Below are 72,089 nucleotides of genomic sequence, written 5' to 3'. Positions count from 1 at the left end.
ATAGGTCCTTACACTTCAAAATAATTTTAAAATAAAAAATTCAGTTTTTTTATCACAAACTATTTTGAACAAATTGATCATCATCCAATTCGATTAATACCTTGAGATGATGATCAACATGTTCCTAGGAGCTTTGTGAAGCTATCTAAGCTCTTAAATCAAATAATCAGAGCTAAAAAATGAATTAAAAATCCTATACTTGATGTTCTTGAGGACCGAGACCTATTAACCTAGGACCGAGAGGTCCGACGGAGGATCCTCAGTCCGGACCGAACCCTAGGACTAAGAAAATCAACATAGGACCGAGAAGTCCAACTGATTTTCTTGATCTAGGACCGAGAGATCCGACCGAGACTTTTCAACTATGACTAAGACTCCCAAACCCTAGGACTGAGAGTCTTAACCCTAGGACATAATATTCTAACCTTGGGATTGAGACTCCCTAACTCTAAGACTTAGAGTCTTATCCATAGGACCAAGAGTTCTAAACATGGGACCAAGACTCCCTAACCCTAGGACTAAGAGTCCTTAACACTTGGGACCGAGACTCCTTAACCTTAAGACCGAATGTTCTAACCTTGGGACTGAGATTTTTAAGACTATGAACAGAGTTTTAACCCTAGGACCGAGAGTCATTACCCTTAGACCGAGAGCTCCTACACCCATGACCGAAGTACTTATCCCACATCTAGCCCATGACCGAGGGGTTTATACATCTCAACTGAGAAACTAGCCCCAAGTTAACCCATGACCGATAGATTTTTACACCTAGACCGGTAGGATCAACCAAGGAGCGAGAATCTTTAACACCTCGACCGAAGGACTTTGACACCCAGACCGAAGATCCCGAACCTTGATCTAGAGGTTTCTCGACATGGACCGAGAGTTTTTTGACCTCGACCGATAAAAACAAACCATAGTGTTAGGATTCCTGTCCTAAAGCCTGTTTTGTTCCACTTTTTCAAAATCCAAAATGATTTTTATAATTTTGGGACTCTAAATCATTTTCTAAAAATCTCGAAAAAATAGAAAATGAATTTTAAATATTTTTGGGATAGTGCAAAAATATTTCAACAAAGGCTTGTTTGATACTTATTTCTAAACTCTAATTCCTTTAAAAATGATTCATATTCATCAGATATTTTCTCCTTAGTTATCATCCGCAACAATTACCAACATTTAAATATTAATGTTTCAATACTTTAAATAACGTTAAGACCTAGAAGCACGACTAGGACCGGAAGAATAATTGGTTAAAACTCAAACGTTATACAACCATTCTTCAAAAGTCAACTTTATTATAAGTAGAGATCGTTTTTAAATTAGGTACGGAGAATGAAGCCGAAAGTCCTTTTTCGAGTATCACCAAACTTCGAACTAAAAAAACTCTGGTCAATGAGTTTGTACACGTAAGCCAAATATTATTGATTTTCAAAAATCAATTTGAGACTTTGTTTTAAAATAAATAATATTTTAAATTAATTATGTTCAATTAATTTAAACTAGTGGATTTTTAAATCAAATTGTAGTTTGATAAATTCCCGAATTATTTAAAATTGAACCCCGAAATTAATAATTTTTAAATAGTTTCAAAAAGCTGTCAGGAATCAACGACATCTTTAAAAAATAATGTTGTATTTTAAAATAAAATTCATGACACGTAAACCGAGGTTGAATTTCTCGAACCACGATTTTTCAACGGAACCCATACAAAGCGCTTTTTTCTAGGGGTTTCAATTTAAATATAATTTTCTAGCTATGGATGAATCAAAAAATTAGAGTTAGAGTGAGTTTGAAAAAAAATTAGGTTAGACTTAAAAAATGGAGGGAATTATGAATAAAATTGGTGATAAAAATGAGTTTCCACCACTTTTTTGAGAATTAGAGAATCAAGTAAAGACTTAAATTGAAAAAAAATAAGAAATTATAGGTCATGTCACTTTTATACCTTACAAAAACTAATTTTGTATTTGGGTTTGACTTAAGCCCACCTTAAATTCCCTCTTCTAGCCTAGCGGTAGTATAAGTCGGATAACCCCAGCCTCCTTGAGGTCCTGTGTTCGAGCCCATCATGTGACAAGTTATGCGCTTGGTTAAATGGTTAAGTGTGTTTGTGGGTTATGTGTTTAACCTACGGGGATTATTCGCACTCCAAAGGAGAAGCAAAACCCAACCATTCTTAAAAAAATTAAAAAAAAAAAGAATCCCACCATAACCCTAGGATAAATCTGTCCTTAAATCTAGTTACTAATTCTCTGGAAATCTTCATTCCAAGTATTTTTTTTTTTGCAACTCTTAAATCCTTTCTATCAAACATTTTACTAAGTTAGACATTACCTTTTTTATCTTATTCTAATCATTAACTACTATTAAAATATCATCAACATATAAGATGGGAGAAACAAACGAGTTATCGTGATCACCTTTAAAGTAAACATAACTATCAAAATCACCTCTATTGAAGTAATAAGTGGTCATAAAAGAGTCAAAACTCTTATAATATCTTGAATTATGTTTATACTATAGTAAGCATTAAAATTTTACATACTAAATTTATAAATTAAAAAAATAATTAATTTGATTATTTTTGAATTAATAAAATAAAATTAATCAAAAAGAATGTCAAAACCTAATTAAATAAGTAATTGGATTAATTATTCTCATAATTAAATCCTAATTAAATAAAGAATCATGGCCAAAACAAAATAAATAAAATAATTTGGAATAAAAGTTTTAGTCATTTTATCTCAAATTAATTTTAGAAACTCAAAGAGAATTAAAATAAATAATTTAGGATAAATGTTGTATCCATTTTATCCTAAATAATTTATTTATAAAACTAAAAAATATACAAAAAAAAATGGCAAAAATATATGTCATATTTATTAAAAATATATTATATATTTTTAATATTAAAAACAATGCCAAAAGGGTTAAAGAAAAAAAGATTTCAAACAAACCCTTAAGGGTAAAAATTGCATGCGATCTGGTGTGGCTAAAACTTAGGAGAACCACTGCAGTAGAAGCCGCATCCATCAGATAGTCGCTGGAAATCATCCAACACACAAGAGTTGTCCGCATTGCCCGCTACAATAGAAGGAAAGTGCTTCTGCGCGTCACAAGATCGACTTACGCGCGCCTCAGATGAAACCTAGACGAAACATCAATGGAGCTTGCTGCGTTCGAATTTATGCCTAGAATGATGTCGTTTCATGCATTGGTTTTTTCGTCTTCCTCGCGATGACGAATAGGGTAATGACGAATCCCGTAATTAATTTATCAAAGACAGAACTTCGTCGATAGTCCACCAAAACGGCTAATTTGAAAGTTGAAATGATTACCCTATCACAGTGATAATTTCACCTACAATCATAGGCCTCATCATCGCCTTATTAGTCATCTATGCGAAGAACGGCCAAAAGACCATCAATGGTCTTTTGACTTAATAAAGGCCACTTGCTTTAGAAACCAACTATTGGGTCAAATTATTTTGACTAAGTGTCAAAATATTTTGACTATTAGAATTTTGATGATCAGTGAGTATAAAACTTAATTTAAGCCGTCTAATCATTTTTGGTGCAGGTGTATCGAAAACATGTTATATTAGACTAAGTCTAAATGAGGTTAATTAGACTGATTGGCCATTAGATGCATTGAGTTAGACGTACAGTCTAACAGATGTAGTTAGACGTGCAGTCTAATGGATACGTAGTTAGACGTGCAGTCTAACGGATACGTAGTTAGACGTGCAATCTAACAGATACGTAGTTAGACATGCAGTCTAAGAGATACGTATTTAGACGTACAATCTAACATATACGTAGTTAGACGTGCAGTATAAGGATACATAATTAGACGTGTAGTCTAACAGATACATAGTTAGACGTGCAATCTAACAGACATAGTTAGACGTGTAGTCTAATAGATACGTAGTTAGATGTACAGTCTAACAGACGTAGTTAGACGTGCAGTTTAACGGATACGTAGTTAGACATGCAGTCTAACAGATACGTAGTTAAATGTGTAGTCTAACAGACGTAATTAGACGTGCAATCTAACGGATACATAGTTAGACACGCAGTCTAACATATACGTAGTTAGATGTGCAGTCTAACAGACGTAGTTAGACGTGCAGTCTAACGGATACGTAGTTAGACGTGAAGTCTAAGAGACTTAGTTAGACGTGCAGTCAAACGTATGAGAGTTAGACGTGCAGTCTAACAGACGTAGTTTGACGTGTAGTCTAACGGATACAAAGTTAGACGTGCTATCTAACAAATACGTAGTTAGACGTACAGTCTAACAGATACGTAGTTAGACGTGCAGTCTAACATATACGTAGTTAGACGTGCAGTCTAACAGATATGTAGCTAGATGTGCAGTCTAACAAACGTAGTTAGACATGCATTCTAATCGATACGTAGTTAGACGTGCAGTCTAACAGGAGTAGTTAGACGTGTAGTCAAACGTATAAGAGTTAGACGTGCAGTCTAACTCCTTCTGATTAGTCTGATGGGGCGTAGTTAGACGTGTAGTCTAATGAGTGAGAGTTAGACGTGCAGTCTAACTCTTTTAGATTAGTCTGAAGGGATGCATAGTTGGACGTGTCGTCTAACATATAAGAGTTAGACGTGCAGTCTAACTCCTTCAGATTAGTCTAAAGGGAACCGTAATTAGTCGTGTCGTCTAATCTCATTAGACCAGGTGGTCTAATGGATCCTGCTATTAGACGTGGACGTCTAATTTCATTAGACTTGTCAGTCTAAGTGAAAAACGTCTAATGCCATGTTTAAGCAGTTGTATGCTACTCTTGCTCCACTTTTCAGTGAAGATCAGTACGACAGCCAGTTGCAACCAATTGATTAATGCCACGTAAACAAATATTCTTCCCACTACTTGTTTCTTGCAGGAATATCCTAGAAGAATATTTGGTGCACTACCATATTGATACGACCACGATCCTGGTGCTCAAAATCTTTTGTGTACTATGGAGGCGTTCCAATGGAAGCTTGTCATGTGTCATTATGGAAGATTCGACCGTTGGTACTACTTTCTATTTAAATATCTTCAAGGACCACAGATGAATCATCGATCTATCAATACGTAGAGAATTCTACGCGAACATAAAAACTGATATACGAAAGAGCTGATTTCTTACTTTACTGTGTGTTTATCAAGAGAGAGTTAAAATCAAAACATTGTTTTAGCTGAGTAATATACTTCATCATATTGTAAGTTGAATAGAGTTTGTTCTGTTCAACAGTGAGCTAATCGTGCAACTGTATTTGATTCTAAATAGTGAATCCTTCCGGTGGTTGGAAGAAGGGGTGATGTATGAGAGTTTGCTCCGAACATCCATAAACAAACTGTTGTGTCATTTTCATCCTGTCATCTTCTCATTCATGGTTCTTAACTTCAAACTTGAGCAAACGTTTCCGCACTCGAATTGTTCAAGAGTTTGTAAGGGTTTATGTAGAATAGAAAGTGATTTAGATCCTTAACATGATTTCTATCAAACCGTTTTTCCGAAGACGTCATTAATAGCCAGACCCTCGTCTCTATTGATTACGCTGATCCTATCAATTGGTATCAGAGCTTTGTTTCTATTCTCAAGCTCTCACTAAGAATGTCGACCATAACCAAAGATTTCAGTGCTACCACAATCCCCACTTTCTCTAGAGAAAACTATATCGTATGGAAGAAAAGAGTTCGTGCTCATCTCTCTTTTCTCCATGAAGACATGTGGAGTGTTATCACAGATGGTCCTATCAAGATCGATAAGGAGAAATCCGAATGGACCAGTGAAGATAAGAGGAAGAACAACCTCAACAACATGGCTTTAGATGTTCTATACAGATCTCTTGATAATAGCATGTTCAACTACATCATCGAGTGTGATACTACTAAGGAGATCTGGGACAGACTCACTCAACTGTCTGAGGGCAATGAGAATAAGATTATGGTTGTCACTCAACAGTTTGACAACTTCAAGATGCGTCCCAAAGAAACGATGAACGAGTTCGACATAAGGTTCAACCAGATTGTCTCCACTCTATCTATCCTTGGCAAGACCTATAGCAACAGGGAGCTTTCTATCAAGGTCATGTGTGCTTTTCCGAGGGAATGAGACATAAAGACGATGGCTATGAGGGAATCCAAAGTCCTCAACAAGATCTAGCTCTTCGATTTGTTCGTTGATCTCAAGGCCTACAAGTTCGAGCTGAACTGTAGGATTGAAGAAGATCAATCCACATCCATTATCATTGCCAAAGCGTTGGTGACTTCTGAAGAGCCTCCTGCCGCTCCTGACGTGCAGACAACAGCTCAGTAGCTCAGCAGCGATGCTATGTCTCTCTTTGTGAAGAAATTTGGAGACTTCATGAAGAAGAGAAATTATAACTCAAGCATTTCAAATTCTAATGATAATAAAAAATCCAAAGCTAATGTTAAGTGTTATAACTGTGGTATTTTAGGTCATTACCAATCGGAATGTCGAAAGCCGAAGCGTGAAGAGAAGAAAAATGACAATGAAAAGGAGATGAAGGCTCTTATGGAAGGGGACGGGAAGAACAGACGAAACCACCGTGATTCTTATTTCTCATCCAACGATAGTGATGAAGACGAGGTGTCTTGCTTCATGGCAAGAGAAGAAGAAGATGAAGAAACTAAGGAAACTGAGGTATTTAATTTTTCTTCTGAAAAGTTTTCAATGGAATAACTGGTTGCTGCACTAGATGACATGGTCATAGAGTATAGAAATCTAACAGAATCCCTAAATGAAACAAAATATTTACCCAAAGAGTCTCAACTGGTTTTATTTCAAACTCAAGAATCAAATGTTTTTGAAAAGAAAATAGTAGAGATCTTATCTGTGAATGAGATGCTCAAGGAACAGATTCAAACACTTTCTGCTGAAAACAAAAGGCTAAACTATGTTGTTAATGATTAGAAACGTATGGAGAAGCTGTCAAATATCAGATCAGTCTGTTAAAACATGCTAGATCTAGATCTGGTTCAGGATTTGATGGAAATGACCCAAACCAGTCCTGCAAAAAGTCAAACTCAGCTACCAACAAACTTAAGCCAATAAGCTTTGTTAAAAGAATTTTAACTGATATTGAATCTGATCCCATTCATGAAGAAGTAACTTTGAAGAATGTAATAACTTATGTTCCGCCGACTGTTAGCTAGCTAAAAAATAAGTTAGAAGTAGCCAGCAAGTCTGGCAATTTAAAACCTGACTCAAAGTCAAGGAATTTTAAAAGAAAGTCATCTTCAAAAGCTAAAGGGTCAGTGGCTAGTAAGAAGGCGTCTGCTAAGTCAAAATCATACGCATTAATCACAACACAAAATGGGAAATCCATTAAAATATCTCAAATATAGATTCCTAAAGGGACTAACTGATTGAGGACCCAATTGAATGTGGGTACCAAAGTTTGTAAATAGTTTCTTGTCTAGGTGATGCAGGAGAGCTACAGAAAGGAAGCATGGAGAATACTCTTCTAAGTATACATTTTAGAAGATCAATAATGGCCTTTGCCATTCCAGAGGACTAAGTGTTTTTATGTTTTAAAAATATTTTTGGTCCTAAGGACCTCAAAACATTTATTTAATTCATTTTGTACATACACAAAATGAGAGGGAAATTTTATTTTGGAATTAAAGATACACTCAGACAAAAGGCCTTAATGGTCTATTAGACGAGGTCGTCTAAGGGAAAAAGCGTGTACTTAGACGTATTTTTGCTCACACTCTATGCATCTAAGTCTGTGTGTCTTGGTTAAAAACCTACGCGGTTAGACGTATACGTCTAATAGACGTTAGACGTTTTTACAACAAGAGCAAGTTAATGCTCACGTCTAACCAAATACATGTCTAATACGTGATGTTCATGCGTAATTAGACGTCCACGTCTAATAGACGTTAGACGTTTTTAAAACACGTATTTAGACGCTTGCGTCTAATAGACCCATGCGTCTAATAGACGTTTAGATCTCATAGGTTGGTGGAAGTAAGAAAAACGTCTAACTACGTGTGTATTAGACCGATCAAGGGCAACTGTCCCATGTGAGGTGATATCTAATTTTCCCGCTCAAACAGAAACATAGTCATCTCCGAATAACATGAAGACACGTGTCTTTCAAGTTAAGTGAAAAAGACTAATATACCCTCAAAATTATGATGACTACTTGGAAAGGACGTCTAATATTAATTGATGGGCCATACCCCCAGGAAATATGACGGTTATACTACGCGACTCTTGGGAGTCTATATAAGGACACTTTGCATGAGATTGAAAGCTTTTTCTCACTCAAGTTTTCTAAGAACCCTAGATTTATTCGATTTTTTGTCTAAGAAACCCTTGTTTATCTTGTGTCTGTTCACATTCTGTCAAAAATGGGAAACAAGATAATCACACTTGGTCATTGTACTATGCAGGTTGATTTTCCCTCCGTATACACGTTCAATCAACAAGATGTGGTCAAGATGTTCAGAACCCTTGAATATTCCAGTCTCGGAAAGTACCTTGGCGGGCCGTTCATATTCCATGAAAATGAAGTAAGGGAGTTTTTCAAATCGGCGACGATGGTCGGCGATTCGATTGTGGCAACCGTGAATGACACTGAAATCTTCTTAACAAAGCTTCTTATGCGGAGTTCTTCAGGGGGAAGGAGGGTTCTTTCCATTTATACAGTCAATATCGTTTTGACTACATGTCGGCCATTTCAAAAGGGATTCAGGTCAACTGGGCCTCAACTTTGTACCAGAATCTTTGCTTTGCGATCAATCAGGAGAACAAGGAAAGTGTAAACTTTGCTGCTCAACTAAGTCGTTTGTTGGAATATTTAGGGGTCCCTATGAGGGATTCAGAGCCAATCAACTCCACCTGGGTTTTCACTTTCTTCACTGTTGCCAACACCCTCGTCCGAATGAAGAACAACAAAGAATCGCTCTCGGGAGCATCAAGTCAACAGATAGGAGGAAGGTTTGTTACTCGTTCCAAACATTCAGCGGCTTCTATCCTGTATACAGGAGCCAAACGATCTAAAACTGTCAATGAATCGGAGGCTAGTTCTACTAGTCTTAAGAGTTCTTCGAAGAAGGACTCTGGAATAGTTGATTCCAGAGTCATGCAAGGTCTAGTCGAACTTGCTGCTATTCCCATGTCTCCCCTGTCTCCAGCTGTGAGTCAGTTACGAAAGCCATCCATGTCCTCTACTTCAAGAGGAGAAAAATCAAAGGCAACCAGGGTGTCTAAATCTGTGAAAGCGTCATCGAAGGTAACCCCTCCCCAATCTCAGGCCGAAGTGCCTAAATTTAATGTTCTTGTGTTGAAACAAGACATAACTGTTTTTATTCCTATTAAGGAATCTGCTATCGGGCCAACTGTTGAGCCAGTTGGTTCAAACACTAAAAATTTTGACAGGGTTCCGTCTCTTCTCCGTCAACCCGATCTTATAGCTGTTGATGCTACAGAATCTCTTGAACTAGAGCAAGGTGCAGTCCTTACTCTTGCTATTGGTGATGTATCTGACAAGGCTCAGTCTATGCCAGTCGTAGAGCGTCACGTTCCTAATCCTGTCCCAACAAAGTCCTTAGTGACCGGAAACTTTGTTCCAGCCGAACCCACGCCAGGACTCTTTGTCAAACCTTTTACTACCCACGAAATTATGAGTTCCACAAGACAAGTTGCTGGAATCACAATTGGGGAACCAAGGCCCATTCCAAAGCCTGTTGAGGTGATTAGAAAAGGGAAGGATGTTGCAATCGAGTCTAATGAGGATGTCTCTAAAGCAACCTGCATCGTCAACCTCATGATGGATCAGGACAACAATATTGTTGCTGAAAAGATCGAGATTTTTGACACTTGGGTCTTGAACAGAATGTCTATCAAATACGATGAGGTCATCAAGGGCAGAAGTATTAGCAGTCAATGGTTAAAGCTTGTAAGAAATGAAAAGAGAGTTTTAAAATGGGCCAAGATATCATAGATTTATGAAGCTCTTAAGAGAAAAGAGCTAGTTGAAGCAAATATGAGAGGAAGAGCTCTCTTCCCGATTCTGCAAGCCAGAAGAGCCAATTTCAACTCTCTTAAGACGAGTGCTAAGGCAGAAGAAAAAGCTCTGAAAAAGTTGGACGAGATTATGGAGGATTACATTTTCGTTGTTACCAGGTACGTTCATGGAGCAAATTGCTCAAGGACCAGTCCATTTGGAAGTTCTTTAGATGAAGGTGAGCTTATGGATCTGTCCGATGATCATAATGTTGATGAAGATGAGCAAGCTGCTGCTCTTTTTATAGAAATGGGAAGTTTTTCAGCAGAGGAAAAATGTTTAATGGCTCAACCCTGTATTGAGCAATCTGTGGAACCAATTCAAACCAACCCGTCTATCGAAGAAGAAGAATTTGTTGAGGAACCTGTTTTATCTCTTGTTAACAAGGAAGTGTTGGAGTCCCCTGTTCTCGAAGCAGAGGCATCTCCAGAAAAGGAGGTTGAAGTTAGTCAGCTTGATGTAGCCAGATCTGAGGGGGAACCCTTAAAAGACAAGGAATTAGAGAAGACTTCCTCATCTAAGGGGGAACAAGCCAAGAATGATGAATCTTCAGAAGGGCTTTCATTATCTCAATGTCTTATTCAAGGATCTCCAAAGCCTCGACCATTTCCTGATATCACGGCTGTGAATTTTCATGATGATGTTGTCAACTTTCATCATCATTCAGGTGATGTGTCCGATAAGGTTCACAAAGTATGTGAAGAAATTTTGGAAGATGAAGAAGAAGAAGAAGAAAAGTCTGAAAGTGATTTAGAGAAGGATGGACCCGAGTAGTCCATGCAAGTTCACACCCATACAAGTCCCATTCAGACCGCTCTAGTAGATTCTCAAGAGATTTCATCTAATGAAGGATCATCTGCTGCTGATGGTACAAAACTCATGAAGTCGATGACTACATTAATGGGGCAGCTATGAAATATGGCTGAAATGCAATAAAATATGATGAAGAATATGAAGAATCAGACAACAAACAAGAAGGAATTTGCCTATCTTCTTAAAATCCCATAATAAGATGGAGCAGACAGTGACAAAAACACGTATGAGGTTTATATCGTCAACAAGTCTTACACCAAATTTGAGAAGAATTTCTTCAAACGACAATCCGAGTTGCTTGACTGCGAAAGAGCAAATGTCGTTGATATGCATAATGAAGTTATGGATGGAATGAGCTTGCTTCGAGATCAGATGGTTGAGATTCAAGGTAACATGAGCCGGGCTGATGCTGAAAGGTTAGAACAGGATGATTCTTTTGCAAGGAAGATTCAGGAAGAAGAAGATGCAAAGGCTGTTGCCGAGAAATAGAAAAATCTTATCACTCAAGGCGAGGACATTAGCGGAAGAAGAGGTGGTGGTGTTTCAACAGGCACCAGGTCCAAGCGAAAGCCAATTGGTGATAATAGTGACAGACTAATCAAAAGAGGCGGAGGTCGCAGCGGTGATCGCGGGGGTAGAAGTTCTGGAGGCGATCGTGGTGGCCGAAGTGGTGGAACTGGTCGTGGTGGCCGTTCTCTCCCTCCTTTTCGCAACCTGCTGACTAGTGAAGAGATGAGAGGTGAAGGATCCAACTACCCAATCGACCCACTCATAAAAAGGGAAGAACAATAATCTCCTTTCTCTTAAATTATTTTCTATTAGTTTATGAACTTGGTTCTTTAAATTTGGTTTCTAAATATTGGTTTTTGGAAAGTGTTTTTGTAAGATTGGTGAACAAGGTTAACCCTTTCTTTTATATGATGGATGTTCATTTTGTTAAAATATGCAAAGTTTTAACATCATCATAAAAAATGGGGAAATTTTTGGATCAAATTATTTTGACTAAGTATCAAAGTATTTTGACTATTGGAATTTTGATGATGAGTGTGTATAAAACTTAATTTAAGTCGTCTAATCGATTTTAGTGTAGGTGTATCGAAAACATGTTATATTAGACTAAGTCTAAATGAGGTTCATTAAACTAATTAGCCATTAGATGCATTGAGTTAGACATGCAGTCTAATAGACGTAGTTAGATGTGCAGTCTAACGGATACGTAGTTAGATGTACAGTCTAACGGATACGTAGTTAGACGTGCAGTCTAACGGAGTCTAACGGATACGTAGTTAGACGTGTAGTCTAACGGATACGTAGTTAGACGTGCAGTTTAATGGATATATAGTTAGACGTGCAGTCTAACAGATACGTAGTTAGACGTACAGTCTAATGGATACGTAGTTAGACGTGTAGTCTAATAGATACGTAGTTAAACGTGCAGTCTAACAGACGTAGTTAGACGTGCAGTCTAATAGATACATAGTTAAATGTGCAGTCTAACAAACGTAGTTAGACGTTCATTCTAACGGATACGTAGTTAGACGTGTAGTCTAACAGATACGTAGTTAGATGTGCAGTCTAACAGACGTAGTTAGACGTGCAGTCTAATGGATACGTAGTTAGACGTGCAATCCAACAGATACGTAGTTAGATGTGCAATCTGTTGGGTCAAATTATTTTGACTAACTGTCAAAGTAGTTTGACTATTGGAATTTTGATGATGAATGGATATAAAACTTAATATATGCGTTTAACTGTCTTTGGTGCAGGTGTATCGAAATCAGACTTTATTAGACGTGGTCTTAAAGATGTTCATTAGACTGATTTGGCATTAGATGCACGGAGTTAGACGTGCAGTCTAACTAGTTGAGTTAGACGTGTAGTCTAACACACGAAGTTAGACCTGCAGTCTAACTAGTTGAGTTAGACGTGCAGTCTAACTAGTTGAGCTAGATATGCAGTCTAACACACGGAATTAGACGTGCAGTCTAACTAGTTGAGTATAGGGAGTGGGAAAAAACTTGACAATAATGTATAGGGAATGATGTGTCACATTCTAAGTGGATTTAAATCTAAAAATTCTCTCTATCATTAAATTTACAATCCACTTAGAAAGTGACACATCACTCCCTACACATTCTTGTCAAGTTTTTTTCCGCTCCTATCATTACTCTTAAATATATAAGTTAAATTATATATATATAATTATTTAGTCATATCAAGTATATTAATAATTTTAAAGATATCAACAAGTTGTTGTAGTAGAGTGGTTAGTACTCCCGCCTATCATACGGGTGACCAGGCTATTGTTGTGTTTTGGATATATAAGAAGATTAAAGGAATAACAAAAGAGAAGACGAAAAAGATCGGGGCTCTCTTGTTAATCAAACACTATCTCTCTATAGAGATATATTTGTCTTAGCATATTTCTGTGAGAGATTTTTTTATATCGAAAATTAGTGTATCACTTTTCATATTGTGAGTTCTCTGTAAGTTGATAGAGTATCTATCAACAAGTGTTATGTATGCTAGGAGTTCGGAAATATGCATTAATTAAGTCCTGGTTGTTCGACTGAGTTTTTGTACGTGTTGTAAACAAACTAAATCTTCTAGTGAATATTCTTCCCAAGGTTGAGAAAAATATCCTTCTCGAGGTCGAGAAGAAGGGGTGATGTAGGAGAGTTAACTCCAAACATCCATAAACCGTGTGTTGTGTCTCTTCTTCCTTATCATCCTCTTCACCGATTATTCGTTGCTTCAAATTGAAACAAACAGTTTCTCACTTGAACTCGGTTCAAGAGTTTGTGACGATTTGCGTAGAGTAGAAACTAGATAATCAACCTCTAATAGGGTTATTATCAATCGGTGTGTGTATAAGCATTCAACAATAGTCGGATCCTAGTCTCTATTGGCGATCTCGATCCTAAAAAGTGGTATCAGAGCTAGTTGTTTCTATTCTCAATTATTCGAATATCATAATGTCTTTCATCAATGAGCCCCCCATGTTCTACAATAAAGAATTTGTTGATTGGAAGATTCGCTTGGAGATGCATCTAGCCTCACAAGACGATGATATGATGTATGTTATAATTGATGGTCCAATAAAAATTGATAAGCCAAGATGCAAATGGATGACTGAATATAAGAAGATAAATAACTTGGATAATGTTGCCAAAAATATTCTATATAAGTCGCTGGACAAGAATATGTTCAGTAAGATCAAATTGTGCTCCTCTACTAGAGAAATTTGGGAGAAGGTGATCCAATTGTGTGAGGGAAATGACCAAATAAAGGAGAAACAAAAAGAGGAGAAGGCTCTAATGGTTGCTGAAAGCAAGGGAAAATGGGCCGATAGCGATTCGAACGACTCATTATCCAGCAACAATGATGATAAAGTTGATACATGCTTCACGACTGAGAAAGAATCTGAGGTATTTGATTTCTCCTCTGAAGAATTTACAAGAGATGACTTAACTGCTGCACTTAATGACATGGTCATTGAGTACAAGAAGTTGTCAAACTCTTTCAATGAAATGAGATTGAAATGAAAAGGATCAAACATTAGTTTCTGAAAACCAACGTTTGACATATGTGATCAGTTCCTGGATGAGGTCTGGAAATGCAGTCAGCCAGCAAATTAGTCTGCTAAGGCCTGCCGGATGCAAATCCGGTTTAGGATTTGACAATGTCAGCCCAGACAAGTCTTGTGAAAAGTTAAACCCGACGAAAGACAAGTTTAAGATAATGAGTTTTGTCAGGGGTAGTTTAACTAATATAGAAACTGATTCAAGTTGTAATGATTTGACTTCAAATGATGAAATAATTTATATAAAGCCAACTTGAAGCTGGTTAAAACCTGAGAGAAGGATAGTCAATTGGTATGGCAAACAAAAACTTGACATGAAGTCAAGAAATGTTTGCCAAAAATCATTCTTTGAAGATAACAAATCATTAGTAGGCAGAGAGAAATCTTCCAAATACAGTATACACACACACAACGGGAAGTTCATCAAAATTATCAAAGTATGGATTCCCAAGGGACTAATCCATCACGGACCCAAAGAAAAATGAGTACCAAATTTGTTATTGTCTATGAATGCAGATAAAGAGAACTACAATGTGGAAGATTATGCATGACATATAGACAGCCGACTGCTGACAAACATAACATATGAAGGGAACAAGCATGAAGTGACTAACATCTTCATAAAGCCACTTCTCGGGTCTAAGTTTTCTTACCTTAGAAATATTTTCGGATTGTTAGATTACAATAATGCCTAAACTGATTTAATTATAAAACTCGCATGGTTTGGATAATTTAGTTTAAATACTTAAAAATGTAGAAATTTTTAGAGTAAATTAGCTAATTAACTTAGGATAATTAACCAACGATTATAAAACTACCAGGTTTTCAATATTTATTTAAAATAATCAAAAAGGAGAAATTATAAGATTAAATTAGCTAATTAACTTAGAAGAATTAGTCAATAATTATAAAATTACCAAGTTTTGAATATTTAGTTTAAATAATCATAAAGGGAGAAATTATTATATATGAAATGCTTTTGATAATGAATGGATAAAACTAAGTTCAATTAAATATATAAGTTAAATTATATATATATATATATATAATTGTCAAGTCATATCAAGTATATTAATAATTTTAAAAATAAAAACAAGGTGTTGTAGTACAGAGGTTAGTACTCCCGCTGAAAATAATAATTGGAGTTTTATTATTACATGAAAGTTGAGAAAATACCGAAATTTCCACGTAGGCGAGATCGGTAGTTTACAAGGGCGCATCCGATCGGTTATTCGGAAGTTCGGCAATTGGATTACATTGGCATTTGGATTCGGCTTTTCCAAATATCAGCATTCCAGATTTTGACATTTTATATGAGGCATCTCGTATTAAATTAATTTGGCATTAAATGAGGCGTCTAATAATGTGCAGTTTGGAAAAGCAGTATACCACCAATCTGGGATGGGCAGTCTATCGCAGCAGCAGAAACAGAACTAAAGAAGACTGTCACATATAAAGATTATTTTAAATCATCTGCAATGAAAGTTTTAGTATAACAGGCTCTATTCTTTTGAAGTCAATATGTTCATTGGTGAAGCAGATTTGATCGTTTCTGTGTTTTGGATATATAAGAAGATTAAAGGAAGAACAAAAGAGAAGACAAAAAAGATAGGGGCTCTTGCTAACCAAAAACTCTCTCTCTACAAATATATATTTGTCTTAACATATTTCTGTGAGAGGTTGTTTTATACCGAAAATTAGTGTATCACTTTTCATATTGTGAGTTTTCTATAAGTTTATAGAGTGTCTATCAAAAACTGTTGTGTATGCTAGGAGTTCGGAAACAGACACTAATTAAGTTCTGGTTGTTTGACTGAGTTTGCATACATGTTGTAAACAAACTAAATCTTCTAGTGAATATTCTTCCATAAATGGGTAACGTATGAGAGTTTACTCCGAACATCCATAAACCTTGTATTGCGTCTCTTCTTCCTTATCATCCTCTTAACCGATTATTCGTTGCTTCAAATCGAAACATACAGTTCTGCACTTGAACTCGGTTCAAGAGTTTGTGACGGTTTGCGTAGAGTAGAAATGAGATAATTAACATCTAATAGGGTTATTATCAATCGGTGTGTAAGCATTCAACAATAGTCGGACTCTAGTCCCTATTGGAGATCCCGATCCTAACACATACATTCTAAATTAATTCAATTGTCCCCTTAATTTAGAATTTCTATATTACTTTAAAACTTCAAAACTTTCTTTTAAAGGAATGTTAGTCCAAGACTTGATATTTTTTTCTAAAATCATCAATACCATTGTTAGGATCAGTGCTAACAATAGAGACTAGGATCTGACTATTGATAACAACTTATAATAAACGATTCGATAATAATCCTGTGAGGGATTAATATCTGTTTCTATTCTTCACAAATCCTTCGAACTCTTGAAACGATTTCAAGTGCGAAAGTGTTCGTCGGATTTGAAGCTTTGAACCGATGGAAGATGAATGACAGAAAGTAAAGAACACAGGGAGTTGTTTATGGATGTTCGGAGAAAACTCTCCTACGTCACCCCTTCTTCCACAACCGGAAGGATATCCACTAAATACTTTAAATCAAATACAGCTTAGATAGCCAACTCTCTATTGAACAGAACAACCTCTGTTCAACTTACAATATTCTCAATAAAATTCTCACAGCTAGATAGTAATTGAATCTTTCTCTCTTGAACTTGAAGAATGTAAGAGATCAGTAAGAGCAAGAGTAAGCTTGTGAATTGAGTAACCAGTAATTCGTCCATTGTCCTTGAGCATCTATTTATAGTATAAGGACACCAACGATTGAATCTTCTTCATGGACACGTGGCAAGTGTCCGTTGGAAGGCCTCCCATAGTACCATAAATCAGCAGACTCGAAGCAAATGGATCGTGGCGTAACGAACTGGTAGTGCGCCGAATATTCTCCTGATATTGTCTTATACTAGACAAACCGTTGGAAGGACATTTACGTACATGACGTTCGTTCATTTGATACAATTAGTTGTCTTGTCAGACTGCACATAAGTGAGTGGAGCAGAAGTAGCATACAGCTAGTTGATCGTGGTTAGACGTATACTTTCTTCAAACGACTGCTGAAGCAAGGCATTAGATGTGCTCCAATAGACCAAGTCTAAGGGAGTTAGACGTCCTCGTCTAACTGCGCGTCCCATTAGACCAAGTCTAATGGAGTTTGTAGACACTCATTTTTTACCCCCCCCCCCCCAATTTTATAGTTTATGCTTTTAATAAATCCGAGCCTATACAAGTTTTTTTTTCGAATTCATTCACGGGCTCATTGCACGATTTATTTTAAAGACGGTTATTTTTAGAACAATTGAGTTTTTTTGAAAATAATTGATTTAGTTTTCTTTTAATTAAATTAGTTGTTAGATTAGTTTGTTAGATTAGTTGTCGATTAGATTTTATTTTATTTTTTGAATAAGTTAGTTAGTATTTTCTTTTTTAAATTAGAATTGTTCCTTATAAATAGGAATAATTAAAGATAAAATTGCTTTTTTTGTGTTTTTAACAAAGTCTTTTTTTTGTAAGATGAAGGGGGTGTAAAGGGGATAACGGTGCAAAAATAGAAGATAACGGTGTCTACACAATAATGAGAAGCATCCTAGGTCAAAGAAGGAAAAAAGAGATTGCTAAAATAAAGGAAGAAGTTGTCAAAGGAAAAATAATTCATCCGTGTGTTGAAGAGAAGCATGAAGACTTGGTCATTTTTAATTAAAAATTAAAATGACCAAGTATTACATCATTTATTAAATAAAGATTAAATCTCATTGGATGAAAACTTGACATTTATTGACATGTCAAGTGGAGATTGCTCCATTATTTTAAACATTTGTAAATGTTTTTAAAAAAAAAAATTCCGAACGGCCAAGTGAGTGTGTTAAATGGGCCTTTGGGCCCTAGGGTTTCATAGCTTTGCCTATAAATACCCTCTCTTAACACCCTAACTAAGGGCTTCAAAAAAAAAAAAGCTCGACCTTGACCTTCACCTTTCTCTCTCTTTTCACATTGCACTCTTTTCACATTATTTTCAAGAGCCAAAATTTTAATATTAAAGTGCCCTTAGGCTGCCCCTTTTGAAGAAAAAGAGTTCATACACTTGAGTCAAGAAAGCAACCATCTTTATAAGCTTCTTGACTCTACCTTTAGTTTTTGTCTTTAATAAGATTGCTTTTGGTCTTTCTATTATATATCTTTAATAAGATTGTTTTTGGTCTTTTTATTATATAATATGATTGTATGTATAATTATTAGCTAATTAGGTCTTTAACTTTATGTATGTTTTATGTAAACTTTAAACCTAACATGTAAATAAAATATAACTAAAAACAGTTTAATGTAAAAAAAAATTGTTTTCTTTGTATAAACTTTAAGGGCTTTTGAATTTGAAGAACTCAAAGAAAAAAATTCAGTATAGTTTTGTAATTATTATTATATTATTATTATTTGAATAATTAGATTTAATATTAAACTTTCTAAGTAAAAAAATAATAATAAAAAAAAAATAACTTTCTTTTTCTTTGTACAGTTTTATTATTATATTATTATTAATTGAATAATTAGATATGTTATTAATAAATTTCTATAAAACTTTAGAGAGCCATTTGATTTTGAAGAGCCCTAATTTAAAAAAATAAAAATAAAAACAATTTGTTTTCTTTGTACAATTTAATTTTATTTAATTTAATTTAATTTAATTTTATTTTATTTTATTTTTTTTACTTAGACTCTTCAAAATCAAATGGCTCTAAAGTTTTATAGAAATTTATTAATAACATATCTAATTATTCAAATAATAATAATAAAACTATACAAAGAAAGTTATTTTTTTTATAATTTTTTTTTACTTAGAAAATTTAATATTAGATCTAATTATTCAAATAATAATAATATAATAATAATTATAAAACTATACTGAATTTTTTTCCTCTTCAAATTCAAAATCCCTTAAAGTTTATACAAAGAAAACAGTTTTTTTTTTACATTAAACTTTTTTTAGTTATATTTTATTTACATGTTAGGTTTAAAGTTTACATAAAACATACATAAAGTTAAAGACCTAATTAGCTAATAATTATACATACAATCATATTATATAATAAAAAGACCAAAAACAATCTTATTAAAGATATATAATAGAAAGACCAAAAGCAATCTTATTAAAGACAAAAACTAAAGGTAGAGTCAAGAAGCTTACAAAGATGGTTGCTTTCTTGACTCAAGTGTATGAACTCTTTTTCTTCAAAAGGGGCAGCCTAAGGGCACTTTAATATTAAAATTTTGGGTCTTGAAAATAATGTGAAAAGAGTGCAATGTGAAAAGAGAGAGAAAAGTGAAGGTCAAGGTCGAGCTTTTTTTTTTTGAAGCCCTTAGCTAGGGTGTTAAGAGGGGGTATTTATAGGCAAAGTTATGAAACCCTAGTGCCCAAAGGCCCATTTAACACTTGGCCGTTGGGAAATTTTTTTTTTAAAACATTTACAAATGTTTAAAATAATGGAGCAATCTCCACTTGACATGTCAATAAATGTCAAGTTTTCATCCAATGGGATTTAATCTTTATTTAATAAATGATGTAATACTTGGTCATTTTAATTTTTAATTAAAAATGACCAAGTCTTCATGTTTCTCTTCAACGGCTGAATTATTCTTCCTTTGACAACTTCTTCCTTTATTTTAGCAATCTCTTTTTTACTTCTTTGACTTAGGATGCTTCTCATTATTGTGTAGACACCGTTATCTTCTATTTTTGAACTGTTATCCCCTTTACACCCCCTTCATCCTACAAAAAAAGACTTTGTTAAAAACACAAAAAAAGCAATTTTATTTTTAATTATTCCTATTTATAAGGAACAATTCTAATTTAAAAAAGAAAATACTAACTAACTTATTCAAAAAATAAAATAAAATCTAATCGACAACTAATCTAACAAACTAATCTAACAACTAATTTAATTAAAAGAAAACTAAATCAATTATTTTCAAAAAAACTCAATTGTTCTAAAAATAACTGTGTTTAAAATAAATCGTGCAATGAGCCCGTGAATGAATTCGACAAAACAAACTTGTATAGGCTCGGATTTATTAAAAGCATAAACTATAAAATTGGGGGGTAAAAAATGAGTGTCTACAGAATGCCCCTCTTGGACAATTTTTTTAGAAAACACTCGGTTTTAAAAAAATGCATGTCTAAGCTTGAAAATAGGCACTGCGTTTTGAAAACACCCAACTTATAGTTTATTTCGGATCCTTTGAATGAAAAGAGAACAAACCTGACGAGTCTCTCGGGAGACCCGTGTAATTTACCCTTCATTCTTCAAAGTCGGTTTATCATCCACTCGTTGACGATTCACCTTTGTTTAGAATATGCATCGCTCCTGGTTTATCGATCGTGTAGATCGAGCCTGGTGGTTTCGACCATATTTCTACACACCTCACCTAGTCTTTGGATTGTACATGAGTACACATCTTGACTTAGTTTGTTGATTGTATTTTTTTTAGCGAAATACTATTTAATCAAAATTCTACTTAGTGATTATATAGATTTGAGTGTCGCTGGTCAGTTTAGAGAAATACTTTTTAATCACAATTCTGATTAGTGATTATTTAAGTATCGCTGGTCAGTTTAGCGAAATACTTTTTAATCACAATTCTACTTAGTGATTATTATGAATCTAAGTATCGCTGGTCAATTTATCGAAATACTATTTAATCACAATTCTGCTTAGTGATTATATAGATTTAAGTATCGCTGGTCAGTTTAACGAATACTATTTAATCACAATTTTGTTTAGTGATTATATAGATTTAAGTGCCGCTGGTCAGTTTAGCGAAACACTTTTTAATCACAATTCTTCTTAGTGATTATATAGAATCTAAGTATCGCTGGTCAATTTAGCGAAATACTATTTAATCACAATTCTGCTTAGTGATTATATAGGTTTAAGTATCGCTGGTTAGTTTAGCGAAATACTATTTAATCACAATTCTTCTTAGTGATTATATAGATTTAAGTGCCGCTAGTCAGTTTAGCGAAATACTTTTTAATCACAATTCTGATTAGTGATTTTTTAAGTATCGCTGGTCAGTTTAGCGAAATACTTTTTAATCACAATTCTACTTAGTGATTATTATGAATCTAAGTATCGCTGGTCAATTTAGCGAAATACTATTTAATCACAATTCTGCTTAGTGATTATATAGATTTAAGTATTGCTGGTCAGTTTAGCGAATACTATTTAATCACAATTCTGTTTAGTGATTATATAGAATTTAAGTGCCGCTGGTCAGTTTAGCGAAACACTTTTTAATCACAATTCTGCTTAGTGATTATATAGAATCTAAGGATCGCTGGTCAATTTAGAGAAATACTATTTAATCACAATTCTGCTTAGTGATTATATAGGTTTAAGTATCGCTGGTCAGTTTAGCGAAATACTATTTAATCACAATTCTTCTTAGTGATTATATAGATTTAAGTGTCGCTGGTCAGTTTAGCAAAACACTTTTTAATCACAATTCTGCTTAGTAATTATAGCGACTCTACTGGGGACATTCGACGTTTGACTTGAAAGTAATTTTGGCCAAGTATTTAAACTTTCTTACGCTTTAATTCATACTCCATGTTCACATTAATTGATTATTTGCATGAAACTTGGAGCTCCAACGTGGAGGTGTGTGGGGGTATACCTCATTGGATGAAGCTCACACATCTATATTTTATGTGCTAAGGGTAGTCAATGTGAATGACACCCTCAACCCTATGCCTTGAAGGCTTTTGTGTGATTTGAGAGTTGAGAAAAACAACAGGAAAAAACCCGGATTAACCCTCTCTTCTTTTCAAATATCCCCTACTATTGAAAATGAGGGATTTTGAAATAGAGGTGAGGGGGATGTCCAATTGAGAGTTCCCCTTACATCGAGAGATCCCTTTTGGGATAGTATCCTTGTCGATGGAACAACTCTCTCTTAAGCCATTTCCAACTTTAGAACAAAAAGCCAAAAAGCCAAAAAGCCAATTCTACCAAGTCGTTGCCTCGTCTCGTCCTATCGAGCAACAAAGCCACGTCACGAAGCCCTTTAACTGCTATATATGATAAATACATGTATGCATATAGATATTTCTAGGCGCTCAGTTTATCCATTCAAAGTTTTAAAAATTCCATGAAACATATGAACAATTCCGAAATTTTGAGGATAAACCTAATAACTTTAAAAGAGTAAAATCGAGGAAACTTAGAAAAGTTAAAAGAGGAATCTAACCTAACGAGTTCTTGTCTTTGTGTCTTTAATACATAGGTTACAATGTCGATGTTAGATGGCAGACAAGTGAACCAATGGGCTATGAAATTCGAAATGGGAAGGCTCCAATGTAGTGTTTATGGTTTGAATAAGATCCTTCGCCTATGGAACACACGATCTCATCCTGGTTTGCTACTTTAAATGCGCAGAAGATGGAGTCCGGTTACTAGAACGTTCCACCTAGGCTCAAGATAGATATGCCCTACAGTTGAAGAATTTCGAACTATTCTTATAGTCAGATCCGATCCTATCCTAGTGTTGAAACCCCTTTCAGAGTCAGTATCTTTGAAGAAAAGTCATGAGGGAGGAATTCAATTACGAAAAGGCTGATGTAGATCTAATACTAAAGAACAACGTCATCGACTTCCAAAAGTGGCAAAAGCTGGTTATGAGAAACGACGAAATTCCGGACACACCCAATGTCCATCTAATTGTGATGACAGTACTCATAGCCTACTATCTTTTGGCTCCAAGCGACGGAAGACCATCCTCAAAAACATTCGAAGTTGCTCACACATTAAGAACAGAAGCTTACAATATCTCGGGTTTGGTCCTCGCGGAAACATTGTTAGGCCTTAATGAACCATTCCAAAATCGAATGTCTGAACGAGGAGCACCCATGGTACTTTGCATTTGGATCCTCGAGAAGATTGAAGCGCTCTCTCCAATTTCTACACCCACCATTTTCAGTCCGGATATTCAAAGGACACGACTCGAGGCGATTAGAATCCCAGTGGAGGTTAGAGACAACATGCATATTAGAGACTTAATGCCTTGGTATGGAATAGGAAAGATGATCTACTCAATGGGGGAGCAGCCAGTTATTGGGTTGTGTGGATTAAATCAAACAGTGTTATATTACACGCCTCCTCTTTTCAGACAATTTGGCCTAAGAAAATCCGAACCATTCAAAGGAACGTTGTCACCCATCGACAGACCCATCGACTTCAAATTTTACCAAGCATACTTTGAGAAGTGGACTAAAGCATCAAAGCGCAAGATCCCTTCGGAGAGGAAAGAGCTTCCTCTTAGAATCAAAGAACCATCTGAGAGAAGGAAAAGTTCAAGGCAAGAAGACTAAGGAAGACGGATACCGGATTATTTTAGTTTTCCTTCATGTATTTTCCTATTATTAGACTAGATTTTATTTTGCTAGATTAGATTTGCTTTTGAGTATGTAACGTGAGGACGAGGGGTGGTTTGTTTGCGATTGTGAGTTTGTGATTTTATCCATAACACTTAGGATCTTAATAAAATAACTCATTCTATTTTACCCATCCTTTTCTGAATGTCATACAATGTGAATGGGTAAATTGAGCGTCTATTGCGTGTTAGGGATTAAATGCATACGAGCAGCGCATTGCTTGTCTTATCTTAATAAAGGGTCCAAACTCATTATACCCCCTTTTGAATACAGATGTTTAATCTATGGAAACCTCGCGTGATCCAATCACAGGTCGTTACTCTGTACGTGACCCAGTTACCGGACGTTACGCAAGAGCTATGTCTGATTCGGAGGAGCAACCCACACTAGGATGAAGGACAAGTCACTTTACTAGCATCCAAGCAGAATCTATGGCAACCAAAGATGATTTAAAAGCTTTAGAACACAAGATAACACTTCTAATGGCACAAGTGGAAGCGATGGTTCCTCCTAATGATCCACGATCCCATCCCTCTAATCTGAATTCCTCTAAACCAACTGTTCAAAATCCTGAGAATGATGAAGGAGTGAAGGCAGAAGAATGGTATGACTCTGATGAAGAAGCTAAGGCAGATGCAGATAGACAGTTAGCATGGATCACCCAGATCAATAAAGGAAAGGCGATAATAGAAGAGCGTGACGCTGAGTTTAAAGAGGTCAACGAAAGAGCAAGAGCTGGTGCAAAAATGAGAAGAGATAATTGGGCACCTCGGTCCATTGATGGACAAAATGGTTCAATATCTGATGTTATTCTCAACCAAGTAGAGGAAATGAACAACATGAAGAAGATACAAGCTGAAATCCTGAAGAAGCTAAGTGAACCAACTGCTAGAGGGACCTCTAGGGCCATGGAATCTTGGAGGTATAGTATAGAAGCTGCGAAAAACGCTTCCATACCTCTCGGACTGAAATTGCCAAATCTCCCAAAATACTCAGGAAAGAAGGATCCTGTGACCTTCATGAACGAATATGTCTTGAATATGATGCCACCCAATCTAGGAGAAATCACATGACTCAATTATTTCCTAGATACTTGGCGGATACAGCTCTAGAGTGGCATACACGCCAGAATATTGCAAAATACCAGACCATAGAGGAATTGGCCAAGGCATTCATTAGTCGGTTCGCTATGTTTGTCAAGGTTGACAAACCTGAGCAGAAGCTACGTCAGATCCGCCAAGGGGAAAACGAAACTTTTGAAAGCTACGCGAATAGATGGAAAGAAGTCGCCTCTGAATTAGATGAACTACCTAGTGAGCAGGACCAAGTCGACATGCTTTACGTTAATATGAACGTACAGTATACAAACAAACTGTCAGTTGCAAAATACCGCTTCTTGGAAGACTTAACTAGTGCTGGTGAGAGGTATGATGATGCTCTTAGAAAGGAAGCCGAAGAAGGAAAAAAGCCATACTCAGCGCCCCCCAGGTATAATCCACGGAAGAAGGCAGAAATTAGCCATGTTGCCAACATCTGGGAGGAAAAGAATGATGGAGCAGCGCGTCCCTCAAAACAATCCTTTCCCCCAAAACAAATGTTTCCACCAAGACAGGTTCACACACCACTTCAAACGGGAACTAGTAGTACTAAGCCTCCTCGTAGGACATTCGTTGATATGGGAATGTCGACATCCAAGGCTCTAGAAGTGTTGTTACCAAAAAAGATCATTCAAGTGTTGACACCTCAACCAGGGAGAGAAATAATGGGAAGACATACCAATGAGTGGTGTAAATACCACCAAGCGAAAGGACACTCTACTGACTTATGTTTCTCCCTCAAACATAAGATTCAGGATCTTATCGATGATGGAACTATCCCGGCACCCCAAGTGAAGTCCAACCCTTTGCCGGAGCACAATGTCAACCTTGTAGAGTTAGACGCAAAGATAGAGAGGATGTTAGACTCCCCTTGCCCAATGGAGGATGATATTTGGATGATTGCCGCTTCTGATTTTGATGATTTCGAAGAATCTAACCCAGACAACTGGTGGGAAGACGAATTGGCCAAAGCTGATGAGAACATCCTGAATCACTGGTGGAAAGGTAATCCATTACAAGCAAATGTTGAATCTGCAAACGATTGGTGGTCTCAAACTGAAGAATGTGAAGTTGTTGTGAATCCGAATGATTTTTGGAAGATAGATGAAGATGTCAAGCCCAGTGAAACTGAGGTACATGCGACACGAGGAGGCACCGACTACCAGCCCACATTCATGAAAAGAACGCCTTCGGAGAAGCAAACTGAAACTAACAAAGAAAGGGTAAAGAAGCTGATGTTCCACGCGCTCAGAATACTGGCGACGCTCTCCTCACCCAACTAAAGAAAACAAATGCCAATGTGTCAATGTGGGAACTTTTGATGTATTGTATTGAGCACCGACAGGCTGTACTAAACGAGCTTTTCCAAGCTAGCATCTCAGTGAATACTTCCCCAGAACAGCTTGTTGGAATGGTATGTGGGGTAGTAACAAAACCAAAGATAGCTTTTGATGATTCAGATTTGCCTTCATACGGTACAGATCATTCTAAAGAGTTATACATTTCTGTGAGCATGGAAGGGAAATCTGTTATGATGGCTTTAGTTGATAATGGGTCAGCCTTTGAATATTTGTCCGTGGAGAACATTAGAGAAGATCGGTGTCCAGAGAGAAAGTGTTGTACCTTCAGACTTATGTGTTCGCGGTTTTGATAGCGCGAAGAAAGAAATTATGGGTAGCTTCAAAACAATCGTGAAAATAGCAGGAGTATCATTTGAAGTAGAATTTGTCATCATCGATATGAAGCCGTCATATAATATCATTCTAGGTCGACCGTGGTTACATCAGATGAAGGCAGTAGCGTCAACCCTGCATCAGAAGGTTCGATTTGTATCGCAAGGAAAACTGATCACGATAAATGGTGAGTCGTATATTACGGTAGGAACTAGCTCAGCACATGCTACGTCTGAAGAGGTTCACCTCAACGACTTTACTGTGGGTATGATATGAGAGAAAGGTAACGATCCGTACAAGATACCGGTGTTTGATTATTTCTCTTCTTTAGTGTTGAATTTGATGAACAAGATGAATTATTTTCCGGGTTTTGGTTTAGGTCCACAAGCTTCAGGAATACCAGGTTTAGTGCAGATGGTAGGAAATGTGAATCGTCGTGGTATTGGTTACGAGCCATCCGGGCTCCATGAGGAAAGCAAAGGTAAAATAGTTCGCACTTATATTCCAATCCCACCTACCTTGAATGGCCAATTCGTAAAACAAGGAGAAACCCTTCCTTACTTCCAATCCCAGAACCGTTCATACACCCAACCTCCAAACGTCGATTTCCAGGATTGGAAATCTTTTCTGATTGCCTTCTTACTCAAACCCTTTTTTCTTGCGTGGTTAGGGGGAACCAGATGATTGGCAGGACGTATTGGAAGGAATGCACGAACTCTTCCGTGAATACGAGTCAGGATCAAGGAACAACTCTGAAGACGACGCATACACAAGACTTTCTAAGCCATTCAGGCCAGAAGAGTTGATCCACACGGATTCCGATAGTGAAGACATCATGGATAATGAGGAGGAGGATCCGTACTTGGCGAAACATGCATCTGCTAAAAATGATTTGAACTTAGAATCTATCATTTCTGAATTTCATTCACATACAAAACATTATTTTGATAACTCTAAGTCTGCGGATACTTTGAACAACATTTTTAATAATGAAGAAGAAACTTTTGATTATATGTCTTCCGATGAAACGTTTAAATCAGAAATGACCTATGAGATGAGACAATATCTAGATAAACAAAAGGAGAATTTTTCCACTGCAGAAGAAACAATGGAAATAAATCTTAACACAGAAGAAGATCCTCAGATTGTTTTAATCGGAAAAAGTTTAAATGATTTAGAACGTGAAAATCTGACTAAACTTTTAAAAGCAAACAAAGATGTTTTTGCATGGTCCTATAAAGATATGCCAGGCATTGATCCAGAAATCATCCAACACCGCATATCACTTTATGAAGACGCGAAACCAGTGAAGTAGAAGCTCCGAAGAATGAAAGCAGACATCGTGGACAAGATCAAAGAGGAAGTTCAGAAACAGCTCGACGCAGGATTCCTTGAAGTGGTAGATTACCCAGAATGGATCGCCAATGTATTCCCAGTCGCAAAGAAAGATGGAAAGATCCGAGTGTGTGTAGACTATCGGCATCTCAACAAAGCAAGCCCTAAAGACAGCTTTCCACTACCACACATCGACGTGCTAGTGGATCATGCAGCAGGCCATCAACTTCTATCATTCATGGACGGATTCTCAGGTTACAACCAAGTACTGATGGCTCTTGAAGACAAGGAGAAGACAACGTTCATCACAGAAGTCGGAACATTTTGTTATCGGGTCATGCCTTTTGGGCTGAAGAACGCAGGAGCAACGTATCAACGAGCTGCCACGATGATTCTTCACGATATGATCCACAAGGAGGTAGAAGTCTATGTCGATGATATGATTGTCAAATCAAAAGATCGAGAAGGGCACATCCAAAATCTTGACAAATTCTTACAACGCATCAGGAAGTTCCAACTTAGGCTCAACCCAAAGAAGTGTACATTTGGAGTGATAGCAGGAAAGATGTTAGGCTTCTTAATCACACAAAGAGGAATTGAGGTTGATCCGAGCAAGATAGAAGCGATCACGGCAATGCCACCTCCACGAAGCGAGAAAGAAGTGTGAGGCTTTCTAGGAAAGATCCAGTATATAAGTCGATTCATAAACAAGTTGACTATGACATGTGATCCTTTGTTTAAACTTTTAAGGAAAAATGAAAGATTCGTTTGGGATGATGCTTGTCAGAACGCATTCGAGAAGATAAAGGGATACCTCAAGAATCCTCCCATTCTAATGCTGCCAAGACCAGGCATACCGCTAATCCTATACTTAACAGTCACGGAAAACGCAATGGGTAGTCTACTAGCCCAGGAAAACGAGGAAAAGATGGAAGTCGCAGTCTACTACATAAGCATGCGCATGACGGGCTACGAACTTAATTACTCGCCAGTAGAAAAGGTGTGTTGGGCTCTAGCTTGGGTCACTAAGAGGCTAAGGCATTACATGCAAGCCCACACAGTCAAGTTAGTATCAAGACTCGATCCAATTCGTCATTTATTCCAGAGAACGCTTTTGTCTCCGAGGTTAGCTAAGTGGATGATGATGATATCAGAGTACGACATCGTATACACAATTCAGAAATCTATCAAGGGGAGCGTTGTAGCAGATTTTCTCGCAGACCAACCAATCGAAGTTGAAGACGAAGAGGAGTTAGCATTCCCAGACGACGAAGTGATGACTATTAACCCTACAACATGGAAGCTATTATTCGATGGAGCTTCAGGAAAACAAGGTTATGGCATCGGGATACTACTCATCGATCCTATGGGAACATACAACCCAATCTCAGTCAAGCTCGAATATCAAGTGACTAACAATGAGGCAGAGTATGAAGCGTGCATCTCTGGCTTGAAGATTGCTCATGAAAAAGGAGCGAGACGTCTAGAAGTAGTAGAAGACTCAAACTTAGTCATTTCACAAGCTAATGGTGAATGGCAAGTCAAAGGAGACAACCTCAAACCCTACCATCAACACTTATCGACTCTAATAGAAAAGTTTGAACATATAACATTCACACATGCTCCGAGAAGTCAAAATCGATTCGTAGACGCTTTGGCCACGTTAGCAGCCATGACGCAAATCCCGGAAGGAATCAAAATCAACCCTTTGAAGATTCGTCAGAAACAGAAACGAAACTTCGAGAAGAGGACGATTGCCAACACCGAAGTGGCGCCCAAACCTTGGTTCGAACCTCTACAGAAGTGCGTTGAGCATGGAGAGTATCCTTCACACTTCCAAAAGAAAGAGAGGAGAGCTCTACGCCAATACGCAACCAACTATGTGCTACTCGCAGGAAAGCTATATCGACGCTCCTTTGACGGTCAGAACATGTTATGCATCGACCAACCTCAAGCATCACAGATCATGGAGGAAGTACATGCAGGAACATGTGGCCCACACATGAACGGATCAGCACTCGCTAAGAAGATCCTTCGCTTTGGCTATTACTGGCAGAACATGGAACAAGAATGTGTAGAATATGTTAAGAAGTGTCATCAATGTCAAGTTTACGCGAACTTGAAGCACACCCCAGCATCTCTACTTTACAACATGACTTCACCATGGCCATTCTCGACATGGGGAATAGATATCATCGGGAAAATTTATCCTCACGCTTCAAACGGACACAAATTCATCCTGGTAGCTATCGATTATTTCACAAAGTGGGTCGAAGCTCAATCATATAAGGTTCTCAAGTCATCACATGTTGCCAAGTTCATAGGAAACAACATCATTGCACGTTATGGAGTTCCTCATGCTTTGATCTCAGACAATGGTGGACACTTCCGGGGAGAAGTACTCAAAGTACTAGATGAATACATGATTGAACACCACAAATCCTCACCTTATCGTCCTCAAACGAACGACACAGTAGAGGCAGCGAACAAGAACATCATCACTATCATCAAGAAGATGACTCAGACATACAAAGATTGGCACGAGAAGCTTCCATACGCCTTATGGGGATATAGAACAACCATTCGAACGTCAACGGGAGAAACGCCATTTGCATTGGTCTACGGAATGGATGCAGTGCAACCTATCGAAATCGAAGTTCCTACTTTAAGAGTTTTACTCGAGACACAAGTAGTGGAGGAAGATTGGTGTAAGTCACGGTACAATCAGCTAACCCTTATGGAAGACAAGAGGTTAGACGCATTATGTCACACGCAAGCATACCAAAGAAGAATGACCAGAGCTTTCAACAAGAAGGTGAAACCTAGGAACATTCAAGAAGGCGATTTAGTTCTAAAGAAGAACTTACGGATACTAGACCCTAGAGGGAAATTCCAAACACCATGGGAAGGACCCTACCTCGTCAAGAAGGTCTTTTCAGGTGGCGCCACGAGATTGACCACCTTGGATGGAGAAGAACTCTCAGCACCCTTCAATGTCGACATGCTCAAAAGATACTTCATCTAAAGCATGCGTGTTGAATCCCATACATCAAAGTTCATAACTTCATAAGTTGTGAACTACGTCAGACCTGATCTCTCTCGAGAGTACGTAGGCAACCCATCCAGGGTGCGGTCACCACTATCAATTATCGAAAGAAGCTGATAGACATTTCATTTCACATAACATGCATTCATTGCTCATTACATACATCAAAGTTCATAACTTCACAAGATGTGAACTACGTCAGACTTGATCTCTCTCGAGAGTACGTAGGCAACCCAATCAGGGTGCGGTCACCACTAACAATTATCGAAAGAAGTTGTTAGACATTTCATTTCACATCACATCGCATACATTCATTGCATATACATTAAAAGGGGAGTTAATCACACTCTTAGTTGACTCCTAAACCAAAAACTCTTAGTCAATAATAGGGGCATTTTTATTAAAATAAAAATGACTATAAGATCCTCACAGAGTCCCACTTAGGATTTCAACGTTTTCACAAGAATTCAAACAAACATTTTCACAAGCATGTGCATGGAACTACGTTGGACCTGAATTCCCCTAGTTATGGGATACGTAGGCAGCTTGTATAAGCCCGGTCCTAAACATTTTCAAAAACCAAACTCCTAGTCAATACTAGGGGCATTTTTATTAAAATAAAATTGACCGCAAGATCCTCACAGAGTCCTACTTGAGAAAATATAACGCCCAAAGCTAAAGTATTTTTTCTCTTCGACTTATGATCTCAAAAGATTTTCAGCTTAAGTCAATTGCCACTCCAGCAGATACTTAAGGAAATTTCCCCAGCTTAAGTCAATTGCTACTCCAGCAGAAACTTAAGAAAATTCCTCAACGAGATGCGGAATCACGATCTATCTGTGATACAATTTCGGAACTACGTTCGAACCGAATTTCTCCTTTTATGAGAATACGTAGGAAACTTTTCACAAGTACGGTCTCAGATCCCCAGCAAGCCAAATCTTGAGCTAGGATAAAATACATCCCCAAAGAGTTAAAGCCAATGAGAAATTGGGATCACAAATCTATCCAAAACAATCAAACCTCTTGTGTCAAAACTAGGGGCATTTGTGGAAGATAAAAACAAGATAGACCCCTAAATTTTTCTAGTGCCAAACGAACTGATGAGCGAGTGCAAGAAATAAGTAGGGATGCGGGAAAATACGTTTCTCCCCAATGGATGTCTCTTGACGAACTAATGTAACTTGTGGAATCCGAGTAAAGCGCTTCGTAAACGGATCTATCTCGAGCTTAGACAAAAGCTTAAACTACTGATGTTTAAGAGGGAGCTCATAAAAGATGAATGCCCAAACTCGGAACCATGTCATCAACAAAGGCGACTTCTCGTCTCAATTGGAGGTCAAGTGCCAAAGATCTAAGACCTCAAGAAAAGTAAAATTAATTAAACAAAGGCTGTGTTGGTTGAGATATGAAATACAATACTGTTGTTCATTTAGATTCTATCTAATTTCTAAGCAAGAAAAAAGTGTTTGAATCTATCAGATACACCCCGGTCATAAAGAAAAGAGGCTTAATAAAATAGAAAAATACTCGTAGAGGTTGAGATATTGAAATCACCATTTGTTGTTCATCTAGACTCTTGTCTAAATTGCCAATGCAAGAACAAGAATGTACCGATTCTATTAAATATACCCTGAGTATAAAAGAGCCTAGGGCCATAGAATCTTAAGCACATTGACCTCCGAATTCGAGAAGCGAGGCACAACCTCATGACGCATGGTTGAAAGATTAAGCATTCGAGCGAACAAATCCCTCGAAAAACTCAGGGCAAAACGTCTCGACGAAAGACAAGTCCCCAAAAGTGACAGCATGAATCTCGAAGAACATCGATTACATGTGGTTTCCTCTCGACGCACTCTAAGGAAGAAAGTATGGAACCGATTCTTGAAAGTATTTCAAGACCGTTGAAGAAGACGCCAGTGCTTTGAAAATTAAGGAAGTCTAACTTCGAACTTAAATTACTAAACAAAGTTGTGATTAAAAAGTATTTCGCTAAACTGACCAGCGATACTCAAATCCATATAATCACTAAGCAGAATTGTGATTAAAAAGTGTTTCGTTAAACTGACCAGCGGCACTTAAATCTATATAATCACTAAGCAGAATTGTGATTAAATAGTATTTCGCTAAACTGACCAGCGATACTCAAATCCATATAATCACTAAGCAGAATTGTGATTAAAAAAGTGTCTCGCTAAACTGACCAGCGGCACTTAAATCTATATAATCACTAAGCAGAATTGTGATTAAATAGTATTCGCTAAACTGACCAGCAATACTTAAATCTATATAATCACTAAGCAGAATTGTGATTAAATAGTATTTCGCTAAATTGACCAGCGATACTCAAATCCATATAATCACTAAGCAGAATTGTGATTAAAAAGTGTTTTGCTAAACTGACCAGCGACACTTAAATCTATATAATCACTAAGCAGAATTGTGATTAAATAGTATTTCGCTAAACTGACCAGCGATACTTAAACCTATATAATCACTAAGCAGAATTGTGATTAAATAGTATTTCGCTAAATTGACCAGCGATACTTAGATTCTATATAATCACTAAGCAGAATTGTGATTAAAAAGTGTTTCGCTAAACTGACCAGCGGCACTTAAATCTATATAATCACTAAACAAAATTGTGATTAAATAGTATTCGCTAAACTAACCAGCGATACTTAAATCTATATAATCACTAAGCAGAATTGTGATTAAATAGTATTTCGCTAAATTGACCAGCGATACTTAGATTCATAATAATCACTAAGTAGAATTGTGATTAAAAAGTATTTCGCTAAACTGACCAGCGATACTTAAATAATCATTAATCAGAATTGTGATTAAAAAGTATTTCGCTAAACTGACCAGCGAGACTCAAATCTATATAATCACTAAGTAGAATTGTGATTAAATAGTATTTCGCTAAAAAAAATACAATCAGCAAACTAAGTCAAGATGTGTACTCATGTACAATCCAAAGACTAGGTGAGGTGTGTAGAAATATGGTCGAAACCACCAGGCTCGATCTACACGATCGATAAACCAGGAGCGATGCATATTCTAAACAAAGGTGAATCGTCAACGAGTGGATGATAAACCGACTTTAAAGAATGAAGGGTAATTACACGGGTCTCCCGAGAGACTCGTCAGGTTTGTTCTCTTTTCATTCAAAGGATCCGAAATAAACTTTAAGTTGGGTGTTTTCAAAACGCAGTGCCTATTTTCAAGCTTGGACATGTATTTTTCTAAAACCGAGTGTTTTTTACAAAATTTGTCCAAGAGGGGCATTCTGTAGACACTCATTTTTTACCCCCCCCCCCCATTTTTATAGTTTATGCTTTTAATAAATTCGAGCCTATACAAGTTTTTTTTTTTCGAATTCATTCACGGGCTCATTGCACGATTTATTTTAAACACGGTTATTTTTAGAACAATTGAGTTTTTTTGAAAATAATTGATTTAGTTTTCTTTTAATTAAATTAGTTGTTAGATTAGTTTCTTAGATTAGTTGTCGATTAGATTTTAATTTATTTTTTGAATAAGTTAGTTAGTATTTTCTTTTTTAAATTAGAATTGTTCCTTATAAATAGGAATAATTAAAAATAAAATTGATTTTTTTTGTGTTTTTAACAAAGTCTTTTTTTTGTAGGATGAAGGGGGTGTAAAGGGGATAACGGTGCAAAAATAGAAGATAACGGTGTCTACACAATAATGAGAAGCATCATAGGTTAAAGAAGGAAAAAAGAGATTGCTAAAATAAAGGAAGAAGTTGTCAAAGGAAGAATAATTCAGCCGTGTGTTGAAGAGAAGCATGAAGACTTGGTCATTTTTAATTAAAAATTAAAATGACCAAGTATTACATCATTTATTTAATAAAGATTAAATCCCGAAAACTTGACATTTATTGACATGTCAAGTGGAGATTGCTCCATTATTTTAAACATTTGTAAATGTTTTTAAAAAAAAAATTTCCCAACGGCCAAGTGTGTTAAATGGGCCTTTGGGCCCTAGGGTTTCATAGTTTTGCCTATAAATATCCCCTTCTTAACACCCTAGCTAAGGGCTTCAAAAAAAAAAAGCTCGACCTCATTGACCTTCACCTTTCTCTCTCTTTTCACATTGCACTCTTTTCACATTATTTTCAAGAGCCAAAATTTTAATATTAAAGTGCCCTTAGTATGCCCCTTTTGAAGAAAAAGAGTTCATACACTTGAGTCAAGAAAGCAACCATCTTTGTAACATCTTTGTAAGCTTCTTGACTCTACCTTTAGTTTTTGTCTTTAATAAGATTGCTTTTGGTCTTTCTATTATATATCTTTAATAAGATTGTTTTTGGTCTTTTTATTATATAATATGATTGTATCTATAATTATTAGCTAATTAGTTCTTTAACTTTATGTATGTTTTATGTAAACTTTAAACCTAACATGTAAATAAAATATAACTAAAAAAAGTTTAATATAAAAAAAACTATTTTCTTTGTATAAACTTTAAGGGCTTTTGAATTTAAAGAACTCAATAAAAAAAATTCAGTATAGTTTTATAATTATTATTATATTATTATTATTTGAATAATTAGAAGTAAAAAAAAATAATAATAAAAAAAAATAACTTTCTTTGTACAGTTTTATTATTATATTATTATTATTTGAATAATTAGATATGTTATTAATAAATTTCTATAAAACTTTAGAGCCATTTGATTTTGAAGAGTCTTAAGTAAAAAAATAAAAATAAAAATAATTTGTTTTCTTTTGTACAATTTTATTTTATTTTATTTTATTTTATTTATTTATTTATTTATTTATTTTATTTATTTATTTATTATTATTTTTATTATTATTATTATTATTACTTTTATTATTATTATTATTATTTTATTATATTTTTTTATTTTTTTATTTTTTTTATTTTTTTTTATTTTTTTATTTATTATTATTTTTTTTATGCAAACCCTTTAATGCTTAAAATGGAAAAAGTTCTAAAATGTAAAGCGTAAAAATGTTTTAAAGAAAGACCAAAATTAATTAGTAGAGACCTTAGGGGCGTTGTGGGACATAGTGTCTAAAAAACCATTTCCCACATGTAACCAAACGCCGAACTCAAATCTCTTAAATTCCTAATTTTTAAAATTAGATGGCGACTCTCTAGTCGTGAGGTTAATTAATAAAAAAAAAGTTAAAAAAGGCCTATGACACACTTACCATTAAAAAACTCTCAATCTCTTCCAGATTCGACGGGAAGGTAAGATATGGAGTTGTCTATAAAGCCTTATTTTTAAAACTTCAAACATTAAAATTAATTACCCTCACGTTTTCAAAAAATAAAATTTTAAAGAGTGTCCCAGATTTTTTAAACAAATGATCAAAATTTTTTAAAAAAATCGATCACAGAGTTAGACGTCCTCGTCTAACTACGCATCCCATTAGACCAAGTTTAATGGAGTTAGACGTCCTCGTCTAACTACGCATCCCATTAGACCAAGTCTAATGAAGTTAGATGTCCTCGTCTAACTAAGCATCTCATTAGACTACCAAGTCTAATGGAGTTAGACGTCCTCATCTAACTACGCATCTCATTAGACTATCAAGTCTAATGGAGTTAGACGTTAGACCACCAAGTCTAATGGAGTTAGACTATCACGTCTAACTTCGTCTAATTAGCCTGCTTAGATCACGTCTAAGTTAACATAGTCTAATGCACCTGCACAAAATCAAATAGACAATTTAGCTTTATTCACAATTAAATATCATCAAAATTCCGTTCTAAACATCATCAGAATTCCGTTGTTTAATGTTTAATAGTTTTTGTTTATTTCTAAACTAATTACTCATAACTTAATTAACTTTTTTTTCTTTATTTTTTTTTATTTAATTAATTTTTTTTCTTTATTTTTTTTTTACTTTTTCCTAACAACCATGTTGACCATTGTATCTTCAGGCTTATTTGTTATGAAATTTAAAATTGCTGTACATAAAGATCTCCTTCAAGATAATCATTGAGAAAAATCGACTTCACTTTAAGTGATAAATTTTGCCCTTCTTATAAAATGCCAATTAAATGAGCAATCGAATAGTCTCCATGTATGGGAGCATAGACTTTATCATAGTCTATTACGTATTCTTGTTTTTCACATTTTACCATATACTTTGCCTTATATATTGTTATTTCCTGTTTCTTATCAAAAAATAATTGTAAACAAGTTTATTAATATCTAAGAATTTTGGATCATCATTACAAGACATCAACAATGGTATACAAAATAAAACAAATTATAAAATTTATAATGATTAACTTGATTTATTGTTAAAAAAAATGTTTTACCAAACTAAAATGATTATATTGTTTCCCTATTTCGGACATTTTAAAAGGATTATAGGTAACTTTTCTAAATAAAAAATTTGCTACTACAATTTTCTCTTCAAAAATCATGAAAAAGAGTAAAGATGATTATGTTTATCGTCCACGTCCTTATAAGACATCCAACTTGCACATCTTCTCGCAAATGGTGCAGCACCTCATTAGAAAATCCAGTGTTTTGTAATTGACCCCAAAAAAATGATCTAAAATACATTTGGTATATTTGAACTTAAGATTAATTGATTTAGGTGGATTTAGGATTATTTAAAAAGTGGACACTAGTCTGTGAACAGAGCATATCTGGCCAGCCCACTGTTTTGGTTAACTTCAATGTCATCTCATTCTCAAATGTAAAGATTCAGAAATTAAAGGCAAATCAATGCTGAAATTAATTTCTAAAAATCCTGATTACTCAATTTCTAAAATCAATGATGACATTTAAGGTCTTATCATATGATGAACCCTCATTCACATAAACAAACATGTTGTTCTGTTCTAAGCCTCTTCTCTAACAACCCAAGAGTTTTATCTTCATCATGCTTCAAAATATATAAAAATAAAAGGGGAACAAACAACATGGATCATAAATCAAATCTTGTCAAACTGGCTTCTCTGATGTTGATGATCGGCATAATTGGAAGGAGTCATATCCAGTCCTCCTTCACTTCGGTGCTTTTCCCATCCTCCAGTGTCGGCTCTTGAATGAAACCACAAGTAAACAACAGATCCAACTAGTGATAAAAATGTGAGACCCGCCCCGGCAGCAAAAACTCCCTTACGTAGAGTGGCACAAGACAAGTCATCTTCTGTAAATATCCCTTTGTACTTGGTGTGATAAGCATTTCTAGCAGATCCTGCCAATAGGCATGCCTCTGCACCCACAAAGCTAACCCTGTTTTTTTGTTCAAACACTTAGATTATCTACTAAATCATACACTTATTGCCATTTTTGGAAACTCTATTCTATTTTAGTGTATATACATACAATAAATTATTTCTTTTATTTTAGAAATGTGAATACCAGTCAAAGGAATTGATGATTTAGAATCACAAAGTCTATTGAAGACAGTTTGAAACCCAATTGCAAAGTGAAGTCACGAGGGCGTTGATAGTTCTAAGACTACTAATCTCTTCAATTGAAGAAGGGACAAATGCTAAGGGCTTTTTGATTTGGTTTCAGAAAACACAATCCTGTTTGGAAAGTATTATGTCAGTGTCATCATTAAAAGCCAAGGGATTGTTTGAATTCGGATAACTGTTTGATTTTAGAGGCTTGTTGGCTGCTTATTGGTTTTAAAACAGTACAGGCTGTTGGTTATTAATTATATCTGTTGCTCTTGTTAAACTATTGCTAAGAAAACTCAAGGGGATATACAACTTGAAGCTGAGATCTGTCCAGACTATCACTTGAGCGATATACTTGAATGGACGCGACGATAGCGTCCGTGTAAGATGCAATTATGAGGCAGAATCATGAAATCATAAGAAAAGCGACAAAAACTTCCAGTAATTACTCCAAGAAGAATAGAAAAGCAAACTTCCAGTAATTACTCCAAGAAGAATAGCAAAGCCTGTAACCAATCTCCAACAAGATTGATAAAGAAAGAATTTTCCAAATTCCATATCGAAGATGCCTACGAATGTGTTTATGGATTGGAGTGTGGGTGTTTCAGATTGACAATTTGCCTGAAGCGACGTCAAATTTGACGTGAAATGCACGACAATGGTTCCATGAGAAACCTGTTTAGAGGAATGACGTTGAGAGAGTTGAAAAAAAGTGTTTCACGAATTCAGGCCCAGTGCAATTGATGATCCTTTGAATGAGAGGAAGAAATTACAGCTAAATTCGATTGTTGAGTATTAGTAAGCAAATAATCGACTTGATCAAATCATATTAAATCGTTGAAAAACTTGCAGGTGTTAGTAAGCAAATAACCGACCTGATCCAATCATGTCAAATAGAAAGAATGATAGTCTAGAAGAGAATTATGGGAGATTAAAATTCAAGAAGAAAAAGCAGAATCCTATGAATTGGTGGAAGCACATGGAAACCTGACATAGTAGAGATAACGCATCACGGGACTTCTTTTCTATTGATACATTTGGCGTCAAACAAAGATGAGACCCTTTTTGATAATTGTTTATAATTGAGTTTCTATTGTGGAAGATGAGACTCTTGACGACTACTATTATGATAAGAGGTTGAGACTCAACATGAACATGGGACAATTTAGGACGATCTCAGGTTTGGGCTAGTAATCTACAATGAGGTGAATTCCAAATTGGTCTTGGGACATTGAGATTTCACTTTTGGTGAGAGACAAAAGAAGTGCAATTGACATATGTTGATACTAACGGTCGTGATCAAGTCAAATGAAACATAGCTCATATTACTTCGACGGTTGATGCATTTGAGAGTCTCAAAAATCGAATTGTACCCATCTATGATATGTTTCAATTCTGTCTTGATTTAAGGCCAAAATTGGAACACTTTTCGAGAAACCACCTAATGTGGTTATAGTACTTGACACCATGAAGGATTGGCAAAAATAATTGTGGTTTGAAAACACTTCAAAGGGTGTGAGAAAAGTACTTCATGGTTTGTTACGTGCTTCAGGTAATTGCTATGGTTGAAGAACCTCCCAATTACATCCTTTGTATTTCAGATATCTATGTAGCACGGATACTCCAAAATTTTTTTTTTCGGAGTATCGGATACGGATACGACACGGATACGGATACGATACGGCAAAACGGGTATCGGATACGGCAAAAGAAGTGTCGTTGACTTTTTATGGAGTTGACCAATCCGATACGGTTTGGATACGGCTTGGATACGTTTTTGGATACGTTTTGGGTAATTTTTAAAAAGTAAAAATTTTAGGAGGACTGAAATGTTTAAAACAAAACTAACCCTAAACTAACATTGCCTCTTCTTGACTCAAGCTTCCTTTATCTTACTTTGTCTATCTTATGTGTTTCTTAGATAAACAAGATAAACTTAAGATTCACATCAAGTTATTAACCAACTATTAATATTTTTTAATTTTTTTAATTATTATTTTATATATTTTTTTTAATAATTTTTAATAATATGCGTATCCCAAACGTATCGTATCCTATATTTTCAAAACTTGCCGTATCGCCGTATCCGTATCGTATTTGATACGATACCCGTATCCGTATCCGTGCAACATAGTCAGATATAGATCCTTGAGGATAATGGAGATTTGAATAAAGGAGTAATGATATGTGATAAAGTAGTGGATTTTTTTATTAACACGAGTTTATTATTTCCGAGGGTAACTGTTATGATGTCCAACAGTCACAACTCCTTTTAATCATATTATTTTTAGTAACAAACAAACCTAAAATCAAGAGTATTTTAAGGAAAATATTTTGTCACTTGAGCTATTATGGTAGATTGAGTTGTTATTCACCAAGATGTTGAGGAGATCTATATACTTGGATTAAGGATTTATTATCACTCTAAAAGCGTTTGAACATTATTTTAGAAAAGGAAAAAAAAGAAAAGAAAAATGACACACCAATGTTGTTTTTGAGATTTGTATCATTTGAAATAATTTCAAATAAATATCCCAAATCAGTTATTCTATTCATTATATAATCAAATGTTAACTAAAATATTAAATTATGATTTTAATCTGTATGATATTTTAATTTGGATAAATATATTTTTATTTTAACCAAATATTCAAATAAACCATTTTCATATAAGCAAGTCCTTTAAATAATCTTACATATTAAACTAGACCTTTTTTTAAGGGTTTATTTAAAATTAAAATAAATAAACAACAACCAAATTTTATATTAAATCATAATATAAAATATTCAATTTCCTTTTTAAAAGAATTGTTTTTATTAATTAAGGGCCACCTTCACACGAATAAACATATCATAATACCTTTCATTTTATCAAACATTATTTCATTTATTAATTAAAATAATAAAATAATATTTATTTTATTACAATATATTAATATATTACAAGTTTTTTCACAAAAGTAATTAAATTGCTCAAAATCACAGTAACTCAACATTTTCATACATAAACCATATTGTTTATTTCAATAAAAACAAAATGAAGCAGCTCTAATTCTAAAACAGGATTGTCACCCAAAAATGATTAGGCATGGACTGATAGATTTTGGTTATTTAAATTTAATCTTAAATAGCAATCAATCAAAATTTTAGGAAAAAAACAAAAAAAAGATAAAAGATATTTAAAATTAATAAAATAATGATATTAAATTGAAATAATCAAAATAGAACATGCTTAACAGCTGAGTAGAGAGACAGCAGTCGGTGGGTGGACCCAGAAAAAGAAAATGCAGAAGAAGAAAAGAGGGAAAGGGGAAAACGAAGAAGAAGAAGAAAAGGAAAGTTACCAGGAGAAGACGAAGAAGAAGACGGCACAGATGGTGTATTTCCCAGAGCTGAGTCCTTTTCCGAAGCAAAGGCACTTCGTAACGCCGTTAACAATTCCCTGACTAAGAAGGAGTAGACCAAACGCCGTTAGACCGTATAATGTGGATGCATCGGAGTCGTACACGCAGTACGTTTTCTCATCGTATTCGTCGGGAACAACTTTAGCCTACTCAGGAAGATTATATTAGGGTTTCACTTTACACCAATTTAAGATAACATATATTAACTACTACTGATTATTAATTACCGTGCTCCGGCGGCGTTCGGCTCCAATAGCAAGGACGAAAGCGATAAGATGAAGAGAAGAGATCACGGCTAAAATTGAAACGGCGACAGCCATTGAGGAGGCTCAGTTCTTTCTCCTTCTCTCTCTTCTCTTATGCCCTATTCGCTATCAAACGATTTTAGACAATTTCCGTTCCGTTTATTGCGGCTCTTTGTTTTTATTATCTTTTTCTGATGTCTTTGAAGTTGTACCACCTCCACAAAATAGTTGGTTTTACACGCTCTTTATTAGTTTTCAATTATTTTTTAAATTATTTTTTTTTTTGTGAAGGTAATAATAGAACATATTATTTGAAAAAACAGATTTAAATCCTTTTTAGAATACACTTTTGTTGATTATTTTATTAGTTATTTGAAATTAGAATTAAAATTAATGAATTGAGATTAGGAATAAAATTTAATTCTTATTTTTATATTTGTTAAATTATTTAATATTAATAATTTAAATTGTAATTTAAGTTAATTTAATTTGGTAATACACTCATTTCACTTTTTTACTTTAAAATTGTAATATATATATATATATATATTAATTGTTGATTAATTTATTTTTTATTACAAAATATTTAATTAATTTTTTATTTATAATATGATTAAGTGATGAATATATATGTATATATATATATATATATATTTTCGAAAGATAACATGTTGGCCAATAATTTTTAATAAAAATTAAACATTATTTAAATTAACTATATCTTAATAATTGTTGTTAATAATTGTTGTGAAACCAATATTTTAATAATATAAATATTATATATTTAAATTATTTTTATTATATTTTTATAAATATACCAATTAAAGTTGAATTACAATTCTTTATTTTTTTAAATAAAAAATATATGAATTGAATTGATATATTTGAGAATTTTGAAATGAAAATTACTTTTATACTGTAATTTAGGAATGTGAGATGGGTAAATGCACATGTTATCCAAGTCTAAAACAGAAGATCAAGCACAGAACAAAATAATACCAAATTTACGTGGAAAACCTCTCAACTTGGAGGGTAAAAAACCACGGGGCCAAATAGCAAATTTTACTATAAACAAGAAACAGATACAAATGTTCTTCTCAACTTTAAACCTAAAGTTGAGGCATACAAACAGAGAAAACCAATTTCATTTAGACTCAAACTAGTCTAGATATAAGACAACAAGAAATTGGAATCTAAAGATGAAAAAGTAAGAGATCTACTGCCTCCTTCTCTTCTTCTTCCTCTGTTTCTTCTCCTCTGTTTCTTCTCCTCTGTTTCTTCTATTCTTTGTAGAAAGTCTTCTCTCTCTAGAAGTGATAGAATGAGCAGCATTCTTAGGTTTTTCTTGTTTTATTAAATGCCTAATTGGGCTGGACCCAAAGGCCCAACAATCTTCCCCTCCAGCCCACGGAGAGAGGCACACCGATTTTCAAGTCATCACTTGGTATTCATGCCGACAAGCTGACAACAGAGCTCGAGCTTGTCTTTTGGAACAATCTTTATAAACATGTCTGATGGGTTCTTATCAGTGTGGATTTTCTTCAGCTTCATCTATTGGTTTTCTATTACATCTCTTAACCAATGAAACCTCACATCAATATGCTTAGTTCTGGAATGATATGTAGCATTCTTGCTCAAATCTATGGCACTATGGCTATCACATAAAACAATTGCATCTTCTTGTTCCATACCAAGGTCTAGGAGAAATCTAATCATCCACAATAACTCCTTACCAGCTTCAGTTGCTGCAATGTATTCTGCTTCTGTTGTTGATAAAGCCACACATTTCTACAACTTGGATTGACATGACACGGCTCCCCCTATAAAAGTAAACACATAACCCGAAGTGGATTTTTTGTGATCTAGATCTCCAGCCATATCAGCATCTGTGTAACCTTCTAACACAGCTTCAAAATTTCCAAAACTCAAACACAAATTTTAAGTGCCTTTTAGATATCTAAGAATCCACTTCACTACTTCCCAATGTTGTTTTCCTGGATTAGAGAGGAACCTACTTACCACACCGACTGCGTGCGCTATATCTGGCCTAGTGCAAACCATTGCATACATCAAACTCCCTACAGCTGAGGAGTATGGTACACTTGACATTTCATCATTTTATTTCTCTGTAGATGGACACATCTTCTTGCTCAATTTAAAATGGCTAGTAAGTGGACAACTTACTTCCTTTGCTCCTTGCATGTTGAATCTTTTAAGCACCGTTTCAATGTACTTCTCTTGTGACAACCAAAGTCTCTTAGCCTTTCTGTCACGAGTAATCTGCATTCCCAATATCTGACGTGCTTGGCCCATGTCCTTTATATCAAATGTCTTGGACATCTCCTTCTTCAACATTGCTATTTTCTCAGCATCATGTCCTACAATCAACATATCATCAACATAAAGTAAAAGGATAAAAAACTTTCCATTAGAAAATCTTTTTAAGTAAACACACGGATCTGCCTTGGTTCTCTGTTATTCATGACTCATCATAAAAGAGTCAAATTTCTTGTACCACTGTCTCAGAGCTTGTTTTAAACCGTATAGACTCTTCTTCAATTTACAAATCATGTTCTCCTTTTCTTTCACTTCAAAACCCTCTGGTTGCACCATGTAGATCTCTTCTTCCAAGTTACCATGAAGAAATGCAGTTTTTACATCAAGTTGCTCAAGCTCAAGGTCTAAGTTAGCTACTAGACCTAACACTGCACGAATGGAAGTTATCTTTACCACGGGTGAGAAAATCACCTCAAAGTCGATGCCCTGTTTCTGTCCAAAACCTTTATAACAAGTCGAGCTTTGTACTTCATAATTTCTCCATTTTCATCTCTCTTTAGCTTGAAAACCCATTTGTTTCTCAATGCCTTTCGGCCCTTAAGAAGTTCCACCAGCTCATATGTGCCCATCTCTTGCAATGACTTCATCTCATCTTTCATTGCATTCTGGCACTTAGCTTTGTCTTTATGAACTTGTGCCTCCTGAAAACTTTTTGACTCTCCTTCTTCTGTAAATAGTATATACTCTGAAGAAGGGTACCTTTTAGAAGGTTGGTGCTCTCTTTCAGACCTTCTTAATGGGGCTCTTCTGGCTCCTCTTGATGATGTTGCTCCCCCTGCTCAAGAACATCATAAACAGTCTAATCATCATTATTACCATTCATGTAAGAGGTTTCCTTAGTGGCTTCTTCATTATGTTCATCTTCATCTGTTACTGTTGACTGTACATGTGAAGGAATTAGTATGAGTTCTATGGACTCATCAACTCTCTCTGACTTCTCAATGATTTCTGGATTTATCCCATTATGACCCTCTAAGAACACAAACATCTCTGCATCTAACAATTCTCTTCTTTTATGGGTCCCATAATTTGTACCAAAATTCCTCATTTCCATACCCAAGGAAAATACATGGAATTGCTTTATCATCCAACTTGAATCTTTGCTCCTTTGAAATATGCACATATGCTTTGCATCCAAATACCCTTATATGCGAGTATGAAATATTCTTCTTAGACCATACACTTTATGGTATTTCAAACTTCAAAGGAACAGAGGGTGACCTGTTTATGAGATAACAAGCTGTGCGAACTGCTTCTTCCCAAAACTGTTTTGGCAACTTTATCATCTTCAGCATGCATCTCACCTTTTCTACAATGGTGCGATTCATTCTCTCAGCCACACTATTGTGTTATGGAGTTCTAGGCACTGTTTTCTCATTTCGAATTCCATATTTTATACAATATGTTTTAAACTCCTTGGAAATATACTCTCCCCCATTATCAGAGCGAAGACATTTCAACTTATTGTCTGTCTCTCTTTCAACCATGACATAGGACTCTTGAAAGTAATTAAATACCTGGTCTTTCGTTCTTATGAAGTAAACCCACACCTTTCTAGATGCATCATCAATAAATGTTAGAAAGTATAGATTGCCACCCAATGACTCCTCCTCAAAAGGACCACACACATCAGAATAAACCAAGTCCAGCACATTCTGTTTTCTTCCTGATGTTTGACTAAAAGAGAATCTGTGTTGCTTACCAAAAGGGAAGTAGTCGCATAGATCCAAAACCTCATCTTTGGTTGAGGGGATGTGAAGCTTCCTCACCAGAATTCGTAACCCTTTCTCACTCATGTGTCCGAGACGTTGATGCCACAGATTTAAAGAGCTTTCAGCTTGTACTGCATTTAACCCATTCTTGAGTATCTTCACATGGGTTCTGTATAAGGAGTTTCACGACTTCCCTTTTACTACAATCATTGATCCCTTACTGAGCTTCCATTCTCCATTACCAAGGTAATGCTCGAATCCATCTTTGTCCAATGCATCACCTGATATCAAGTTTAGACGCAAATTAGGAATATGTCGCACATCTTTCAGTGTTAATTAATGTCCCAACTCTGTCTGCAAACAAATTTCACCAATACCCACAACGCTCGAGTGACTAGTATTACCCATCTTCACTGTACCAAGATCTCCATCCTTGTAAGTCATGAAGAACTCTCTATTTGGTGTAGCATGATAGCAAGCACCAGTATCAACTATCCACTCAACTCCTTGGTGACTTTCTACATGTAGATATTGTTCTTTTTCACAAGAAAGAATTACTACATCATCTGTAGTTACTGTGGCTGTGGTATTTCTGATCTCATCATCTTTCTTCTGATTTTTGTCTTCATTCTGAAGTCTTTTCCAAGCTCTACAATTTTTCTTTATGTGACCTTCTTTACCACAATGATAACACTGTCTTCCCTTATATTTTGATATGCCTCTGGACTTGCTATGGCCTCTTGATTGTTGTCGGTATTTAGCTCTTCCCCTGTTCTCTATGACAAGGGCCTGTGCATTATTTGTATTAGTTGACTTCCTTCTTGTCTCCTCATTGAACAAGTTGCTAGTAACTATACTCATAGTAAGAACACCATTCGGAGCTGCATTACTGACTATCACAACCAATGTCTCCCAACTGTCGGGCAATGATCCCAAGAGCAATAAAGCTTGCAACTCATCTTCTAAGGTCATCTCCATCACTAATAATTGATTAATCAAGCTCTGGAACTCATTTAAATGCTCAGCAACACCTGCACCTTCTCTGAATTTCAGATTTACTAACTTTCGAATTAGAAACGCTTTGTTACCTACTATTTTCTGCTTATACAATGACTCCAACTTCTTCAACAACTCATGTGCACTCTTCTCACTTGCTACATGGTGGTACACGTTATCATCAAGCCACTGTCTGATTGTGCCAACTACTTTCCGGTTCAATTTTGTCCAATCACCGTCAGACATATCTTTTGGCTTCGCATTATCTCCTTCAACTGGCTCATACAAGTCTTTACAGTAAAGGATATCCTCAATCTTGGATTTCCAAATCTGCCAGTTATTATTTGTCAACCTGATCATTTTGTTATTGCCTTCCATCTCAACTTACAAAAGCACTCTTCAAAATAAACCTAACAGCTCTGATACCACTTGTTGGGAATTTTGAAATGAAGATTACTTTTATACTGTAATCTAGAAATGTGAGATGGGTAAATGCACAGGTTATCCAAGTCTAAAACAGAAGATCAAGCATAAAACAAAACAACACCAGATTTACGTGGAAAACCCTCTCAACCTAGAGGGTAAAAACCCACGGGGCCAACCAAAAAATTTCACTATAAACAAGAAACAGATACAAATGTTCTTCTCAACTTTAAATCCAAAGTTGAGGCATACAAACAGAGAAAACCAATTTCATTTAGACTCAAACTAGTCTAGATATAAGACAACAAGAAATTGGAACCTGAAGGTGAAAAAGTAAGAGATCTATGCCTCATTCTCTTCTTCTTCCTCTGTTTCTTCTCTTCTTTGCAGAAAGTCTTCTCTCTCTAGAAGTGATAGAATGAGCAGCATTCTTAGTTTTTACTTGTTTTATTAAATGCCTAATTGGGCTGGACCCAAAGGCCCAACAATCAATTAGTATGGAATATATATATATATATATATATAGATATTTATATAGATATATATATATATATATATATATATATAGATATTTATATGCTTAATGTTTAAAATATTCAGATTATCAGGGCGAGAGTTGTGGTTAATTTTAATATATGTGAGAGTAAATGGATATTTATGTCGGATTGTGAGTTGACCCGCTTATAAACTTAAAACGGTTAAAAAATTAAATTTAAAATGTTATATGTATGTTTCGAAGTTTCAACCTAACAAAACAAGTACAACCCTTTAACCAACTAGACTAATAACACTTTATACTTTAAATTTAACACCAAATTTAATGAACGCGAGTCATTTTAATAATATAAGTTCAACTTTTTAACTATCTAATCTATATATATAATGATGCTTGATTTTTAAAGTGTCCGAATTGTCGTGTCGAAAGCTATGGTTAATTTGGATATATATGAGAGTAAATGGATACTTGGATCAGACTGTGGGTTGACCCGCTTATAAACTTAAAATGGTTAAAAATAAAATTAAAAATGATATATGTATATTTCGAACTTACAACATAACAACATAAGTACAACCCTTTAACCAACTAGGCTAATAACACTTTATATTTTAAATTCAACACCAAATTTGATGAACGCATAACATTTTAACAATATAAGTTCAACTTTTTAACTAACTAATATATATATATATATAATTTGGTTTAATTTTTAAAGTGTCCAGATTGCCGAGTGGAGAGTTGTGATTAATTTAAATATATATGTGGAAGTAAATAGATATATAGGCCGGATTGTGGGTTGACCCGCTCATAAACTTAAAACGGTTGAAAATAAAATTCAAAATATTATATGTATGTTTCGAACTTGCAACCTAACAAAACAAAAATACAACCGTTTAACTAACTAGGCTAATAACACTTTAAATTTTAAATTCAACAATAAATTTGATCAATGTGAGACATTTTAATAATATAATCTCAACTTTTTGACTAACTAATATATATATATATATATATATATAAATTTTTATATATATATATATAATGATGCTTAATTTTTAAAGTGTCCAAATTGTCGGGTCAAGAGCTGTGGTTAATTTGGATATATATGTGATAGTAAATGAATACTTGGGTCAGTTTGTGGGTTGACCCGCACATAAATTTACAACGGTTAAAAATAAAATTAAAAATACTATATGTATGTTTCGAACCTGTAACCTAGCATAACAAGTACAACCTTTAACCAAGTGTGATTGGGATATGGTTTGCCGAGAATAATAGGCCGGTATCAATTAAAAGTGGTTAAAAAGTTTGAATCAAATATTTGTTTGATGAAAGTGTGAGGTCACGATGTTAAATATTAAAAAATATGAATTAAATATTTAATTGACCAAAGTGAAAGTGTAATGTCATGAGATAATAGGTTCATTTAGAAAAAAATATGTGATGAAATATGTGAGAAGATAAGTTATTTTACCGAAGTGAATAAAATATGAAATAAGAGCTTTCAATTTTTTATTTTTTGGGAAAACAGTTAAACCATTTCATTAAAATCTCAAAAGTGGGAGGGTCAAGAATCAAAGCTAGACAAGTTTTAGCTAGGATTACAAGATGACAATCAAACGACCCTAAAGAACCTGATTAGTAGCAATCAAACATACAAGAAATAGAGATTACAAACAAGATTACAAACTGTATCAAATCCTAATTATCTTAATCATGATTTTTATTTCCAAACCAACCTGATGTTTCAACATATTGCCTTCTTCTTCCCCTTGTCCTTCCTCTTCCCCTTCACCTTCCCCTTGTAATGAACGAGGGATGAACTGAAGAGGTTGATGAATACTGCATATTCTCATCTTGATTTCTTTCTGATAGAAAAATTAAGTAAGTTAATTTAAAAAACGGCCAGAGAACTAAACTACTCTTAACTCTCATGTGTAGGAACAGACTAAGTCGTATAAACTAGCTGGAGACCGCATAAACCGGCTGGATAATACATCAAAGTAATCCGACTCAAGATGATCAATTCATGATCAAGAGGAACCGACTTCAACATTTCAAATAGACCGGCTAGCAAAGAAAATTTTACATTCCAGACGGACCATGTTACGAAAAGATCAACTAGAAACTTAGATTTACAAGATGACGTAATATGACGAAATAGATGCTTCTTGGGAAAATGCAAGAAGATAAGATCCAGATCAGAAGCATGCAATAAAAACAATGATGATCTGCTTATCCAAAGATCCGAATCAGACAGTCGGAAGGTGCATGTTTGACACGTGTCCAGAACTGCAAGACGGCTACGCCATCAATACTTGACCGGTATATGCATGTTTGCCAAGTGTCAGAAAAATAAAATGTGCACGCAACATCTCTGAACCGGCGTGGTTTCAAACTGACCAATCCCACGGTGAGAGAAGAAGATGACCATTGGGATCTCATTTACTATAAAAGGGAGATGAAGCGACTTCATTAATAACGGTTTTTGAAATATTTTAAGAGAGAGAAAGAAATCTCACGCGCGATCCTAAATTGTTGTTTCATTTACCGAAAGCCTTATTGTATTGTGTTATTGTATTACATCAAGAGTGAAGTGGTGTAACCGGCGAGTAGCGAGATAGGCTCGACCGGCATTGTGAGTATTGTAACTTTCAAAGTTAGTGGAGATCCTTCTCATAATCTGAGAAGAAGGGGTGACGTAGGAGGGTTTGCTCCGAACATCCATGATAGGATCGGTTTTTCGATAGAGACGGGGGTCTGGCTAAGGATGAAGGCTTATGAAAAACAGTTTGAAAGAAATCCTGTTAGGGATTTAATTCGCTTTCTATTCTACGCAAATTTGTGTAAATAATTGAAACGGATTCAAGGCGGAATTGTTTACTTGGGTTTGAAGCACAAGATGAAATATGAAAAGATGACAGAAAAAAAGAACACAGTAGTTTGTTTATGGATGTTCGGAGAAACTCTCTTACGTCATCCCTTCTTCCAACCACCGGAAGGATTCACTATAAGATGATTAGAATCAAATATAGTTTACACACACACTTAGCTCACTATTGAACAAAACACTTTCTGTTCAATTACAAGATGAAGAATATCACTCAACTAAAGGTGTTTTGATTCTAGATCTCTCTCTCGATTCACACACAGTACAATCAGAAAGAAGCTTCACAATATTCAAAGGCTTGAATTCTCTGTAGTTTCAGTAAGCAAGATTGGCAAGTCAGGTAAGGTGCTTCGTCCGTTGTCCTTAAGATTGGTTAAATACTGAGCATGAGCTAACGGTCGAAACTTCAAGAATTATATGTGGCGCTCTTCCATTGGAAAGCGTCCATTGTACACAGTAGGTTCTGAGTACAAGGATTGTGGCCGTACAGAACTGGTAGTGCGCCGAATATTCCATCAGAGATGTACCTGCAAAACAAGTAATTTGAGGAAAATTCTCTTACGTGGCATTCCTTGATTGGATGCGTATAGCTGCTGTACTAATCTTCACTTGAAAGTGGAGCATAAGTAGGGTGCAGCTATAGCACGTGGGTAGAAAAAATGCTAGATTCAAGTGTACTGCTCAAACTGAGCATTAGACGTATTTCAGTTAGACGGATTGTGAAAATCAGTCTAATGAAATAGGTCATCTCCTCCTAATAGAAACACGTCTATTAGACCGCCTGGTCTAATAGAATTAGACTCGCGTCTAATTATAATAACCATTAGACGGTACGTCTAACTCCACTGAGTTAGACTACACGTCTAATTCCGGTTCTATCTCAGACTTGTCTGAAGGAGTTAGACGCACGTCTAACTTTCATTAATTAGACCACACGTCTAATTATTCAATAACCATTAGACGGTACGTCTAACTCCACTAAGTTAGACTACACGTCTAATTCCGGTTCTACCTCAGACTTGTCTAAAGGAGTTAGACGCACGTCTAACTTTCATTAATTAGACCACATGTCTAATTATTCAATAACCATTAGACTACACGTCTAATTCCGGTTCTACCTCAGACTTGTCTGAAGGAGTTAAACGCATGTCTAACTTTCATTAATTAGACCACACGTCTAATTACAAATATATTAGACTTACGTCTAATTCCGAATATCAATTAGACTACCCGTCTAATTACAAATATATTAGACATACGTCTAATTCCGTGTATTCATTAGACCATCCGTCTATTTCTTTACATCTATTAGACTACACGTCTAACTCCGATGAGTTAGACTGTACGTCTAATTCTATTAGACTCACGTCTAATTCCCTGTATTAATTAGACCATCCGTCTAATTCTTTACATCTATTAGACTACACGTCTAACTCCGATGAGTTAGACTATACGTTTAATTCTATTAGACTCACGTCTAATTCCGTGTATTCATTAGACCATCCGTCTAATTCTTTACATCTATTAGACTACACGTCTAACTCTAATGAGTTAGACTGTGTTAGGATCGGGGACGCCCTTGGAGGACCGGGGTGTTTCCGGTTTCGAGAAGGGTGGCCGCTTACAACGCACACAACACACTTTGGTGATAGTCCGGTTAGAGACTATAACCGTTCTTAGCACTAAACAAACTGTTACAGACTCTTGAACCGGGTTCAAGGGCGGAAATGTCTGTTTCAGGTTGAAGCAACGTATGCGACTTTAGATGATGTTTTAGAAGGAGTCGGTTTTTATGGATATGAGTGACCGGTTTTTCGAAGTACAATTGGTTTAAGGTTAGGCTAAATAAGTAAATAATGAAAGCAAAGGAAAGAACACGAGACAAGGATTTGCTTATGGATGTTCGGAGCAAACTCTCCTACGTCACCCCTTCTTCTCAGATTATGAGAAGGATCTCCACTAACTTTTATAGTTATAACAATACCTCCGGTCGAGCCCAACATCGCTACTCGCCGGTTACACCAAATTCACTCTTTGATGTAATACAATAACTCAACACAACACAGTATAGAAAGCTTCCGGTTTTAGACACACCGGTTTTGGATCGTAACAGTTTATCTCTCTAAATTAATGCTTTGATGATTTGTTTTTCGTAATCTGTCACTTGCACAACTACATTAAAATGAAGACGTTTCGTCTTCCTTTTATAGCTGAGAAGAGCTAACAGTCACTTTTCTTCTCTTTCCTCTGGATTGGTTGATCGTTATCACGCCGGTGCAGAGAGGTTGCTTGCACGCTTCACCTTCCTCAACACCTGGCAGTCATGTAGGCAACTCTGTGCAGAAGATGACATAATCGGTTTTCAGATTTGGACACGTGCTGGTCATCCACCTCAGGTTGTCAACTTCGGATCAATAAAGCATCATTGCTTTCCTCGCATGCTTCCGATCGGATCTGATCTTCTTTTATTCTTTCAAGACACGTTTCTTTCGTCATAGTACGTCACTTTTGAAGTTTGAATCTTCCGGTTTTGTGTCTTGTGCAGTATGGTCCGGCTGGTGTGTAAGTTTTTGTCTTTGCTGACCGGTTGCTTGAGAAGGTGAAAACCGGTTCCTCTGATCTTTAACTTGATCACTTGAAGCTGGTTTCTTTGAAGTATAGCAGCAACCGGTTTTATGATGCCCAACCGGTTCATACGGTTTTGATCTGTACCTGCACATGAAAGTTAACAACTGTTTAGTTTATCTGGCCGGTTCCACAAAATTAATTTACTTAATTTTTCTATCAATTTCTCCCTTTTTGATTATTTAGAATAAATATTCAAAACTTGTAATGAGTGGCCGGTTCCAAAATTAACTTACTTAATTTTTCTATCAATTTCTCCCTTTTTGATTATTTAGAATAAATATTCAAAACTTGTAATGAGTGGCCGATTTAAAAAATTAACTTACTTAATTTTTCTATCAGAATGTACGTTTAATTCCGTGTATTCATTAGACCATCCGTCTAATTCTTTACATCTATTAGACTACACGTCTAACTCCGATGAGTTAGACTGTACGTCTAATTCTATTAGACTCACGTCTAATTCCGTGTATTCATTAGACCATCCGTCTAATTCTTTACATCTATTAGACTACACGTCTAACTCCGATGAGTTAGACTGTACGTCTAATTCTATTAGACTCACGTCTAATTCCGTGTATTCATTAAACTTGCGTCTAATTCTTTACATCTATTAGACTACACGTCTAACTCCGATGAGTTAAACTGTACGTCTAATTCCATTAGACTCACGTCTAATTCCTTGCAATGAAAGTCAAAATCGGTCTAATGACCCTCATTAGATCCATGTCTTATAACATATTGTCTCAATACACTTGTATCAAAACTCATACGTTATTTCATCATCAAAATATTAGTGGTTAAATTATTTCAACACTTAGTTAAAATAATTTGACCCAACAATTTCCCCCTTTTTGATGAAGAAATTGCAAACCTGCATATATATTTCAAAGCATGCATTCACCATATAAACAAACAAAAACCTTGTTCACTTACATCATTCATCCAAAAACCAGTATTCGAGAGACCATCAAAGATAATTGTTCATAAGAGTTAAATAAGTTAAAAGAAGAGAAATCATTGTTCTTCCCTTTTAACTCGAGGATCGGTTGGACTCATCTCTTGCCCGGGAAGCATGTTGAAGAAAGGAGGATAACCGCGACCACCACGACCGCCTGCATTTGATCTTCCACCGCGTTCACCACCACTGGTACGTCCACCTTGATCGACATTGGATAGCCTACTCCGGCCACCACCACTTCGACCTCCACGCTCACCACCGCTTCGACCACCACCTCTCTTGGTTGGCCTAGGATTGTCATCAGTACTTGGAGCTCACCTGAATCTTGTCCCGGTTGACACACCATCATTTCTTCTACTTGACTCACCTTGAATTGGTCGAGGTTGAGCACCTTCATCATTGGCTATTGCATCTTCCTTTGCTTGAAACTTCCTTGCAATGGAGTCAGCAAATTCTTGACGTTCATTGTCATTTCTTCTCATGCAAACCTGAATTTCTACCATCTGATTCTTCACCAGACTAAATTCTTCCAAGGTTTCCTTGTGGCGTTCATCGTTGATTTGCCTTTCAATATCAAATAACTCGGTTTGACGATTGACAAGTTGCTTTTCAAACTTTGAGAAGTTTACATTGGCGATATGGGTCTCATATGTGTTCTTCTTCAAGGTGTTATCCAGCTCAGTGAGGACCTTGAAAATATTGCGAAAGCTCTCCCTTTCTTCTTCCCTTGAGTTCATTGTCCGAGACATGGTCTTATGAATAGATGAAATCATAGACCTCATAGATCTTAGCACTTTGTTTCCTCCGGCAGATGACTCTTCATGAGACGAAACTTCTTCAGATTCTGCTGCAATACTTTGAATAGGCTAAAGTTTGTATGAACCAGCAAGGATTGCTCCGCTGATTCATTTCGGCATTCTTAGTAACTTTGTCTTGTTCTTCTTCTTCAATTTCTTTTTCAGCCCTCTCAAATCTCTCAAGCAGTTTTCTAGAGTAGTGACGAGGAATGTTGATATTTTCGTGAACACCTCCCACAACGCCATCGAGAAATAAACAGGGCTTCACAAAAGTTGCTTGTTGATCCTGTTCCTCCTCAGATGAGGAACTTTCTTCTTCATCGTCTTTCTCTTCTGAGGGTTCTCCCTCAGTTCTGGCAGTTTCTGGCTGAGTGTCCTCGGCCAATTTTTCTTGAACACTCTCTGTTCTCGCAACAGAGGTCATTAACATGTCTTCTTCAATAGGAGCTTTAAAAGCCTCCTCAGTCACATCTTCTATGATGACTTATTCTTCATTTATCTCAAGATCTTGTTCCGGATCTTGAACATTAACATTTTCTTCTTCTTCATTCGGACGTTCTTAGAAGGGTTGATCTAGAATGCGTCTCTCTTCGGCAGAAAGATTCCCGAATTTTATCAGGAGAGTATCATCTATCTCATCAGCATCATTATCAGCATCTTGAATATCCATAGCTTCTTCTTCATCTACTTCATTGAGAGGTTCTGCGCTAGAGCAATCGGCGCCATGAATATGTCTAGAAGCAACAGAGACATAACTGTCCAGGATATCGTTCAACTTCTTCGATACCTTTGCTTCAACATCAACTCCTTTTACATCAGGATTGAAGTTAGCTTTCCTGGCTTCAAAAATTGGAAAAGGAGCTTTTCCAAGAATGCAAGCTTCCACCAGTTCTCTTTTCTTCAGAGCCTCACCAACATCTGAAGTTCTTTCCCATTTCAAGACTTTCTTCTCGTTTGCCACCCTCTTCTTCCATTCTTTTGTTATGGCAGCGTTTGACAGAGAGTCGTTGTACTTGGAGGACAGCCTCTCCATGGACCAGGACTCATAAATTTCCAATTTCTCAACAGTAAGAGCTTTAACATGATCCAAAATAAGGTCAACGATACATGTTGCTTCCGATACCTTCTTAGGAGCTTGAACTGCAATGGATTTTTCTTTCACTAATCACAATTCCATCTCCCCAATTTCTGGAACACATCAGTTCGAACGCCGATTGAGGTTTCTTACAGAGCTCGGTAGGGAGCTCCATAAGAACAACTTTACCAGCTACCAATGAGTCTTTAGGAGCTGGAGAAATGGGTTCACCAGCCACAAGGGAAATAACAACACCTTGTTCTGGTTGCGATGACTCTGTAGCACCGGCGGCTACAAGATCAGTTTGAAGAACAGGAGATTCAGCCATGTCAATAGTTTCATCATTTGGACCGGCTGACTTAACAGCAGGCCCTTCAGTAGATTCTCTCAAAGGAGAGAATACAGATTCAGCTTGTTCCACTACGGGAACATCAAATTTAGGCACAACGACAAAGATTTAGAAGACTTCACCTTTGCAGATTTAGACGCTCGGGGCGCCCTTGTCTTCTTCTCCTTTGAGGCACAAGACCTCGAAGGTTTCCTCAAATAGGTTGAGGGAGTGGATAAAGATGACATTGGAGTTGCAGCAAGTACGCCTGGACCATCTTCAACCTTGAATCAACAGATTCAGAGTCCTTCTGATTTGGACTTTTCATACTGGAGGAACTGGCCTCCGATTCGTTCACTGTTTAGGTTCTCTTTGCCCCTGTTGACAGAAGAGAAACAAAGGGATTTGATCGAGTGGAAGGTTTTCCACCGGTCTGGAAATTGGAAGCACCAAATGTAGATTCAAGGTTTGTCTTCAACCTCGTCAGTGTGCTAGCCACTGTAAGAGAAATATAAACTCGTGCAGAATTGATCTGCACCGGTTCACCAACAAGAATCCCCAAATACTTCAACAGGTGACTCAGTTGAGCCGCATATGTAATACTTTCTTTGTTCGTCTGACTGATAGAATAGCATATGTTCTGAAAGAGGGTATGAGCCCAGTTTACCTGGATTCCTTTCGAAATGGCACACATATAGTCAAAACAGTCTTGGCTATAGAGATGGAAGGAACCAGCCTTCCCTTGAAGCGCCTTCGCCACCACGTTGTTCAGAAGAATGAAGTGTGGTTTGAATACCTTCTTGAATCCATTCACATGGATCTTCAAACCGTCTGCAGAGAAAGTTGTCTTCATCTCCTCCATGATTTCTGAAGAGAGAACCAAGTCGAAAAGATGACCCTCCATCGGAAGTTCAAAGAACTCCGCATAGACTGCTTTGTCGAAAGAAATCCCCGTTCCGTTGACGGTTGCTACGATGGAATCATCCACCATAACTGTCGTTTTAAAGAACTCGCGAACTTCGTCTTCGTAGAAGATGAACGGTCCGCCCAGATACTTCCTTAACCCAGAATATTCTAGGGTTTGGAACATCTTTACCACTTCCGGTTGATCAAACGTATACACCTGCAAAGTACAGTGACCGAGAGTGATTTTCTTCACCATTTTTGAGAGAATATGAATCGACACGAGATTTCAGAGAAATTTAGTGAGAGAACTGCAAAGAAAGCTAGGGTTCTTGGAGATTTCGAGAGATTGGAAGCTTTCAAATTCATGTAGAAATGTCCTTATATAGATGAAAGAGGGAAATATAGAATAACCGTCTATTTTAGGGTATGTCCCATTAATAAATGTTAGACGTCCTTTTTCAAGAAATCATCATTAAAAATGAGGATATATCAGTCATTTTCTCTAACTTGATAGACACGTGTCTTCATGTTATTAAGAGATGACTTTTGATGTTTTGAGCGGGAAAAGCAGATAACTCTCAACGTGGGACAATTATCCTTGATCAGTCTAATCGGCACGTAGTTAGACGTTTTTCTTACTCCACAAATCCATATTACACAACGTCTATTAGACGCATACGTCTAATTCCGTGTTTATAAAGATCCATCTAATGTTTATTAGACGTGTACGTCTAATTCCGCATAAACACCATGTATTAGACGTGTGTTCATTAGACGTGAGCATCTGTTAGGATCGGGGACGCCCTTGGAGGACTAGGGTGTTTCCGGTTTCTGGAAGGGTGGTCGCTTACACAACACACAACACTTTGGTGATAGTCCGGTTAGAGACTATGACCTTTCTCAGCACTACACAAACTGTCACAGACTCTTGAACTGGGTTCAAGGGCGGAAATGTCTGTTTCAGTTTGAAGCAACGTACGCGACTTGGATGAGATTTATGAGGAGTCGGTTTTAGAGATATGAGTGGACCGGTTTTGATTGAGGAATAAGATTATGTTTTGGTTTATATTTTGGTTTTAGAGTTAAGTAAGCAGGAAGTAAATAAACGACACGAGACAAGATTTTTTATGGATGTTCGGAGCAAACCCTCCTACGTCACCCCTTCCTCTCAGGTTATGAGAAGGATCTCCACTAATTTTCAAAGTTACAATAATTACATTGTCGGTCGAGCCTAACTCGCTACTCGTCGGTTACACCAACTCACTCTTGATGTAATATACTAACACAACACAAACAAAGCTTTCGGTAAATGACACAACGGTTTTGGATCGCGCGTGAGATTTCTTTCTCTCTCTTAAGATGTTCGTAACTATCATTAATGAGGTCGCTTCGTCTTCCTTTTATAGTGAAGAGCAATCCAACGGTCACTTTCTTTTCTCACCGTGGGATTGGTCAGTTCAAAGTCACGCCGGTTCAGAGAGATTGCTTGCACGTTTCAACTTCCTGACACTTGGCAAGAATGCAAATACCTCTCAGGTAAAAATGACGTAACCGGTTTGCAGATTTGGACACGTATCAGGCATGCACCTTCTGGCTGTCTGAGTCGGATCTTCGGATCAGCTGTTTCATCATTGGTTTGCTCACATGCTTCTGATCCGGATCTTATCTTCTTTTATTTCTCCAAGACACGTCTATTTCGTCACATTACGTCATCTTTGTAGTTCGTAGTTTCCGGTTGACTCTTTCATAGTATGATCCGGCTTGGAGTGTAAACTTTTTCTTTGTTAGCCGGTCTATTGAGAATGTTGAGATATGTTGATACCGGTTTCTCTTGATCATGGATTGATCATCTGGAGCCGGATTTGCTTTTATATGTTCCTCAGCCGGTTTATGCAGTTCCAGCCGGTTTATACGAGTCGATCTGTTCCTGCACATAAGATTTAATAGTAGTTTAGTTTTCTGGCCGGTTTAAAAAATTAACTTTACTTAATTTTTCTATCAATTTCTCCCTTTATGATTATTTAGAATAAATATTCCAAACTCGTAATGTATGGCCGATTTGAAAATTAACTTACTTAATTTTTCTATCAGCATCCTTTTGCTCATGACGTAAAAACGTCTAACGTCTATTAGACGTGTCCGTCTAATTACGTAGGTATAACACCTCAACATGTAGACTTAGATGTATGAATTATGAGCAAAAATATGTCTAAGTACATACTGATCCATTTAGACATCCTTGTCTAATTAGACCGATTAAGGATATTCGTCTAGAGAGTATCTTTACTTCCAAAGTAATTTTTCCCTCTCATTATGAATATGGACATTTAAGGTTTAATAAACAATTTTTGTGGTCTAAAGACCAAAAACAATTTTAACAAATAAAAACATTTATTCTTCCAGAATGGCAAGTGCCATTGTTGATCTTCCAAACTGTGTACTCAGAGGAGTACTCTTCTAGCTTCCTTCTTGCTATCCTCCTGCATCACCTACAAAATAAACTACTTACAAACATTGGTACCCATACTTAATTGGGTCCTCGATCAATTAGTTTCTTAGGAATCCATATTTGAGTTATTCTAATGAATTTCCCTCTTTGTGTTGTGATTAATGCATAAGATTTTGACTTAGCAGATGACTTCCTGCTAGCCACTGATCCTTTGACTTTTGAAGAAGATTTTTTTTAAAACTCCTTGACTTAAAGTCCGGTTTTAAATTACCAGACTTATTAGCTTTTTCTAGCTTATTCTTAAGCTAGCTAACAGTAGGTGGAACATAAACTATTTCATTTTTGAAAGCAACTTCTTCATGAATAGGATCAGATTCAATGTCAGTCATACTTCCTTTGACAAAACTTATTGACTTAAGTTTGTCATTCGGTTTTGACTTTTTGCATGATAGATTAAGATCATTGCTGTCAAATCCCAATCCGGATTTAGATCTAGTGGGTTTCAACATGCTGATCTGATATTTGACAGCATCACCAGATCTTGTCCATGCATTGACAACATAGTTAAGCCTTTTGTTTTCAGATGAAAGGTTTTGAATCTGTTCCTTGAGCATCTCATTCTCAGATGAGATCTCTTCAATCTTCTTTTCAGAATCATTTGACTCTTCCTCTTTAGACAGATTTGGTTTATTTAAATCTGATGAAGATTTAGTTTCATTTAGAGATTCTGCTAGCTTCTTGTACTCGATGACCATGTCATCTAGTACAGCTACCAGTTGTTCCCTTGAAAACCTTTCGGAAGAGAAATCAAATACCTCAGTCTCCTGAGTTCCTTCTTCATCTTCTCTGGCCATGAAGCAAGCCACATCTTCTTCATCACTTTCACTGGATGAGAAGTATGAACTACGACTACTTCCTCTGTTCTTTCCGTCACCAGCCATAAGAGCCTTAAGCTCTTTTCCATCATCCTTGGCGTCTTCACTCTTTGGCTTCCGGCATTCCGATGCATAATAACCTTTAATACCATAGTTAAAACATGTAACATTAGCTTTAGATTTTCTATTATCATTAGAATTTGAAGAGTTTTAGTTAGAGTTGCTCTTCTTCATGAAGTCGCCAAACTTCTTCACAAAGAGACACATGGCATCGCTGCTCAGCTGCTGAGCTGCCATCTTCACGTCCGGAGCGGTTGGTGGCTCTTCAGCAGTCACCAGCGCCTTGGCAATGATAATGGACGTGGGTTGATCTTCTTCCATCCTACAGTTCAGCTCGAACTCATAGGCTTTTAGGTCAGCAAAGAGATCAAAGAGAGAGATCTTGTTAAGATCTTTGGATTCTCTCATCGCCATAGTCTTTATGTCCCATTCTCTTGGAAGAGCACGCATGACCTTGATAGCAAGCTCCCAGTTGCTATATGTCTTGCCTAGAATGGACAGAGAGGAGACGATCTTGCTAAATCTAGTGTCGAAATCATTCATTGTTTCACCAGGATGCATTTTGAAGCTGTCGAACTGTTGAGTAGCAACCATGACCTTGTTTTCTTTGGTTTGCTCGTTGCCCTCACACAGTTGAGTGAGTCTGTCCCAGACCTCTTTGGCAGTGTCATATTCGATGATGTAGTTGAACATACTGTCATCGAGAGATCTGTACAGAACATCAATAACCATGTTGTTGAGGTTATTCTTCCTCTTTTCATCAGCTGTCCAGTCGGTCTTTTCCTTATCAATCTTGATAGTACCTTCTGTGACAACTATCCACATGTCATCATGAAGAGAAGAGAGATGAGTACGAACTCTTTTCTTCCAAACAATATAGTTTTCACGAGAGAATGTTGGAATGACTGTAGCACTGACATCTTTGGGTATGTTCGACATATTTCAGGAAAGGCTTGAGAATAGAAACAGGGCTCTAATACCAATTGATAGGATCGGTTTTATCGATAGAGACGGGGGTCTGGCTAAGGATGAAGGCTTATGAAAAACAGTTTGAAAAAATCCAGTTAGGGATTTAATTCGCTTTCTATTCTACGCAAACTTGTGTAAACACTTGAAACGGATTCAAGGCGGAATTGTTTACTTGGGTTTGAAGCACACAAGATGAAATATGAAAAGATGACAGAAAAGAAGAACACAACAATTTGTTTATGGATGTTCGGAGAAACTCTCCTACGTCACCCCTTCTTCCAACCAACGGAAGGATTCACTATAATATGATTAGAATCAAATACAGTTTATACACACATAGCTCACTATTGAACAAAACACTTTCTGTTCAATTACAAGATGAAGAATATCACTCAGCTAAAGGTGTTTTGATTCTAGCTCTCTCTCTCTCGATTCACACACAGTACAATCAGAAAGAAGTTTCACAGTTCAGTAAGCAAGATGATTGAGTAGTTTTTCTCTCTGCAAAATCAGATTGCTTATTTCTTGTATTCGCTTGTTCGTAAGACAGATTGTCCGTTGTCCTTAGGATTTGTTAAATACAGAGCAAGAGCTAACGGTCGAATCTTCAAGAATGATATGTGGCACTCTTCCATTGGAAAGCCTCCATTGTACACAGCAGGTTCTAAGCACAAGGATCGTGGCAGTATTGAACTGGTAGTGCGTCGAATATTCCATCAGGGATGTACCTGCAAAACAAGTAATTTGAGGAAAATTCTTTTACGTGGCATTCCTTGATTGGATGCGTATATCTGCTGTACTAATCTTCACTAGAAAGTGGAGTAAAAGTAGGGTACAACCATAGCACATGGGTAGGAGAAATGCTAGATTCAAGCGTACTGCTTAAACTAAGCATTAGACGTATTTCAGTTAGACGGATTGTGAAAATCAGTCTAATGAAATAAGTTATCTCCTTCTAACAGAAAAACGTCTATTAGACCGCCTGGTCTAATAGAATTAGACTCGTGTCTAATTATTCAATAACCATTAGACTGACACGTCTAACTCCACTAAGTTACACTGCACGCACGTTTAATTCCAATTCTACCTCAGAATTGTCTGAAGGAGTTAGACTCACGTCTAACTTTCATTAATTAGACCACACGTCTAAAGATTCAAATATATTAGACTACACGTCTAACTCCGATGAGTTAGACTGTACGTCTAATTCCGAATATCAATTAGACTACCCGTCTAATTACAAATATATTAGACTTACGTCTAGTTCCGTGTATTCATTAGACTTGCGTTTAATTCTTTACAACTATTAGACTACACGTCTAATTCCGTGTGTGTATTCATTAGACTTGCGTCTAATTCTTTACATCTATTAGACTACACGTCTAACTCCGATGAGTTAGACTGTACGTCTAATTCTATTAGACTTACGTCTAATTCCGTGTATTCATTAGACCATCCGTCTAATTACACGTCTATTTGACTACATGTCTAACTCCGATGAGTCAAAATCGGTCTAATGACCCTCATTAGATCCAAGTCTTATAACATATTGTCTCAATACAACTGTATCAAAACTCATAAGCTATTTTATCATCAAATTATCAATGGTTAAATTATTTCAATACTTAGTCAAAATAATTTGACCCAACAGAGTACAAGTGGGACTTGCCAATTTCTGGGAGACCGGTTTGTCTCATGGAACAGCAAGAAACAAACTTCAGTTGCAACATCAACCGCAGAGGTAGAGTATCTAGCAGCCGGAAGCTGCTGTGCACAACTCCTCTGGATCCAACAGCAACTAAGAGACTTTGGCGTAATAGCTGAAGAATCGCCAATATTCTGTGACAACACCAGTGCAATAACGATCACATACAATCCGATGTTGCACTCAAGAACGAAACATATTGACATAAGACATCATTTCATCCGGGAGCATGTTCAATAAAAGCACATCCGGCTGGAATACGTCTCAACTGAGCAGCAAGTGGTTGACATCTTCACCAAACCGCTACAGGAAGTTAAGTTCTATCATTTCAGAAACATTTTAGGACTTACTGATAGCAAGCAACTTATACCATAATTATCCATGTATGCTATTTACATACATTATCATGAAAAAACCAGAGTATGTGTTCAGGGAGAAGCTCTCGCTTCTCAAACCGTATTCCAATAGGACATTAAACATTCAAGGATGCCAACTGGGAGGAAGTCTCCGGTTATTCCTGATAACTTCATAATATCAAACCACATGTATACATATTAAGCGGTTCAAATGACTTGGTAAAACGGATAAGCTTAATCCAAAGCTGAACAAATGTTGATGTGATTCAATATTTCTTAACACCGGAATAAGATATCCAACCAAAACCGGTCACAGAAAACCAATTAGTAAAAATGCATCATGGTTTCGGTAAATTGAACTTTTCTGGTTAACTTGGGACGGCTAACCGAGTTTTCATGCACACCTTGAGAAATGAAGCCTATAATTAATAAAATAGTATACCTCAATCGAGATGACGACACCTGTCCATCATCAAGAGAGGGAGACTAACATCTTGTTAATAGATTTATTACCATCATGAAAATCCTTAGTAATGATTAATTTTGCATTGGAAATAAACATTATACACTTCAACAAGTTAATTTCTATCAATTAACCAATGACATCACTAAGCATGCTTAAATCTACTAACCTAGTCGAACCCCTGGCTATATAAACAACCCTTCATCCTTCACAACACTTCACAAATTCAATATTCACAAAATCTCTTGAACTAAACCTATCACAAGAACATGAACTCTGATCCACTCGCCAAGAAGATTCTGCTGGCTGATTTCAACTCTATATATCAATATGAAGACCACGACATCAAAGAAATGTTCTTAGCCATTGAAAGAAGCGGGCTAAGAAGGTTCATGGAGAACATATTTATCATCGACTACATGGTAGTCGATGAGTTCTTCGAAACGGCAAAAGAAGTGCACCGAGAAATTATCGTGGCACGGGTCTACAGTCAATCATTCCTATTTAGCGAGACGGATTTCGCTGAATATTGCGGTTTACCCACTGAAGGGGTAACCGACCTCACTTACTCCCCGGTGACCATTGAAGAAATATGTCATCGGTTCTCCAACTCCAACATCCCGGTTAAGCCCTGTGGTGCTAAGAGTCAACTTTCTCACAAGTACCAGATTATGTGGGAAAGTCTGTTCGGGGTAGAGAGGAGCTACTACTATACCCAGAGGATTTTCGAAATGATGATTGCCATCACGGTCGGGACACCGGTAAACTGGTCCTTGATCATCTTCAGCAATCTGAAGAAGTTGATCATTTCAAACAAAACCGGCTACGCTCCTCAGCTAAGCGGTTTTTGTGAAAGTTTGGACATCCATTCCGGCCCCTTCGTCACTCTCCACCCGAAGCACGTGCTCACGAAGGAGAGAATCCAGGAGCTAATCGACCGGTGGGAAGCAAGAGCTAAGAAGAATCAAGCCGCCGGATCATCTAATGTCTAATCTTTTTCTTATTTCTCAATTATCAAACTGGTAATTTTGTTGTACTACCGGTTTGGTACTTATCTTAATGAAAATCTTTTTTTCCTCTTCGGTCAAAATCCTAAGAAATCTTATGAAAATAAAAGACATTAAATGCGCTACATCAAACAATATCTAATCAGTCTTGAAAACTGAAATGTCCGCTTTCCAAGAAGCATGCCTAATCCGAATAGACTAGACAATCTACAAACGGATTATTCCATTGAAAATTGATAAGCATTTATGACCATACATAAACGGTCTGATTTTTCAAATATTCTCATTAAATGCAATCCAACCGCCCGCATTATAAAAAGAGACTTCATCCTCCTTCAGCAAATCACACTTCAGCAATCTTCTTCTCTCTAAGCTTGAATCTTCAAACCTTATTTATCCTTCTTTCAAATCCATCTCTTGGAAAATGAATGCTGAAATGCGAAACACTATTATAATCGACTTCTATGAAGTATTGAACCAAGGTTTGAAGAAACCATCTTTTCACCAATCGTAGAATCCGGGCTGCAACACTTTCTTGAGGGTTCGAACATCATTCTCGAAGAGGAGGTGTTTGAATTTTTCAACAATTGGCACATTCTTAATGTTGGCAGCATCAGGACCATCATTGACGGATCATTCCATCGGCTCACCGAGGAGTCATTCGCCAACTTCTTTCAACTTCCATCCGAAGGATTTTCGGATTTCCCGACTCCCCACTTCCCAGCCAAAGAACACTATGCCTTCATCTTCTCCAGCTCCATTCATCTGGTCGATGACTGCGGTGAGAAGGATGAACTTGTACCTCAATACCAAGGTTTTCATGACTTAGTACAGCGGTCTATCATGGGCCGAATGACTAACCAGAACTACAACCGGGAAGCATTCGACCTCATGATCGCAATCGTCAAAGAATCGTCCATCAACTGGGCTTCATATCTCTTCAATAAGTTGAAGAAACTCATCTCAGCTCCAAGGGGAAGAATTGGTTTTGCTCCCCAGATCAGCCGATACCTACAAGCTCATCTTCCCAACCATGTACCCGGTGTTCCTGTCGGACCGGCCAACACCATGACTCAACCAATGCTGGATAGATAGATAACGAGAATTGAGAACCGAACTGGAAACACCGTGGATGAATGGGTTGACAGGATGATAGAGGGAGAGTGGTTTGATTTTATGTAATTTTATATATCTTCCTGTTACTTCTGGTCATTTTATTGTACGACCAAATAACCACATCTGATCTTATGTCTTCCGGCTTAATATAAGAATTTCATACTTTTTGTTTCCGGTTTTTCACACAAGTTCCTTTCCGGCTCTGATCTGAATAAATATCAAAATTTCCGGTTAACTAAAGCTTCCGGTTAACAAAATTTTCGGTTAAGAAAATAACTCTCAAAATATATCTGAAAATTCAAATTTTATCGCTCACGGTTTACCTCTCATGGTTTACCGCCCACAATTTACCGCCCAATCTTACCGCTACCGCCGGAAGTTACTGTAGTAACTTTTGGAGGAAAATTGGCGCCAAAACGAAGAATGAAGTGACGGTTCAACTTCCTAACCGTTCAAAACCGCTCCCTGTATAAGACAGAAACACTTCATTATTTACTCACGCTTTCTCTCTCTATAAATTCACACAACTTTCTGCATTCTAATCTTCTCTGATCTTCATCTTCTTCGTTACACTATTTCACCATGGAATCAGATAAAGCACTCTTCAAATATATCTTGCAGGTCGATTTCAACGACATCGAAGAACACGCTGCAGAAGAACACAAAGCTGTGCTCCAATCCGTAAGAGATTCTGGGTTAGAAACTTATCTCTCTGGTCCGTTCTTCGTGCATTTGTCAGAAGTTGAAGAATTACTAAGAACGGCGGCTCTGACGAAGAGAACAGTCTCCGCCACCGTGTGCGGCAAGGCAGTTAACATAACGGAAGAAATTTTCTCGGAAGCTCTCGGTTTGCCAAATACCGGGAAAGACTTCAAAACAAGCTTATCGGATGCGGAATCTAACGCTGTCCGGCTAGCCATTTAAAATGATGACACTGATCTGGTGTCTCACTCCAGCCGGAAGAACAAACTCAAGCCAGAGTTCAGATGGCTGGTGGATATCATATCTAAATCTCTTCAGGGTAAAAGAGGAAACTTCGATAATTTGACAAAGCTGAAGCGGAAAATGTTGATGGCGATTGTCCGCAGTGACAAGATTGACTGGGGAAGTGTTTTGTTCGAACAGTTATGCGAAATGGTAGTCAAAATGAACGGTCGGGTCCAAGCATGCGCCATGCAGATTGGGAAGATTCTGCGGTTTCTTTAGGTCGAAATCGGTGAAGGTGAACCTCTTTCCTCCAGCAACATTCTAATTTCTGAACACATGAGCAAGAAAACTACTAAGACGGCCAAGCCGAAAGCTTAAAGGGCCAAATCCGCAAAGGAAGCAGGACCGGCTGCATCGGTCGGTGAGAGCTCCAAACAAGTCGATCCAAAGGGAAAGGCTAAACAAACCGAGGTCCCGCAGAAAAAGGGAAGGGTAAAGAAATCAGCGAAGAAAAGCTGCAAGAAACCGGAAGATTCCGAGAAAACTCTATCCTCGGAACAATCACCCAAACCGACTGAACAACTACTTCAGCCAATTCCGCTTAACACAGTCCATCCAAACTTGGCCGAACCACCTTCATCAAGGCAAACCGAATCCTCGAGGAGCCAAGACACTCTATCCAAATCAAAGGAGATTTCGGCTAAGGAGGTTAGTATTCAATCTCAAAACTCTAAATCTCCAACCAAAAACGTCGACGATATAATCGCCGATGTCAGACTAAGAACCTCAGAGGTAATAGAGGACGTAGTCCAAAATGTTACCCATGAAACTGAAGATGATGTAACAAGTCTTCTCCAGAACACTGATCAGGTTGGAGCAACCGGTCAGACTGAAATTCATTCGGTCGAAGAAACGGCCAACTCCGAAAACATCACCCATCCGGCTTAGGAGGGAAACAACGAAGAAAGGGAACCATCCGATTTGGTTGGGGACAAATCTGTTCCAACCGGATCAAACCCTCAACTGGCCAGAGATGGTCTGTCCAATCCATTTATCACACCTGAAGGTCCATCTCAGGTTTTCAAAGGAAAAGAAGTTATGATCGAAGATTCTATGGTGCGAGGAGAAAGTGAACTGCAAACCGGTCCCAGACAATCTGAAATCTTACCCGATGTTGAGGTACCCATTTCAGAAGAAGACTATAATGTGAAACAAAGCTTTCCGACATGATCCCAGACTTCAATGAAAATGAATATTGGGCGAAGCTCTTGCTATTTGAACAGGAAGCTCTCAGAGTTACCGATACTGAAGTCATCCAGGCCGCATACGCCAAATCACATATGATGGAAGAATACGCCAAGCTACAGGCGGTAGTTGATGCATTGAAGAAGGCAGAAGGAGAAGAATTAACTCCGATAGAGTTAAAAATGATTGAGCAGTTTCAGAAAGTAAGAGATGATCTCACAAGTAACGTTAACCGGTTGGAGGCATAATGGAGAGAAAACTGCAAACAACTTCTGTTATATGCCGATCAGTTTCAAAGTAGACCATTCTTCAGAATCGGAGATTCTTCCAAAACGGTAGAGAACCGGCAAGAGGAACATCAGCCGCATGAAACAGAAAACGAGGATAACCGGGACAGATTTCCATCTCAGACTAATTAGAATCCGGGACTTGAGAAAATAAAAGAAGTTGTTATTGATACAATCATCTCCTCCCTTAACGAATACAGCATAGCCACGGACGCCAAAATTGCAACCATTCAAGCCGATCTAGTCGAAACAGTTCGGGCATCCATTCACGCTGAAATTGTTGAAACGTTTCAATTATCCATCAAGACAACGATTGAAAAGTCAGTTGAAATGGCAACCGCACCTCTTCTCGAGATGATGCAAGCTATGACAACTCAGATTGAGGAGTTGTCTAAGCTGCAAGCGGCTAGAACTCAAGAGCAGATTCGTTTAGATGCCGAAACAGCTCGCAAAATTCAAGCCGAAGAGGAAGCCAATGAACTGTTAAGAAAGGAAACAGAAGACAAGGACCACGAGTTGGCCAAGAAATTCGATGAGGAGGAAAAGGCCGCTCAACCGGAACCCACGCCAACACAAGATCCACATTCAATGATAACAAGGAAGAAGGGTAAAAGAAAGCAGATTGCGAGCTTGATGAAACAGGTGGAACGAAGCGACATTGAAGATTCTCAACCGATTGGTCAGTTCGAGGAACCTCTTAATGAAGAAGAAGAGGGAGATGCTGCACAACTCAACCCGCGGAAGAAGAAAGCAGTTGAGTCATCAACCGCATCACCAAGCCATGGACCAATAATTGCCCAATCATCCCGATCACCTAGACCAGCAGGCGGTGTCTTCCGGTTCAACCAACGTAATCCCAGTACATCAAGTGTATTTGTCGGATGGTGCATCGACGCGGAAAGAAGAGAAAGGGAATGAAAGAAAAGGAGGGATCATCCAACCTTTAGCTTATTCTCTTACGAACATATTTATGTTAGTTGTCAATGTTTCGTTTCAGAACACAGATATTTTCATTAAGATCTCATAGTTATGTTATACCAAACATCTTTTGAAAAACCGACTTATTTTGAAACTTTTCTTTGAAAAGCATCAAAAAGGGAGAAATTGTTAAACATATTTTTCAAAACCGGCCACACATTCCAATTTTTGATTATTTATTCTAAATAATCAAAAAGGGAGAAATTGATAGAAAAATTAAGTAAGTTAATTTTTAAACCGGCCACACACTACAATTTTTGAATATTTATTCTAAATAATCAAAAAGGGAGAAATTGATAGAAAAATTAACTAAGTTAATTTTAAAAACGGCCAGAGAACTAAACTACTCTTAACTCTCATGTGCAGAAACAGACCAAGTCGTATAAACCGGCTGGAGACCGCATAAACCGGCGTGAGAATACATCAAAGTAATCCGGCTCAAGATGATTAATTGATGATCACGAGGAACCAACTTCAACATTTCAAACAGACCGGCTAGCAAAGAAAAGTTCACATTCCAGCCGGACCATGTTACGAAAAGATCAACCGGAAACATAGAATTAGAAGATGACGTAATATTACGAAATAGATGCTTCTTGGGAAAATGCAAGAAGATAATATCCGGATCAAAAGCATGCGATAAAAACAATGATGATCTGCTTATCCAAAGATCTGAATCAGACAACCGGAAGGTGCATGTTTGACACGTGTCCAGAACTGCAAGCCGGCTACGTCATCAATACCTGACCGGTATATGCATGTTTGCCAAGTGTCCTAAAAATGAAACGTGCACACAACATCTCTGAACTGGCGTGGTTTCAAACTGACCAATCCTGATAGGATCGGCTTTATTGATAGAGACGGGGTTTGGCTAAGGATGAAGGCTTATGAAATACGGTTTTATAGAAATCCTGTTAGGGATTAATATCTCTTTCTATTCTACGCAAACTTGTGTAAACACTTGAAACAGATTCAAGGAAGAATTGTTTACTTGGGTTTGAAGCACAAGATGAAATATGAAAAGATGATAGAAATGAAGAACACAACAGTTTGTTTATGGATGTTCGGAGAAACTCTCCTATGTCACCCCTTCTTCCAACCACCGGATGGATTCACTATTATATGACGAGAATCAAATACAGTTCACACACACTTAGCTCACTATTGAACAGAACACTTTCGGTTCAATTATAAGATGAAGAATATCACTCAGCTAAAGGTGTTTTGATTCTAGCTCTCTCTCTCGATTCACACATAGTACAATAAGAAAGAAGCTTCACAAAATAAGTTCAGTAAGCAAGATAATTGAGTAGTTTCTCTCTCTACAAAATCAGAATGCTTGTTCGTTTGTATTCGCTTGTTCGTTCGGCAAAAGCTCAAGATTGTTAAGGCAGATTGTCCGTTGTCCTTAGGATTGATTAAATACTAAGCAGGAGCAAACGGTCGAATCTTCAAGAATGATACGTAGAACTCTTCCATTGGAAAGCCTCCATTGTACACAGCAGGTTCTGAGCACAAGGATCGTGGCCGTACAGAACTGGTAGTGCGCCGAATATTCCATCAGGGATGTACCTGCAAAACGGGTAATGTGAGGAAAATTCTATTACGTGGCATTCCTTGATTGGATGCATATAGCTGTTGTACTAATATTCACTAGAAAGTGGAGCAGGAGTAGGGTACAGCTATAGCACGTGGGTAGGAGATATGCTAGATTCAAGCGTACTGCTTAAACTGAGCATTAGACGTATTTCAGTTAGACGGATTGTGAAAATCAGTCTAATGAAATAGGTCAACTCCATTAGACTGGCGTCTAATTACAATAACCATTAGACTTGCACGTCTAACTCCACTAAGTTAGACTGCCACGTATAATTCCGGTTCTACCTCAAACTTGTCTGAAGGAGTTAGACGCACGTCTAACTTTCATTAATTAGACTACCTGTTTAATTATTCAATAACCATTAGACCGACACGTCTAACT

The 72,089-nt window shown here is 36.7% G+C and overlaps 1 protein-coding gene across 1 annotated transcript; it reads right to left on the bottom strand.

Annotated features, from left to right (window-relative positions):
- Positions 1-37,775: 37,775 nt before the first annotated feature.
- On the bottom strand, positions 37,776-42,290 carry LOC124914795. The gene is made up of 3 exons (XM_047455404.1): positions 42,105-42,290; positions 41,818-42,023; positions 37,776-38,300 (listed from the first exon to the last, which is right to left on the bottom strand). Exons 1-3 carry the CDS (start codon positions 42,195-42,197, stop codon positions 37,997-37,999), a joined length of 603 nt encoding a protein of 200 aa, XP_047311360.1. The 5' UTR covers positions 42,198-42,290; the 3' UTR covers positions 37,776-37,996.
- Positions 42,291-72,089: the final 29,799 nt, after the last annotated feature.

This window comes from Impatiens glandulifera, chromosome 9, assembly GCF_907164915.1.
Source record: "Impatiens glandulifera chromosome 9, dImpGla2.1, whole genome shotgun sequence".
Taxonomy (NCBI): domain Eukaryota; kingdom Viridiplantae; phylum Streptophyta; class Magnoliopsida; order Ericales; family Balsaminaceae; genus Impatiens; species Impatiens glandulifera.
The sequence above is the reverse complement of the archived record's forward strand: the minus strand, read 5'-3'. Positions and strand labels throughout refer to the sequence as shown.

Bases quoted from the DNA above. Each gene is read 5' to 3' on its own strand.
- LOC124914795 (XM_047455404.1), bottom strand. From the start codon at position 42,197: ATGGCTGTCGCCGTTTCAATTTTAGCCGTGATCTCTTCTCTTCATCTT. The intron at 42,024-42,104 runs GTAATTAATAAT...CTTCCTGAGTAG, and splicing joins CCGAACGCCGCCGGAGCACG to GCTAAAGTTGTTCCCGACGA. The intron at 38,301-41,817 runs GTAACTTTCCTT...ACAAAAAAACAG, and splicing joins TTCTTCTTCGTCTTCTCCTG to GGTTAGCTTTGTGGGTGCAG.